Raw genomic sequence first — 72,089 nt, forward strand, 5'->3', positions numbered from 1 at the left:
AGAAAGAGACATTTTTTTTGGTGTTGTGCGTTCTTAAACCTTAAGAACTTCATGTGCTTGTAAACATTTCCACATGCACCAGTTCCTGGCTCGAGCAGTCAATGAGGACCTTTCTCGAACTTCTGTCTTGGTAAAGCTGTATACCATTTGTGGCAAAAAAATTTACAGTTCTTGTTACTCGATTGGGGTGATAGTAGACAGGACATATTTTTGATCCTCTCTCAGTGCTGCTTATCATCTTTGGAGAATAGTAACAAACCCGTAAACCTGGGGCACTGACAGGGTAATTATGAAAGTCAGAGGGGTCCAGCTAACTTATGATTGACTTCTTTGTTTTGTACTGCGTGCTCATCATGTGGCTCGCTATTACCATCAACAACCAGGGTGTGTACATAAACTGAATAATCAGAATTCAGCCGAGACCCTAGAGTTTTATGGAGAATGGGATACCTTGGACATCGCAATCCCCATGGGGTAAATATGTGCTGTAAGTACTCGGATGCACTGCATTTGTAGGATAACATCTGTCGCTAGTCAGAAGTGACGATGAGAAGCAACATCCACGCTTTTTTGGCAGCAGAATCTTTCAGAGGAGTGATACAACAGGATACCACATTACGTGGATCAAAAATATGTGAATATGTGTCAAGAGGGAGTGCTCGGCCGAGAACTTTATCTGATCTCTTTCCTGCTTGTTGGGAAAATGGCCGAGTGTCACACACTTAACGATAGTTTCGAATCACTCCGCAGCTAAATTACCCCACGATGTCACGCCAGATCTCCCTCAAATTTGGACAATGTTCTTTATCTCACCAGCGTCACTGCTATTTTTCTGGGGGTCTGTGTGTTGATGCAGGATCTCAGTAGCCCGCATTCAATTTGCCAATATGCCCCGAAAGTGCCAGCAAACACAAAGTAGTCAAATGCAATTGTAGTACATCCTTGGTGATCCGTAATACTAATGGCAAGCGTACTGCTGTTGCCAGGCCCAGAGTGACATCGAAACAACGTCCGGTGCTGTAAAGGTCCAAGACGATTGCCAGATGGTCCAGGCCGTGACTGTGTTGGCAAACGAGCTGGCGTCATCAGCCTGCACCACGTTGATTAAGACATATCTGACTGCAGTGTTGTATGCAGGGCTGGGCAGACGAACACATCATAGTTGTGTCAGTTGCTGGAATAGTTACAGGTGCAAACCCACGTCCATATACAGACTCATCTGCGAACAAAAATAAAACGGCCTAGCACCCTCTGTTGTTCCCGTAGGTGGGGTGAAGTCCCTATAAGATGCCAGCAACATAATGTCAACAACATCCACAGCAATCCATATAAGTGTGTGTGTTTTAACATTGGCTTTGGCACTTCGTTTTATGTGGGCTGACATTTGGAAGAAGTATCCGGACTGGGATGGGACTGCGTATCACTGTTGGGTGATAAGAAGTGGCAACCCATACCTGGTAATGTAAACAACAAGTGCATGTGTGCACCTGTAAACTGATGTACATAATGTGGAAAAGTATGGAAAATATCGAAAAATATCGATAAAATGAAAAAATGGAAAAAATGTAGAGAAACTCTAAAAAATGTCAAAAGTACGCTAAAATCTGGACGCAACGTGGTCATAAAGGGTACCTGTATTTTTACATTGGAAACAGTCAAACGTTTTGTGACATGGGCACTAGATAAAAGGGTCTGGAGATCTCTTGGATACCTTCCCAGAATGCTACAACTTTGACCAAGTAAGAGAACTATTAGAATCACAGCACACTCTCTTCCTAAAATAACAGAGATACATGCATTTAAGATTGAGAGATCTCGCAGACCCTTGAAAATAATATGGATTTTGTTATTTATACAGTGGTAGGGACAGGTATGACGACACACATACAATAAGAAAAAAAAGCGTTAAACAGATGGAGTAATCGGTAGAGAGGGGCTGTAGGTCCTGAATGTAATGAGTAGACATAAGAGAGAGAATGACACATGTGCTTTTATAGTGGAAAGAAGTTGCGTTGTAGAGTGACATGTCGACAAGACGAAATTGTTAAACTCCCACTAGTTCTCTGTTTGTGTAAAGAAACTGTATTGTTTCCCCTTTATTCTGAATGCGGTGATTGTGTCTTCCATGTATGTGCGTTTCAAGTCACACGCATTTGGAGTCATAAAAATATATATTCAGTTAACTGTTCTGGAAGAGAATTAACGCTTATTGGAGATAGAGAGACGGTCGAAGATGCAGTCGGTGCAAATACTGCCCGCATCTCATTGCTATGGCGTGATAGATTACGTCTCTCCCAGCTCGTTAGGTCCGTCTACCAGCTGGTGAACTCATGTCGCCATCCTACGGTTTTAATGTTTAACATTTCATCACATTACATTACTACCGCCTAAATTAGTAATTCTACTCGTGTTATAAAGTGGATCAAAGTAATTTTAAAGTGAATTTCCTCCATTAGTACACATTTTGACGAATACCATTCAGCCGGCCGCTGTGGTCGAGCGGTTCTAGGCCCTTCAGTCCAGGACCGCGCGCCTGCTACGGTCGCAGGTTCGAACCCTGCCTCGAACATGGATGTGTGTGATGTCCTTAGTTAGGTTTAGGTAATTTCTAAGTCTAGGGGACTGACGACCTCAGATGTTAAGTCCCATAGTGCTTAGAGCCATTTGAACCATTTTTAACACCATTCACACGGATAAAATATCACGTCCACCCTACAACTGGCCCTAGATTATCCAGTGACAGCAGACAAACACAAATGGTGTCCAATTACATCCATAGTTAAAGGATATGATCAAATGTGCTGCAATCTTGGGTCTTGAATCACATTCTTTTCTGCTCCCGATACGAATCACTGACTAAACTATGTTTGACCTGTTGGGAGCTAGCGCAAAATATTATCTACCTGACGATAATCTAATTTATGTAATGTAGAAACCGGTTATGTAAACTTACACTGTTGGTGTGCTCGCATAAAACGGCCCAGAACGATTTACAAACGTGACTCACAGAGTGCTACTGCTAAGAAACATTCGGTTTTTTATCATATTTTTGTACATACACGCACGGCTGTCTTTCCAGATACTGCCCACAGGGGCATGGGTGGCCTCTGCATGACAGCAGCTGTCTCTTGCCACTGCAGATTGTTCAAGGGTCCTGCGAGCTCTCGCTCTCGTGGCACAAATTATTCTCACTACCTGCAATTACTGTTAGTATTGTTATTGTAGAGGCAGTGAATAGCGTAACAGCTACCAAACTCTGACACTTGATGATTAAACCAATGGCTCCAGCACCAGGGAATGCCTGGAAAAGGTTTATTACTAGAATATGTTGGTATTCTTCAGAGCCGACAGTGGTGCCATGCAGATACTGCAAGTCTCAAGGTGCCAGTAAATTATTCGTCTCTTTCAGCTGAAGATGCTCAAACTATGCGATGGACGAGTGTCTCACCTGTACTGAAATATAATACTATATATAAGAAACCAGTGGGAGTGGTGTGGCCGGCCGGGGTGGCCGGGCGGTTCTAGGCGCTACAGCCTGGAACCGCGTGACCGCTATGGTCGCATGTTCGAATCCTGCCTCAGGCATTGATGTGTGTGATGTCCTTAGGTTGGTTAGGTTTAAGTAGTTCTAAGTTCAATGGGACTGATGACCTCAGAAGTAGAGTCCCATAGTGCTCAGAGCCATTTGAACCATTTGAGTGGTGTGTCACCTACCCATAGCCGTGAGTAGGTGCCATCCTGCCTAAAACCATGTAACCAGAGAGAAAAATAATCGTTTCCTATTGACTAAATGGTTTTAGGATATAAATACGAGTTGTTTCGATGCGAAGAGTCATTTCAATCTGAGACTCGCCAGCAGCAATATCAACTGCGCTCAGTGAATCAGCAGAGAGGAAACGCCATGATGGAAACAATGATTCATCATGAGCCAATAAGCGATTATAATTTGACTCCAGTGATCCTACAGATATATAATAAAGATGTTTTCATTTGCATGTTTGTGTGTGTAGGAAGTCCAGCAATCGCGACAAGTCACTCCGTAGTCGCTGGCGCTTTTGGAGGCAGATGTCACAAGTCAATATGGCGATTCGAATGTGGGCTACCGAGATCCTACAACGTTTCTCAATGCCTGTTGAGCTCATGTGGAATGTGTCTTTTTAGGAAGGACTTAGCATGCTCACTTCTGGCTATTGATGCGGTGCTTCCAACTATTTACAACACATCTAATGTCAGTGGACATTATGTTTTCCACGGACCTACCTATAGTTTCCAGGACCTACCAAAATTGTAGAGGCTGAACCCTGATCATTCAATTGACGTATACAGCCTGGCTGTTGATAGCGAGGCAGAAGATTATCATGAGCACGCTGTGCACAACAAAGAAGTCAAGTATGAGACAGTTGGACTCCTCCAATTTTCAAAACTACTCCGTTAATCCCTTAACCATATAAATTTTTTGTTACTCTGCAAAGGTGATAAGCAACATTACATGTGGGTTAAAAAAATGGCCCGTCTCATCCCAGTCGAGTAACAAGCAACTTACAAGAAATTTTTGCCATAAATATAGAAGAGTTACACCAAGAGACAAGTTCTAGAAAGGCACCTCATTGATTTCTGAAGCAAGGAACCGAGTATGAAAAGTCCTTAAAGTTTAAGAGCGCCCTCCACTAACAGCGATTTCCCTTCATCGTATATGCTGTCTCCTAGCTCCTGTGGCACTTTGTGAAGACGACCCCACTGTCTGCGACTCAACCTTCCAGTAAAGTATATACCGTGTGCTCTATGCTCGTTTGACTCGAGTCATAGCAAATTCGATTCGGAAGTTGGGAATAATCCTTGCGACATGGTTGCTTACTGAGCTCGCAGGACAGGCATGGTAAGTAGAGGGGACTTCCTTGCAACAGCGTTCGTACGACCGACTCACAGCAGAATGTTGTCTTATACTAGCAGGCAGTTGATTGTCGTATCTGCAGTATGCTGTTGGGTAGAGAAGCAGAAACTCCACGTAGAGAAGATTGTCATGTAATACCGAAGTTCCTAAGTACAGCTCAAACCGTGTGCAATGTGAAGCACAAACTGCCATGGCACATACCTGTCAACATTCACATTTTGGGCGGGTTCAGCACTTGGGTGACTTCAGCTACAAAGATAAAGTCAGTACAATTCCTGATACCCGTGAAATGCAGATTTCTTTTACCAAGAGAATCACGCTAAAATAACGCTACGCTTGCTGGATTCGTTTAATCTTCGTGCTCGTGTCTGTTGGAAGAATGTGCTACATCTTCATCTATATCGACTCCGCAATCCACCTTAACGGAGAGTGGTGGAGGGTACCCATATCTCTATTAGTCATTTCCTTTCCTGTTCCACACACAAACAGAACGAGGGAAAAACGACTGTCTATATGCAACCGTATGAGCCCTAATTTCTGGTATCTTATATTCAAGGCCCTTATGGGAAATGTACGTTGGAGGCAGTACAACGTTTTGTAGTCAGCTTCAGACGCCGGTTCTCTAAATTTTCTCAAAAGTGTTCTCGAAAAGAACGTCGGCTTCCCTCCAGGAAGTCCCATTTGAGTTCCCGAAGCATCTCCGTAACACTTGCGTGTTGTTCGAACCTACCAGTAACAAATTTAGCAGCCCGCCACTGAATTTCTTCAATGACTTCCTTTAATCTGACCTGGTACGGATCCCAAACACTCGAACAGTACTCAAGAATATGTCGTACCAGCGTCCTATAGGCCGTCTCCTTTACGGATAAACTACTCTTCCCTAGAATTCTCCCAATAAATCGAAATCGACCACCCACCTTTCTTATTACTATCTTGATATGCTCGTTCCATTTCATAACGCTTTGCAACGTTGGGTCCAGATATTTAAGGGACATGACTGTATCAAGCAGAACACTAGTAATACAGTATACAGACATTACAGGTTTGATATTCCTCCTCATCCGCATTAACTTACGTTTTTCAACATTTAGTGCTAGTTGCCATTCATCACACCAACTAGAAATTTCGTCTGAGACATCTTCTATCCTCCTACGGTCACACAACTTCGACACCTTACCGTAGACCGCAGCATTATCAGCAAACAACCCAAGAGTGCTCCTCGCCCTGTGCGCCAAATCATTTATCTATATAGAAAATAATAGCTGTCCTATTACACGGGGGCACTCCTCACAATACCCTTGTTTCTGAAGAATATTCGCAGTCGAGGACAACATACTGGGTTCTATAACTTAAGAAGCCTTCAAGCCACTCACGTATCTGAGGACATATTACATATGCTCGTACGTTCTTTACCAGCTTGCAATGGGGCACCGTGCCACGTCAAACGCCTTCTGGATATCAAGAAATATAGAATCTGCATGTTCTCCTTCATCCGTAGTTCGCAGCATATCACGTGAGAAAAGGGCAAGTTCAGTTTCGCACGACTCATACTTTCTAAAAACATACTGATTCGTGGATATAAGCTTCTCAGTCTCAAGAAAATTTTTGTGCTATCTGAGAATATGTTCCAGGATTCTGCAGAGTACGGATATTGGTCTGTAATTTAGCGAGTCCGTTCTCTTATACACAGAAGTCACCTGCGCTTTTTTCCAGTCGCTTGGCACTTCGCGCTGGGCGAGAGATACACGATAAATGCACGATAGGTAAGAGGCCAAAGCTTTAGTGTACTCTCTGTAAAATGGGGCTGGGATTCCATCCGGACCTGATGGCTTGTTTGTCTTCAACTCCTTCAGCTCTTTCTCTACGGCAGGGATCCTTATTACAGTATCATCTATATGGTAGTGTGTTCGATGGTCAAACGACGGTATGCTTGTATGATTCTCGTGCTTGAAGATTTCTTGAAAGTGAAATTTAAAGCTTCGGCTTTCGTTTTGGTACCTTCAACTGCCACACCGGACTGGTCAACAAGTGACTGCGTGAAAGCCTTAGACCCACTCAGTAGTTTTATAAAGCACCAGAATTTTCTCCCGTTCTCGCCAGAAATTTTGGTAAGGTGGTAGTAATTGTATGCTTCATACATAGATCTTTTCACAGACGCACAATTCTGTACTACTCATCGCTTGTCATCGTTTGTGCGTCCCCTTTTGAGCCGAGAGTGCAACAGACTCTGCTGCCTCACCAGTTCCCGAATAGCGTTATTAAACCATGGTTGGTCTTTTCCGTCCATGATCCACTTACTAGGCACATTATTCTCTAGACTACGTTTCAGAATCTGCTTGCCCATAACTGACAGATCAGCAAGATGGCGGCTGCAGTGTAACATGTTTTAAGTTCGGCTCGCGAAATTTAGTTGAATTCGAAGGTGCTCTCGCAGGTGTTCCTGTCTACTACCAGTGGAAATTGTGTAAACAACAGTGATCTATGTGGGGGTATTATGTTTTCTGTGCTGTACCAACATTTAAGCATAGTTAACAAGAAAGTCAACATCAGCGTGGAAGCAGTAGGCGCGGTGGGCCTGCCCCTGGAGTAAGCGATAAAGACAATATCGATCTGTTACCAGGCACTGTATCACATACAGTAACGGTAGCAATATTGGCCAAAATGCGTGAAACCGCTGAGGTTAATACCGCCGAAATTACAGAATTAAAAAAGTCTGTGTCTGAGTACAAGATAAAAGCACGAGCGTTGGCAGTAAAACCATCTGCCGCGTCAGACGAGCTAGAACAGTGCCAAAGGCGAGATAGGCTACGACTGTTTGGCGTAGCAGAAAATAAGGAAGAAGACACAGGCAACCTGCTTATACGGGTTGAACGTGAAAAATTAGGCGTTGAGGTGACTAAGGCAGACATTGACAGGAGCCATCGTGTGGGACGAAAACTAACAGGTGCTACTAAACATCGTCCAATAATAGTTAAATTCGTGTCATACCGAAAAAGGGCACAAATCTTTATCCAAAAGAAGAGGTCAGAAAAGACAGGGCTTACAACAGGGGAAGATCTGACAAGCGAACGGCTAAAGATTCTAGACAGTAACATATCCCATTTCGATCTTCAGAATGTGTAGACTCCGGATGGCAGAGTAATCATCAAGACAGCAGGTGGAAAGAAGACAGTCACAAACATGACAGAACTGAACAGTGTTTGGTGAAGCTACTCGAGCCAAAAGTGCAAACTTAACACCATTTGCGTACTAACAAAGTGTAACATCCCCTACACTCAGATATACTGTATTGTAAATGTATTAACTTTTTAATTATCCCAATATTTGTACCTCCTACTATTTGTTTTTGTAATTGTATTAAATTTGTATTATTTTTGTACCTGTAGCTGTAAAGTTTACGTAATTTTAGTTACTGTTAATACTGGTTTTATTTGCTCACTTTATTTTCTTCCATTCCGTAATAGTACCATTGCAATTATTAGCCTCTCCTTTAGTTCATTAGTCACCCATCTCTTCGGTTTAAATTGTTCATAAAAAAGTCACTATCAGTGTCACTTTAGTAAATTTAAATTTAATTGTAGCTTCCTACAATAATCTATTAGTTATTAAACTTACTTCTCTCTGCTGGCAGCATCGGCCTTTTAAATCACTCCCCCGCCCCCCTTTTTTTTCTTTCCACCCTAATCTGCTTCAAATACACTAACTACATTTCATATTTTACGACAGAGGATACACAGTCACACACAGCCGTCACTGTTTCGGTCATATTCCCCTCGCACCAAATACTGCTACTCCATTTTCTATAACCCCGGAACCTCAGGAAATCTCTTGCGATCACCTTTCTTTCTGCACTCGCCGAGTAGCAAACAGGGCGCGCAAAATCTCGGACATCCATGCGGAATGTCACTTGGCGGAAGCAGCGGCCAGTGCCCCTCGTGGCAGGTATGCCTAACAAAGGGACAAACCAATCTGTCACCCTACTCCAGGCTGCTCAGCGGAACGCGTCAGAGCTGTTAGTAGTGCACTGCAACATCCAGTCTTTACCTGTACATTACGAAGAACTTAGCCTCCTCTTCAACCAACTAAACTACCACGTAATCCTCTATACGAAACTTGGTTAAAACCACACATATCCTCTGCATCTACTCATCTCCCAGGGTACACATTGCTTAGCGCAGACAGATAAAAAAAGCGAGGTGCCGGTGTCGACGCATATATACGAACAGATCTAAAAGCGAAAGTCTTATGTACGTCAAACACTGCTGAAGAAGAAGAGGCTGAATTTATGTTGTTGTTGTTGTGGTCTTCAGTCCTGAGACTGGTTTGATGCAGCTCTCCATGCTACTCTATCCTGTGCAAGCTTCTTCATCTCCCAGTACCTACTGCAACCTACATCCTTCTGAATCTGCTTAGTGTATTCATCTCTTAGTCTCCCTCTACGATTTTTACCCTCCACGCTGCCCTCCAATACTAAATTGGTGATCCCTTGATGTCTCAGAACATGTCCTACCAACCGATCCCTTCTTCTGGTCAAGTTGTGCCACAAACATATCTTCTCCCCAATCCTATTCAATACTTCCTCATTAGTTATGTGATCTACCCATCTAATCTTCAGCATTCTTTTGTAGCACCACATTTCGAAAGCTTCTATTCTCTTCTTGTCCAAACTATTTACTGTCCATGTTTCACTTCCATACATGGCTACACTCCATACAAATACTTTCAGAAATGACTTGCTGACACTTAAATCTATACTCGATGTTAACAAATTTCTCTTCTTCAGAAACGCTTTCCTTGCCATTGCCAGTCTACATTTTATATCGTCTCTACTTCGACCATCATCAGTTATTTTGCTCCCCAAAGAGCAAAACTCCTTTACTACTTTAAGTGTCTCATTTCCTAATCTAATACCCTCAACATCACCCGACTTAATTCGACTACATTCCATTATCCTCGTTTTGCTTTTGTTGATGTTCATCTTATATCCTCCCTTCAAGACACCATCCATTCCGTTCAACTGCTCTTCCAAGTCCTTTGCTGTCTCTGACAGAATAACAATGTCATCGGCGAACCTCAAAGTTTTTATTTGTTCCCCATGGATTTTAATACCTACTCCGAATTTTGTTTTGTTTCCTTTACTGCTTGCTCAATATACAGATTGAATAACATCGGGAAGAGGCTACAACCCTGTCTTACTCCCTTCCCAACCACTGCTTCCCTCTCATGTCCCTCGACTCTTATAACTGCCATTTGGTTTCTGTACAAATTGTAAATAGCCTTTCGCTCCCTGTATTTTACCCCTGCCACCTTCAGAATTTGAAAGAGAGTATTCCAGTCAACATTGTCAAAAGCTTTCTCTAAGTCTACAAATGCTAGAAACGTAGGTTTGCCTTTCCTTAATCTTTCTTCTAAGATAAGTCGTAAGGTCAGTATTGCCTCACTTGTTCCAGTATTTCTACGGAATCCAAACTGATCTTCCCCGAGGTCGGCTTCTACTAGTTTTTCCATTCGTCTGTAAAGAACTCGTGTTAGTATTTTGCAGCTGTGGCTTATTAAACTGATTGCTCGGTAATTCTCACATCTGTCAACACCTGCTTTCTTTGGGATTGGAATTATTATATTCTTCTTGAAGTCTGAGGGTATTTCGCCTGTTTCATACATCTTGCTCACCAGATGGTAGAGTTTTGTCAGGACTGGCTCTCCCAAGGCCGTCAGTAGTTCCAATGGAATGTTGTCTACTCCGGGGGCCTTGTTTCGACTCAGGTCTTTCAGTGCTCTGTCAAACTCTTCACGCGGTATCGTATCTCCCATTTCATCTTCACCTACATGCTCTTCCATTTCCATAATATTGTCCTCAAGTACATCGCCCTTGTATAGACCCTCTATATGCTCCTTCCACCTTTCTGCTCTCCCTTCTTTGCTTAGAACTGGGTTTCCATCTGAGCTCTTGATATTCATGCAAGTGGTTCTCCTTTCTCCAAAGGTCTCTTTACTTTTCCTGTAGGCAGTATCTATCTCACCCCTAGTGAGATAAGCCTCTACATCCTTACATTTGTCCTCTAGCCATCCCTGCTTAGCCATTTTGCACTTCCTGTCGATCTCATTTTTGAGACGTTTGTATTCCTTTTTGCCTGCTTCATCTACTGCATTTTTATATATTCTTCTTTCATCAAATAAATTCAATATTTCTTCTGTTACCCAAGGATTTCTACTAGCCCTCGTCTTTTTACCTACTTGGTCCTCTGCTGCCTTCACTACTTCATCCCTCAAAGCTACCTATTCTTCTTCTACTGTATTTCTTTCCCCCATTTCTGTCAATTGTTCTATTATGCTCTCTCTGAAACTCTGTACAACCTCTGGTTCTTTCAATTTATCCAGGTCCCATCTCCTTAAATTCCCACCTTTTTGCAGTTTCTTCAGTTTTAATCTACAGTTCATAACCAATAGATTGTGGTCAGAGTCCACATCTTCCCCCTGGAAATGTCTTACAATTGAAAACCTGGTTCCTAAATCTCTGTCTTACTATTATATAATCTATCTGATACCTTTTAGTATCTCCAGGGTTCTTCCATGTATACAACCTTCTATCACGATTCTTAAACCACGTGTTAGCTATGATTATGTTATGCTCTGTGCAAAATTCTACCAGGCGGCTTCCTCTTTCATTTCTTATCCCCAATCCATATTCACCCACTACGTTTCCTTCTCTCCCTTTTCCTACTGACGAATTCCAGTCGCCCATGACTATTAAATTTTCGTCTCCCTTCACTATCTGAATAATTTCTTTTATTTCATCATAAATTTCTTCAATTTCTTCGTCATCTGCAGAGCTAGTTGGCATATAAACTTGTACTACTGTAGTAGGTGTGGGCTTCGTATCTATCTTGGCGACAATAATGCATTCACTATGCTGTTTGTAGTAGCTTACCCGCATTCCTATTTTCCTATTCATTATTAAACCTACTCCTGCATTACCCCTATTTGACTTTGTGTTTATAACCCTGTAGTCACCTGACCAGAAGTCTTGTTCTTACTGCCACCGAACTTCACTAATTCCCACTATATCTAACTTTAACCTATCCATTTCCCTTTTTAAATTTTCTAACCTACCTGCCCGATTAAGGGATCTGACATTCCACGCTCCGATCCGTAGAACGCCAGTTTTCTTTCTCCTGATAACAACGTCCTCTTGAGTAGTCCCCGCCCGGAGATCCGAATGGGGGATTATTTTACCTCCGGAATATTTTACCCAAGAGGATGCCATCATCATATAATCATACAGTAAAGCTGCATGTCCTCGGGAAAAATTACGGCCGTAGTTTCCCCTTGCTTTCAGCCGTTCGCAGTACCAGCACAGCGAGGCCGTTTTGGTTATTGTTACAAGGCCAGATCAGTCAATCATCCAGACTGTTGTCCTTGCAACTACTGAAAAGGTTGCTGCCCCTCTTCAGGAACCACACGTTTGTCTGGCCTCTCAACAGATACCCCTCCGTTGTGGTTGTACCTACGGTACGACTATCTGTATCGCTGAGGCACGCAAGCCTCCCCACCAACGGCAAAGTCCATGGTTCATGGGGGGGGGGGGGGGGGGGGAATTTATGTTCACTGAAATAAATATACAAAGTCGGAAGTGCTTGACTGGTGTCTTCTCTGCACATGATATAATATTCCTGGCCTACTCTGTGCAGCTCCCAAACATCAAATCGCGTTACATAACTTTTGGGAACATGAAACGTATTGATCTTGACGCTCCAACAGCCGATTGCTCAGAAATCTCATCGCATCAAATAATCAGAGATCCTAGAGTCGATGGCAAAATTAATGAACTTGGTGATAAACTCACTGCCCTGTATGACAAACATGCACCTGTACGCACAATCCGTGTAAGACAATCTCCTGCTCCATGGCTGATAACTGAACTACGTCAAATGATGAATAATAGGGATGGTGCCCACAGGCGCTTCGGGGCAGATCATAAGCCCGAGCGTTTCCAAGAATATAGAAAGCTGCGGAACAGAGTGGAACAATGTATTCGCAATGCTAAAATCAGGCACGCCCGCTCCCTTGTATGCAGCGATCTGACGCCCACGACTCTGTGGAAGAATCTCCGCAGCTTGGGGGTCGAAAAGGCATGTCTCAGTTAACGGATTTAATGAATTCTATGCACCTCTGAATACCCATACAGCTGATAATTACCGTCCACAAGAATCCCCTAACTGGATAACTAACCAAGATACCTTCCATCTAAAACAGATAACAATAAATACGGCAAGAAAAGCAATAATGAGAATCTCTTCTGATGCGAAAGGCAATGACAGTATCAGTATAACGATGATTTAGAATGTTGGCGATATCTTAGTACCTGTCTTAACTGATATATTTAATTTTTCCCCAGTGAACGGAATATACCCCACTGCATGCAAAAGAAGCATAATTCGATTCATCCTTAAGATCGTAAACCCGCAACTGCCTAGTGATTACCGACCAATTAGCAAACTGCCTACTGTTTCCAAAGCACTTGAATATATTGTTCATAATCAAATCACTGAAGACCTGCACGAATTCAACCTATATGACAAATTTCAATCCGGTTTCTGTAAATACCACAGCACAAACGCTGCTGTAATTAAAGTAACTGATGACCTGAAATATCCCATCGACAGCCGAAAGGCAACAATATTGACGCTACTAGACTTCATCAAAGCTTTTGACACTGTTAACTTTGGCATACTGCTTAGGAAAATGCGACAGCTTAATTTCTCAGATAGTGCTATGAGGTGGTTTTAAAGCTACTTAAAAGACAGACAGCAGTGTGTTGTCTGTGTAAACGAAAGATCTTCCTGGAAACATGTCTCCTTAGGAGTGCCACAAGGATCAGTCTTAAGGCCACTTATGTTTTCTTTATATGTCAATGATATTTCGTCGGTTCTGTCCTCCCGTAAATATCATTTCTATGCCGACGACCTCCAGCTGTATCTAAGCGTCAGACCTAAGATATAAACACTGCAATCGCTCAGATGAATGATGGTCCAATACCATATCAGAAAACAGTTAAGAACTTGGGTGTAACTTTGGATGAGCATCTCAACTGGGCAGAGAATACAGTCGCAGTGTGCCGAAAGACGTCCGCTTGTCTCATGCTCTCAAAAAGTTTCGGAACGTATTTCCACAGGACATGAAACGCCAGCTCGTGCAAGCACTCGTTCTACCGAACCTCCACTATTGTGATGTAATTCAACAAGGCACGAGTAGTGAAAACAAAAGACAGTTAGAACTGACCATGAATACCTGTGTGAGTTACACCTGCAACATTCGCCGCTATGATCAAGTTAGTGCTTCATACTCCCAGCTAGGGTGGCTGCGACCGGACAAATTGCGTGACTACCATGGTTTGTGTCTACTTCACCGGCTCCTCGTCACGCAAGCACCCCAGTACCTTGCTTCAGAGATTAAACACCTTTCATGCCATCATAATCGAAACACGAGGTCACTGTTATTGGGTATCCTAACCTCGCCCACTCACCAAACAAAAACATTTGCAAACTCCTTCTCTGTCGCCGCTGTCCGCCTCTGGAACAAACTGTCCCTTACCTTGCGCAAAATTCAATCTCCTGCTGCTTTTAAGAAGAAGTTGAAGCATTTCCTACTATCATCCTGATAACGTTTTCGACAAAATTAATGTACATGGCCAATCCTCCCCTCTGTCAAATAGCAACGCTAGTGTCTCCTATCTTGCTCCTTTCTCTTCTTCCTCTTCATCTATCTCCAATAGCCAAACAATCTTCTTTTCCTTTATATTTCCTTTGTAAGTAGGCTGTTTAGGTTTTTTATTGGTAACGGCACCTCTGTATGAAAATCACTGGCTGTGCTGTGTGCAGTCTGTGGCTGCTTTGCATTGTTGTAATACTCGCCATTGTAGTGTTAGGCAGCTGGCTGTGAACAGCGCGTAGCGTTGCGCAGTTGGAGGTGAGCCGCCAGCAGTGGTGGATGTGGGGAGAGAGATGGCGGAGTTTTGTAATTTGTCATGAACTGCTATATTTATATATGATGATATCAAGGTAAATACATTGTTTGTTCTCTATTAATATCTTTCATTTGCTAACTATCGCTATCAGTAGTTACTGCCTTCCATAGTTTGAATCTTTTATTTAGTTGGCAGTAGTGGCGCTCGCTGTATTGCAGTAGCTTGAGCAGCGAAGATTTTTGTGAGGTAAGTGATTTGTGAAAGGTATAGTTTAATGTTAGTCAGGGCCATTCTTTTGTAGGGAATTTTGAAAGTCAGACTGCGTTGCGCTAACAAAATATTGTGTGTCAGGTTAAGCACAGTCATGTATAATTGTTCAAAAGGGGACGTTTCACACCTTAACTGTGTTTCATCATATCCATATTCCTCTCCTCCCTCCGCCATCAGTCTCCCTCATACCCCCTGCTGCTAGCAATCCTATCTAAAATCTCTCTCTATCATAATGTCTAATTATAACAGTACTTATCGTCTACGAATATAAGCTGTATGTGTATGTATCTTCCCAAGCATACCTTGGTAATTGTTTATTTAACTTTTGTACTAGATGTAGTTCAACATGCCTACTAAAACACATGAAAGCAAAATAAGTAGAATGCCTGGCAAGATGTAAGAGAGGGCCCGGTGGCCCTAATCTCGCCAGGTTAAATAAATAAATAATTTCCTCTACGTCCATCCTACTGGAACTAAGTAAGATGCTAACAAGAGCTAACATGCTCTTTCTAGCAGAAGTACTCTCCTAGCCTTATTGACTGACTTTTTTACTTACGCAATCAAAGTTGCTATAGTGACGTCATGATCGCTAATCCCCGTTTCTGTACTGAAGTTGTCGGTAAGTTCTGGGCTATTTGTAGCTACAAGGTCTAAGATATTTCCAATGCGTGTGGGCTGCTGAACTATCTGCTCAAGACAGTTTTCTGAAAACGTGTTCAAAAGTACTTAGCATGACTGTGTGTCTGTAACCCAAGTAATGAATCCACAGACATCGCAGTCTATACTCGGCAGGTTGAAGTAGCCTCCAACGAGCAATGCGTGACCTAGCTATTTACGCGCTGCTGACCATAGACATTCTTTGAATGACTCTCGATCTATTACAGCAGAATCGCGTGACCGGTAAAAACCTTCAACAGTTAACTTGGTTTCATCTAGACCTGTTATACGCGATCAGATAATTTCACTGTCATACCCAACTTCGACCTCAATAGAGGCACTATTTTTGTCAACTGCAATGAGCACTCACCCTCCGATGGGCTCTAATCTGTCGTTTCGATATAAGCTCCATAAATCACTACATATCTCAGAACGCTCCACTTCAAGTTTCAGCCAGTCTCGGCACCGAGAATAATTTGAGCGCAATAACTTTGCTGGAAAGCAGTAAACTCGAAAACTTTGTTACAAATACTTCTACAATTTGCTGATAAAATTTTGACACGCGAATTGTCTTTACACTGAACGCGGTCTGACTTCCCTTGCTGCCTATCGAGTGGCGACTGTTCATCAGAGTACATCAAACTATCACCTAGCGCAGAAAACCCTCATGTGTGCCCTACAATAACTCTGCTACAAAAGTAGCTTCTTCCTTTGTGTAGTCCACGCTTGACCTTCCAAGGGGAAAGCTACAAGTCGCTAACTGATAACTCAGGTCTAGAGATCTGCAGCCAACATCGTCACAGAGACGACGAGTCCTTTTGTTGAGACTCTCCATTCGCCTCCAAACCAAAGGACCCCAGCCAACTCTGGTAATAATGCTGCAAGTTGCGAGCTCTGCTCGCACCCAACCCGTGAGGCCAGCTGTATTCACCACTTCCGCCAGCTGCGTGTGTGAGCTGAGAACAGTCTCAGAATCCATGCGGCAGTTATCGTTTGTGCCGATGTGAGCCCCAGCTTGCACACGACTGCCCCCTGCACGTTCGACAGCTGCAGGTAAGGCCATTTCCTCATCTCGGACGAGGTCCCCAAGCAGACGTACCAAGTACACATTAGCTTTCTTGTTATTAGATTGTACATGAACACCAATTTTAACCTGCTTGCTGTTCTCTTAGAGAAATTTTGTAGTGTATGCCTAGGCACATGTTCTCAGGATCCTGCCATCTATTACATCACCACAGGGCTTTCATGCGACACAGTGTTAAGAGGAACACGTTCAGCATCAAACTGTTGACTGATGTTGACAGGCTGCTCTTCTTCGAACACGAGATTCGTGGAGGACTTTGCTAGTGTGTGCACAAGTATACCAAGCTAAATAACCCAAAATGAGTGAGGAGAAGTGCAAGCCGTCTGATGATTTACGTTACAACCTTTACTGGGATGTAAACATCAGTGGACATGCAACAACGACTACCATGGATGTCAACTGGGGTAACTGTCAGACTGAAGATAAAGATGCATGATGTGCCTGTGGATGTTGGTGAAGGATATGTTCTGGAGGTCGAGTCAGCGTAACACACCCATCTGTATGACACACATAGCGACTTGCCAGTAAATTTAAATGCTGTACACAGAATGTTCAAAAAGAAAGAAAATGTAAATACTGAATAGAATCGTTACACAGAAAGTGGAAATACTGTAAATAGAGTCAAAATGGGGAACATAATACAAAATTGTATTTACAGTAATATATATATATATATATATATATATATATATACTGTATATATTATATATATATATTGTTGTCATCTTCACTCCAGGGACTGGTTTGATGCAACTCTCCATGCTACTCCATCCTGTGTACGCTTCTCCATGTCCCAGTACCTACTGCAACCTACATCCTTCTGAATCTGTTTAATGTATTCATCTCTTGGTCTCCCTCTCCAGTACTAAATTGGTGATCCCTTGATGCCTCAGAATATGTCCTACAAATCAATCCCTTCTTCTAGTCAAGTTGTGCCACAAATATCTCCTCTCCCCAATTCTATTCAGTACCTCCTCATTAGTTATGTGATCTACCCATCTAATCTTCAGCATCCCTCTGCAGCACCACATTTCGAAAGCTTCTATTCTCTTTTTGTCTAAACTGTTTATCGTCCATGTTTCACTTCCATACATAGCTACACTCCATACAAATACTTTCAGGAAAGACTTCCTGACACTTAAATCAATACTCGATGTTAAATTTCTCTTCTTCAGAAACGCTTTCCTAGCCATTGCCATTCTACATTTTATATCCTCTCTACTTCGACCATTATCAGTTATTTTGCTCCCCAAATAGCAAAACCCCTTTACTACTTTAAGCGTCTCATTACCTAATCTAATACCCTCAGCATCACCCGATTTAATCCGACTACATTCCATTATCCTCGTTTTGCTTTTGTTGATGTTCATCTTATATCCTCCTTTCAAGACACCGTCCATTCCGTTCAGCTGCTCTTCCAGGTCCTTTTCTTTCTCTGACAGAATTACAATGTCATCGGCGAACCTCAAAGTTTTAATTCCTTCTCCATGGATTTTAATTCCTACTCCAAATTTTTCTTTTGTTTCCTTTATTGCTTGCTCAATATACAGATTGAACAACATTGGTGGTAGGCTACAACCCTGTCTCACTCCCCTCCCAACCACTGCTTCTCTTTCACACACACACACACACACACACACACACACACACACAGAGAGAGAGAGAGAGAGAGAGAGAGAGAGAGAGAGAGAGAGAGAAAGTTTACTGTGTAAATACACTGTCACAAAATACTGTAAAAAATTAGTTTTACAAATTATTTTACATAAAAACATTGTGTGTACAACATCAGAAACAAATAAGTTTGTGAACTAAAGAAAAAATAGTTGTTAATAAAGAAGCAAAACGTTATTGTAAAGAAGTGTTGTAAAAGTAAAATTTTTTCATAATGACAAACAATTAGTTATCTTGTCATGCAATGTTATTATTTCCAACACCTGTCACTAAAATATTATAGTTTATAACTTACCTGAATCTCTCTCCATCATGTGAAGATCCCAAATGAAGTGGCGTACACAGCTGAACTGGTTTCAAAGGATGTGGAGGAGAGGAAGTGAATCTTAATGGTCCATGTGTAGGACGAGGTGTATCCCGCCATTGTGACAGGGGTTTCTCACCAATTTTACATTATGTGACTTCTATCGAGTAATGTAACGACCTAGACCACCTCCCTACGTGGCGCAGCTAATGCAGGGTTTCCCCTGGAAGACCTTGAGCAATTTTCGGTGGCTCCTTGGGGGGAGAGGATTACAAGTCGCCCAACTGTGTAACCTGACACCAGAAGTGGTAAGATCGTTAGTTTTGATTGAATTGACACCAAATAGCTGCAGTCCCTTTAAATCGCGTCCCTTTAAATCACTTTTCTTAAAATCTCGTGTTCTTGAATTATGAGTCCCTTTAAATCTAGAAAACTTCCGCTCTACTGCTAATGATCTGAAGATTACGTTTAAAGTTAATAGAGCAATACAGCAATCATATCTAGAAGCTCAGATTTGTAGGTTTCACAGTGATAGCATACAGCGTACACAACTATATACCAGGAACTCCAAATTCGAAAGTTTCACACACTTACAGCTAATGGTTACACATACTCAGCAAAAATCGTGGAGTTACACCAGATAGATTCTCACACACATTGTAAGATACATAACATACGAGTAGGAAAGACGCTGTACATATATTATTTTAGTAACTGCCAGTGCTGTTTCTTTTCCACATACTCTTTTCATAGCAATTTGCTCATTTGTGGAAACTTAGGATACAGGGTTGAAACCTAATTCTCGAAAAACGTGGACGGCAGAACATCAAGACAAGATGGTGATGTTGAACGCTAGGGTCCAGAGTGAATAGACGTTCTAAGTCATCCTACATCTGTGCCTTTCGGTTCTGGTTGGGACTCTGGGAAGGTCAGTCCATTTCCGGAATGTTACTGTCCACAAACCATTGTATCACAGGTGCTGCATTGTGACAGGGTGCATTATCATGCTGATAGAGCCATCAACTATTGTACCATATGCAGTCCTCAAGGCTGCAGAATGTGCGGCAACAGCCATCATTGGTGCTTTCGACCAATATGTGCCCTGAGTATAATACTGTCTTAAGCAGAGGTCAAACTTTGTGTTTGTATAATACTGTCTTAATCAGAGGTCAAACTTTGTGTTTGACCTCTGCTTAAGACAGTATTACTACTCAGGGCACATATTGGTTGAAAGCACCGATGATGGCTGTTAATCAGTTGAAATCGATTTGCAAAAGTGAATAAATAAAACATGATTTTGCGACTGGTTGCTGAATATTTGGTAATTTTATGGTTTACTGTCGCTGCACGACTTGGGATCACATGGAGCCCACCATTCAAATGTGTGCCTGTCCAACCACCTTCAGCATTCTCTTAAGAGCAATAAGCAGACTACTACCTAATAATGGATAATGCCCCAAAACAGTCACACCACTTCTTCGGTATTTCACTGCTGGTGCTGGACATGATTGCAGGTTAAGTTCCCCAGATATTTGCCAGACCCAAACACTTCCATGACATCGCCATACGGTACAGCCTGAGTCATTACTCCAAATCTCTCACTTCCAAGCCTTCACTCTCCACTGGCGTCGGTCTTCACCTCAAGGTTCGGTTATCAATGACTACAGTGATATAGATCTACGTGATTTCTCTGCTATTCACAATAAAGTGCCTGGCAGAGGGTTCAATGAACCACATTCAAGCTATCTCTCTACCGTTCCACTCTCGAACAGCACGCAGGAAAAACGAGCACTTAAATTTTTCTTTGCGAGCACTGATTTCTCTTATTTTATCGTGATGATCATTTCTCCCTATGTAGGTGGGTGCCAAGAGAATGTTTTCGCAATCGGAGGAGAAAACTGGTGATTGAAATTTCATGAGAAGATCCCGTCGCAACGAAAATTGCCTCTGTTTTAATGATTGCCACTCCAATTCACGTATCATGTCTGTGACACTATCTCCCCTATTTCGCGATAATACAAAACGAGCTGCCCTTCTTTGTACTTTTTCGATGTCATCCGTCAGTCCCACCTTATGCGGATCCCACACCGCACAGCAATACTCCAGAATAGGGTGGGCAAGCGAGGTGCAAGCAGTCTCTTTAGTAGACCTGTTGCACTTTCTAAGTGTTCTGCCAATAAATCGCAGTCTCTGGTTTTCTCTACCCACAATATTATCTATGTGATCGTTCCCATTTAGGGTATTTGTAATTGTAATCCCTAAGTATTTAATTGAATTTACAGCCTTCAGATTTGTGTGACTTATCGCGTAATCGAAATTTAACTGATTTCTTCCAGTACTCGTGTGAATAACTTCACACTTTTCTTTATTCATGGTCAATTGCCACTTTTCGCACCATACAGATATCTCATCTAAATCATTTTGCAAATCGTTTTGATCATCTGATGACTTTACAAGACGGTAAATGACAGCATCGTCTGCGAACAATCTAAGTTGGCTACTCAGATTGTCTCCTATGGAGTTAATATAGATCAGGAACAATAGATGGCCTATAACACTTCCTTGGGGAACGCCGGATATTACTTCTGTTTGTACTCGATGACTTGCCGTCTATTACTACTAAATGTGACCTTTCTGACGGGAAATCACGAATCCAGTCGCACAACTGAGGCGATACTCCGTAGGCACGCAGTTTGCTTAGAAGACGCTTGTGAGGAACGGTGTCGGAAGCCTTCTGGAAATCTACAAATATGGAATCAATTTGACATCCCCTGTCGATGGCACTTATTACTTCATGCGTATAAAGAGTTAGTTGTGTTTCACAAGAACGATGTTTTCTGAAACCGTGCTGACTATGTATCAATTAATCGTTTTCTTCGAAGTACTTCATAATGTTCGAATACGGTATATGTTCCAAAACCCTACTGCAAATCGACGTTAGTGATATAGGCCTGTAATTCAGCAGATTACTGCTACTTCTCTTTTTGGGTATTGGTGTGACTTGAGCAATTTTCCAGTCTTTAGGTACGGATCTTTCTGTGAGCGAGTGGTTGTATATAACTGTTAAATATGGAGCTATTTTATCAGCATACTCTGAGAGGAACCTGACTGCTATACAATCTGGACCGGAGGCCTTGCCTTTATTAAGTGATTTAAGCTGCTTCGTTACTCCGAGGATATCTACTTCCATGTTTCTCATCTTGGCAGTTGTTCTTAACTGAAATTCAGGAATATTTACTTCGTCTTCTTTGGTGGCTCGTGAGGAGCTGCTCGGGCATTGTACCCTTTTCCTGTTATTGCCCTACGCTCAGTCATTGTGCTAGCTGGACTCCTGGTAATGCTTGGAACTCACGAGTGATTCCGCCCTCTGGTGATCGTGTGATTTTTTATAAACAATCTCCGCAACGTTCGACGGACTTTGTCTGTCAGTAAATTACACTTCGCGTTTCCATTCCACAGACATACCACAGGAGCCGGTTTGGGTAGCCTTAGAATATTTGATATGTCTCTGATGGATCTGTTATTCAGGTAACATCCAGTGACTAGTCCATGTTCGAAGTCACTGATGTCTACTGACCCACTCATTCTGCTGCTGCTGCGTCTCTGCTGACAACACGATTATCCCCGCCAGAGGGTCCACCTGTCGTCACATCTTGTCGTCAGTTCTGCGTTACGTGGGGCTGCCCCTACACTTTTCATCAAATAGTGCATATGCAACAACACTTACTTCCTTGTAGTTTTTTGTTGTAAACCGAAAGCTCTCAGTGTTCGTAGAATTACAGCTTATTTCATATGGTGGTCTTAGTTTCTTTATTTGATAGTAAATCCGGTGAGATGACTAACGTGACCGAAACACAGTAACATCAGAGACTGAGCTCGTTACCTGCAATCTATTTATTGCGATATAAAAGATTGTAAATCGAAAGAAAATTTATTCGTTTTAATAAACTCTGAACAATATCTCAGAACTCCAGTTATAAGATGAGTCCTTACGACATGACAGGTGTTCAGACGACGTCACGCCTGTTTACACGTGTCAACCACTATTGTTACACATGAATAATGTAAATGCTCCTACCACTCTCGAAGAATACATTTGACAGTTCCCATTTCACCATTACCACATGCATCGGCGTTTACCCAAATCATCAAAAACTATTTCTTTGAAAGCGTAGGTGAAGGATATGTGGACGATGCCATACCCATTTTACAGGCTACTGGCATTTTCTGTGACCTGATAAAAGCATTTGTCTGTGTGAACCACAGCATTCTCCTAAGTAAATTACAGTATTATAGTGTCACTGGCAATGCTGCGAAATGGTTTGAGTCTTATCTAACAGGAAACAAAGGATGTCGTTGCGAAATACCTGTGCAGTAAGCAGTCAGTCTTCATCTGACTGGGAATTAATTACATATGGTGTTCCTCAAGGTTCCATTTTGGGTCCATTGCTTTTCATTGAGTATATTAATGACCTCTCATCTGTTACACTGCCAGATGCCAAGTTTGTTTTGTTTCCAGATGATATAAACATTGCAGTAAGTAGCAAGTCAAGTACAGATTTAGAAATAGCTGCTAATCAAATTTTCACTGACATTAGTAAGTGGTTTGAAGCTAATTCTTTGTCGTTAAACTTTGAAAAGACCCACTATATGCAGTTCAGAGCCTGTAAGAGATTTCCTTCCAGCATGAGTATAGCATATGAAGACATACAGACCAAAGAGGTTGACTGTGTTAAATTTCTGGGATTACAACTCGTTAATAAATTCAGTTGGGAAGAGCATACCACAGAATTGCTTAAGCACCAAAACAAGTCTGTATTTGCTGTGAGAGTGATGTCAGATGTAGTAGACACAAATATAAAAAAAAACTTGCATACTGTGCTTACTTTCATTCTATTATGTCGTATGGTATCATATTCTGGGGCAACTCAACAAACCAAGAAAAAGTTTGTAGGGTGCAAAAGCGTGTGACAAGAATCATTTGTGGTGTAAATTCAAGAAAGCCTTGTAGAAACCTGTTCAAGGAACTTTGTATTCTAACCACTGCTTCTCAGTATATTTATTCCTTAATGAAATTTGTTGCAAGTAACACATCTCTATTTCCAGCCAATAGCTCAGTACACAGTATCACTACTAGGAATAAAAACCATCTACATAAAGGCCTAAAATCACTTACCTTGGTCCAAAAAGGGGTCCAATATTCAGTAACACACATTTTTTATAAATTGCCAGCAACCATTAAAAACTTGGTTTCAGATGAAGCACGGTTTAAACAGAATTTGAAAGACTTTTTGATAGGCAACTCCTTCTACTCCATAGATGAATATATTAACAGAAACTGTTAAGTTAGTTTAAGTAAAAATATCTGTTAGATTTCAATTTTGACAACACTTCATCACACAACAGTCAAGATTAGGTACTTTGTGTATGATAAATTTATTAATAGTGGCTAACAGTGTTTCATTCTCACAGTGTGTTAATTCTATAAATATTAGTTGTCCCAGTTTACTGCATTGTATTAGCTTATTCTCGACTATCTCCTGACAAATGATCAGGGTAGTACGTATTATATTCAAATGTTTTATGTTTTTATGTCATACTTTCTGACATGTTCCACACCCACAAAAATTATCTCATTTTTTGGGTCTATGGAACAAAAACGGAATTAATCTAATCTAGTTTGCGACTAATAACACAAGAAGAATTTCAACATTTACCAGCTTTCCACAAATAAAATTGGAACAAATCTTACATTGAATTGTTAACTGCCTATTGAACATTAGAGACTGCTACAGATGCTGCAGTAGATGATGTAGTTAAAAAACATTCTTTCTGTTAACTCAGTTCATATGCTATATCTATGAAGTTTTTTCCGTGCATAACCTCAGCTATAACTCGGAATTGCACAAATATCCAAGTAACAGCTGTACTTTTCTGAAACTGCAAGTTTCGCATTATTGGACCTGTTGCGTAACTGATCGGCAGTATATGTCTTTCATTAAACACATATCCTGCGAAATGAGTTGTCACTGGTTCCTCCCAGGCATATTCTTTCAAGCTGACCGACTTCGTGTACATTTTACCAAAGGTAAATCGTATTTAATAGTTCGATTCCCTGACCTGTGAATCGTCCACAAAGGTCACTTCCACTGGTCATCAATACACTACCTCATTTGTCGGAAAAGTGAGATATTCGGGATTTTCCATTAACAAACTGTTTCAATTACGTATTTGTGTACTCCTGATCAAATTTCCTTCTTTTCGTTTCTAGTTATAGAAGCAAAGAATTAATTTTTTTCTGAGCAATGAAGAACGCGTAGGTGGTTGCCGCAATACTGTTTCTAAAAGGCAAAGAAAACGTATGTTTCCACTGTATTGTAGGAAATCTGATTTCTTTCAACTTCGAAGAACTACCTGGCCCTTCAAACAAGTCGATTCTCATAACAAAAAATTTATGCAATTCTTCTGTAAATATGTCTTCCATCATGAATGTTCCAGCTCATTTATCTTCGATCATATTTGGTAACGTGAACGCCGTACATATCAGTCCATAATTTTTCTACACGGGAACACACATTGCAAACTGAATATGAGCTTTATTTTTAAATATGGACATTTCACTACAAATTGTTGAGTTCAACGCCTCTTGACATATCTACTGTTCCTTCTGAAACATCGAATGTTATTAAGCGAAGGGACGTAATTCTCTAGCTGCTGCAGACGTAGTATAGAGCGGTGTAACTGTCAGCGCACAGCGCATAAAATTCTTTGTGGGATCCTTAACTGAATTTAAGAGTATGTTTACGAGACCCGGGGCCGTCAACTCTTTGATAGCTGGTGGAGTTTCCCTGTCGGGCCCAATAAAAAATGTTCCCCAGGCAACATGATGAACATTTCAGTATCCAGCCACCACACAGAACGTAAAGCAGACCGTCACTTTATTATCTGTCGTGAAACGCTTCTCTAACGGTGAAAGGTATGACAAAATGGGAATCAAATTGTCCACGGTAAGAAACCTGGTTGTATTCATCGTGGTATATTTTTTATACTTTTATCGCTTGTGTTACTATTGATATCAAAGAGTTTATAAATGTTGTGTCATGACTGTTTTAATCTCTGAATTTGGCTAACATACGCGACATACGCGTATTCTAGATGATATTTGTTAAAGCATGAATATCAAGAGCTGTAAAGGAAAAACAGTATTAAGCAAAGGAGGGGAATCTGAAAAGTAGAGGGAACATACAAGGACAAAGAGCTTTAAGGGAATGTTACAGAAACCGAAGAGGGAGTAGATGAAGATGAGATGGGTAATATGATACTGCGACAAGAATTCAGCAGAACACTGGAAGTCCTAAACCGTCACAAGGCTGGTGGAGTAAGATAAAATTTTTCTGTCTAGCGAGAAAGCTGTATGAGACAAAGGAAATACCCTTATATTTCAAAATCAATGTAATAATTCCAGTTCCAAAGTAGATGTCGACATGTGCGAATATTACTGAACTATCAGTTTAATAGGCCATGGTTGTAAAATATTGGAACGACTAATTTACAGAAGAGTTGAAAAACTGGTGTAAGCCTATCTCAGGGAAGATCTGTTTGGGTTCCGCAGAAATGTTGGGACATGCAGACAATACAGACCCTACAGCTTATCTTAGAAGGTAGGTTAAAGATAGGCAGACCTATGTCTACAGCATTTGTAGAGTTAGAGAACGCTTTTGACAATGTTAGGGGAATTCATTCTTTCGAATTCTGAAGGTAGCTGGGGTAAAATATAGGGAGTGAAAGGTTATACACAACATGTACAGAAACCAGACGACAGTTGTAGGAGTCGAAGGGCATGATATGGGAGCTGTGGTTGAGAAGAGTGTGATCTAGGCCTGCAGCCCCCCCATGTTATTCAATATGCACCTATAAGAGCAAGTTCAGGGACAAGAAATAAAAACATTGAGATTTGCAAACTAAGTTGTCATTCACTGAGAGACATCAAAGGTATATACATGACGGTAGTGTCTGTTCCCGATAGAACAGTTACCGTGGATGACCATGCAGCTTTGCTAGAAATGAAATGATATTTAAATGGACACCCTAGCTGCAAGCAGGCGTTGATGAAATTGATTGGGGACATGTTGAAAATGTGTGCCCCGACTGGGACTCGAACCCAGGATCTCCTGCTTACATGGCAGACGCTCTATCCATCTGAGCCATCGCTGGCACCAAGTTCCGTACGAGTTCGGGCATAGCGTGTGCGTTCGCACAAGAAGGTCAATAGCCGGGAAGCCATATTTTAACTATATATATGACAGTAGTGTCTGTTCCCGATAGAACAGTTATCGTGGATGTAGTGGTGTGGACATGTTGGGAATGTGGATCTCACGGGGAGCGTGCAAGGGATAAGTCCCTGCAGACGCACTATCCTCTGTGCCCGTTATGGCTCAGATGGATAGAGCGTCTGCCATGTAAGCAGGAGATCCCGGGTTCGAGTCCCGGTCAGGGCACACATTTTCAACATGTCCCCAATGAAGTGCATCAACGTCTGCTTGCCGCCAGGGTGTCCATTTAATTATCATTTCAAGACAGCAAAGGACTTGGAAGAGAACTTGAATGGAATGGACAATATCCTGTAAGGAGGGTGTAAGTTCAACATCAACAAAAGTAATGCAAGGGTAATGAAATGTATCAGAATTAAAGCAGACAATATTGAGATAATTAGATCAGGAAACGAGATACCAAAGTTACTATATGAGAGTTGTTATTTGGGCAGCAAAGTAACTGACGAAGGCCGAAGTAGAGAGGAAACAAAATGTAGACTGTTAATGGCGTGAAAAACGTTTCTGAAGAACAGAAGTTTGTTAATATAGAATACGAATTTAAGTTTAGGAAGTTTTTTTCTGAAGGCATTTGTCTGGAGCGTGCACAAAGGTGAAATGTGAACGACAAGGAATTCAGACAGGAAGAGAACAGATGCTTTCGAAAGATGCTGTTACAGAAGAATGTTGAAGATTAACTATGTAGATCGTGTAACTAATGACAAAGTACCCAGCAGAATTAGCGATAAAAGTAATTTATGACATAATTTGACGAAAAGATGGTATCTGTTAATAAGACACTTTTGAGGCATGAAGGAATCATGAATTTAGTATTGGACGAAAGTGCGGAAATTAAAAATTGTAGAGGGAGGCCAAGAGACGAATACAGCAATCAGATTGAAACGGATGTAGTTTTCATTAGTTAGTAGGAGATGAAGACGCATCGACAGTTGAAGAAATAAAACTTCAGTCTGAAGACCACAACAAGAAAAAGAACATTTGCTCGTAAACGCAGCAAGACCGGAAGTGACATTTCTTCCGTTACCCACACTAAGCATCTCAGGTAATACGCACTAAAAGGGAAATTTTGTACAAGCACTGTGCGGCTTTGATTATAACGGGTGCTAAATTAACGCTGTGTACAGCACTCCCTCCTCCGGTGCCGTTATAGTTAATGAAGTTGATGGACCTTTTACAATGTTCTCATTCCACGAAAGACTGCAGAGATATATGAATTTCATACAGTATAATGTGATTCATTTGGTTTCACAAGATTATATCTTTTACGTGTATGAAGATATGACTTAAGGACAGATATTTACTTACGTATCGACAGTGGAAGATTACACTGATGCCAGTTGTAAGTTGCTGCTTCGCTTGATCTTCGGTGGACGTCTCCATGGTGCAGCTCGTTCGTCCCTCATCGTGAAGGCATCGAGGAGAAATGGCGATAACGAAATAATAAAAATCTTTTTCCCTTCTACACTGGAACAGCTGCAGTTCTGTTACAGCTGTACGGCGTGAGTTTTGTCGGCACTGCGCCTCTCGTTGTGTCAACTAAGAGTTGGCGATTCCTCCTGAATCTGTGACGAGTTTCGCAACGTCAGTTGCATTTCAAACCACACTGAATTAAACTGATTCACACCCCTCATGATCGATATAGACACCAATGTATAGTGTCTGTACGTCCACATATTCAGAGATGGTTGTGGGACTCGGGTGTTCATTACAGAATGTCAAATCAAACACCTTTCAGCCGACAGTCGGCAAATGATGGTTGAAGTGATCGCTGTATCTATCAGAAATCTACAGTCTGACCCATATTTTGATCGGAACCGAAGTTGGAATCTTCTTACACGTTGGTCAGGGGCCTCAAGATGACGTAGTGAATCGCCTAAACTGGTAGCAAAGTAAAAAACAGTTAGGAAATTAGACGACTCAAAGATGTTTGATTTGACATTCTCTACAACTCATAGAGTTTTGTGGATGCTTTTTGGTTGTGGAGGTGGTTGATAACTATTTCCTATCGTATTTAGTGTTCAGTGATAAGATTACGTTCTATTTAAATGGCAAAGTTGAAATGTCACAACGCTACAATATTTACAATACAGTAGAGAGAGGGACTCTTCAAAGGATTATGTGTTTCTTCAGAGAGAAGACGTACGGTCTGATCTTTTTTTCTCAAAGCATAGTAACATAAATCACTTATGTTCCTATGTCGGAGATTTGGATTTCTTCACAACTGCGAGGACATGACGCAAATTTCGTTTTCCGTCAGGACGTAGCACCACCGCAGGGCACCTCCACATCCGACCATTTCTTAAGAGAGCCGACATACAGATGGATCGGTCGTAAGGAGAGTACTGTTGGTCTCCAGGGTCGCCTGATATCACGGGATGAGATTTTGTTGTGGGTGTCTGAAATAAACTCCATCTGCCCTTCCAACAATTTTGGCTGAACTGTGACGACCCATACCAGCAGCAGTGAGTGCAGGAACTGCAAAAATACTCGCAAAAGTGTGCGGTGTGTTTGACTGTCGTCTGGACCTTGGTCTTGTGTTCGGTGGAGGGCTCACTAGTGTTTCTAAAAGAGAAACGGAAATGTTTTCATTTTTGTAACTGTAAACTGAGTCCGGTGAAGCACGTGCACGCTTCTAAAACGTTTATCGTTGTAAAATTGGACTGCTATTGTTAAAATAAAAACTTTGCAATCGTAATTTCATTCACTTAGGAGAGAGATGCATTTGGAATCGGATGATTCATTTCAAAACTGGCATGTACTTTGTTGCACAGCTCCTGTGACTTGCTTTATCTTATCGTTCAATGTTACGCTGCGATGAGAACTTCTTACAACATTCTAACATTCTGCGTGGTGTCTGTTTGTTCTATATCGTGTCTCCCTACCACTTTCGCGCAACGACGCTCTGAGCGTGTTTTTTAGGGAATTGACTAGTTTTAACCTGGGACCTGTTGCTGGTAAGGAGACGCCAGACCACACATGACACGTAGAGTTCAGAAGAGTTCAGTGAGACTAGCGATGATATAACCAAATACCTAATGATTTCAGCGTCAGCTACACTGCACTCCCTGTAAAAGAATCTTAATACTAACTAAATTTAGTGGAAGGGGTTCAAGGCTTTCCTATTTTTAGTTAGCTGGTAAAATAACGTCGAAAAAGCAGTTAAGTTTACCATTGGAAATTTTATTCTACTCACAAAACATTGTTTATAAATTGCACTATTGATAAAAGGAAATGTTTTAATACAGGATGATAAAAACCAACTGCATTCAACAAAAATGTGAACGAATATTCCCTGAGTGGGTTTCCAAGTTCTACAATGGATCGAAGGATGACCTATGCCATTTCACATCTATAATCTAGGTTTAAATTAAGTTTCACAAGAGAGAAAACTTCCCCCCATGAACCATGGACCTTGCCGTTGGTGGGGAGGCTTGCGTGCCTCAGCGATACAGATGGCCGTACCGTAGGTGCAACCACAACGGAGGGGTATCTGTTCAGAGGCCAGAGAAACATGTGGTTCCTGAAGAGGGGCAACAGTCTGGATGATTGACTGATCTGGCCTTGTAACATTAACCAAAACGGCCTTGCTGTACTGGTACTGCGAACGGCTGAAAGCAAGGGGAAACTAAAGCCGTAATTTTTCCCGAGGACATGCAGCTTTACTGTATGATTAAATGATCATGGCGTCCTCTTGGGTAAAATATTCCGGAGGTAAAATAGTCCCCCATTCGGATCTCCAGGCGGGGACTACTCAAGAGGACGTGGTTATCAGGAGAAATAAAACTGGCGTTCTACGGATCGGAGCGTGGAATGTCAGATCACTTAATCGGGCAGGTAGGTTAGAAAATTTAAAAAGGGAAATGGATAGGTTAAAGTTAGATATAGTGGGAATTAGTGAAGTTCGGTGGCAGGAGGAACAAGACTTTTGGTCAGGTGATTACAGGGTTATAAATACAAAACCAAATCGGGGTAATGCAGGAGTAGGTTTAATAATGAATAAAAAAATAGGAGTGTGGGTTAGCTACTACAAACAGTATAGTGAACGCATTATTGTGGCCGAGATAGACACAAAGCCCATGCCTACTACAGTAGTACAAGTTTATATGCCAACTAGCTCTGCAGTTGATGAAGAAATAGATGAAATGTATGACGAGATAAAAGAAATTATTCAGGTAGTGAAGGGAGACGAAAATTTAATAGTCATGGGTGACTGGAATTCGTCAGTAGGAAAAGGGAGAGAAGGAAACATAGTAGGTGAATATGGACTGGGGGGAAGAAATGAAAGAGGAAGCCGTCTGGTAGAATTTTGCACAGAGCATAACTTAATCATAGCTAACACTTGGTTCAAGAATCATAAAAGAAGGTTGTATACCTGGAAGAATCCTGGAGATACTAAAATGGATCAGATAGATTATATTACGATAAGACAGAGGTTTAGGAACCAGGTTTTAAATTGTAAGACATTTCCAGGGGCAGATGTGGATTCTGACCACAATCTATTGGTTATGAACTGCAAATTGAAACTGAAGAAACTGCAAAAAGGTGGAAATTTAAGGAGATGGGACCTGGATAAATTGAAAGAACCAGAGGTTCTAGAGAGTTTCAGGGAGAGCATAAGGGAACAATTGATAGGAATGGGGGAAAGAAATACAGTAGAAGAAGAATGTGAAGCTCTGAGGGATGAAGTAGTAAAGGCAGCAGACGATCAAGTAGGTAAAAAGACGAGGGCTAGTAGAAATCCTTTGGTAACAGAAGAAATATTGAATTTAATTGATGAAAGGAGAAAATATAAAAATGCAGTAAATGAAGCAGGCAAAAAGGAATACAAACGTCTCAAAAATGAGATCGACAGGAAGTGCAAAATGGCTGAGCAGGGATGGCTAGAGGACAAATGTAAGGATGTAGAGGCTTGTCTCACTAGGGGTAAGATAGATACTGCCTACAGGAAAATTAAAGAGTCCTTTGGAGAGAAGAGAACCACTTGTATGAATATCAAGAGCTCAGATGGCAACCCAGTTCTAAGCAAAGAAGGGAAGGCAGAAAGGTGGAAGGAGTATATAGAGGGTTTATACAAGGGCGATGTACTTGAGGACAATATTATGGAAATGGAAGAGGATGAAGATGGAGACGAAATGGGAGATAAGATACTGAGTGAAGAGTTTGACAGAGCACTGAAAGACCTGAGTCGAAACAAGGCCCCGGGAGTAGACAACATTCCATTAGAACAACTGATGGCCTTGGGAGAGCCAGTCATGACAAAACCCTACCATCTGGTGAGCAAGATGTATGAGACAGGCGAAATACCCTCAGACTTCAAGAAGAATATAATAATTCCAATTCCAAAGAAAGCAGGTGTTGACAGATGTGAAAATTACCGAACTATCAGTTTAAAAGTCACAGCTGCAAAATACTAACGCGAACTCTTAACCGACGAATGGAAAAACTGGCAGAAGCGGACCTCGGGGATGATCAGTTTGGATTCCGTAGAAATGTTGGAACACGTGAGGCAATACTAACCTTACGACTTATCTTAGAAGAAAGATTAAGAAAAGGCAAACCTACGTTTCTAGCATTTGTAGACTTAGAGAAAGCTTCTGACAATGTCAACTGGAATCCTCTCATTCAAATTCGGAAGGTGGTAGGGGTAAAATACAGGGAGCGATGGCAGTTATAAGAGTCGAGGGGCATGAAAGGGAAGCAGTGGTTGGGAATGGAGTGAGACAGGGTTGTAGCCTCTCCCCGATGTTGTTCAATCTGTATATTGAGCAAGTAGTAAAGGAAACAAAAGAAAAATTCGGAGGAGGTATTAAAATTCATGGAGAAGAAGTAAAAACTTTGAGGTTTGCCGATGACATTGTAATTCTGTCAGAGACAGCAAAGGACTTGGAAGAGCAGTTGAACCGAATGGACAGTGTCTTGAAAGGAGGGCATAAGATGAACATCAACAAAAGCAAAACGAAGATAATGGAATGTAGTCAAATTAAATCGGGTGATGCTGAGGGAATTAGATTAGGAAATGAGACACCTAAAGTAGTAAAGGAGTTTCGCTATTTAGGGAGTAAAATAACTGATGATGGTCGAAGTAGAGAGGATATAAAATGTAGACTGGCAATGGCAAGGAAATCGTTTCTGAAGAAGAGAAATTTGTTAACATCGAGTATAGATTTAAGTGTCAGGAAGTCGTTTCTGAAAGTATTTGTATGGAGTGTAGCCATGTATGGAAGTGAAACATGGACGATAACAAGTTTGGACAAGAAGAGAATAGAAGCTTTCGAAATGTGGTGCTACAGAAGAATGTTGAAGATAAGGTGGGTAGATCACGTAACTAATGAGGAGGTATTGAATAGGATTGCGGAGAAGAGAAGTTTGTGGCACAACCTGACTAGAAGAAGGAATCGTTTGCTAGGACACGTTTTGAGGCATCAAGGGATCACAAATTTAGCATTGGAGGGCAGCGTGGAGGGTAAAAATCGTAGAGGGAGACCAAGAGATGAATACACTAAGCAGATTCAGAAGGATGTAGGTTGCAGTAGGTACTGGGAGATGAAGAAGCTTGCACAGGATAGAGTAGCATGGAAAGCTGCATCAAACCAGTCTCAGGACTGAAGACCACAACAATAACAACAAGAGAGAAAACTATCAAAAACTACAGTGACCCTCAATTATCTTTAATTACTTATCTCACTTGTTGTAAATTACAGTGGCTGATGTGGCTTCTCAATAACTATATAACAGAAAAATCATCGCGTTTCAGATTTTTACTTCAAGTTGCAAATGTGAACACCATGAGCTTTAATTGACGATCGACACTAGTATTACACAAAAAGGGGGTGTAACAGATGAGACTTCTGCATTGCTGAGTGTAACTTTACGCGCTGTTATGTGGCATCGTGTGCGTTCATTACCTTGTCGGTGTTCGTCAGGGAGCGGCGGACAGCACAGCTCCGCTCACCTCGCCGTCTCCTTACTACAATTTACCGAAGTTGGTTTAAAAAAACTATCTGGCTGTGTTTTCATCTGACCAATCATGGTCTCAATGTTAACCTTAAGCTCCGCCTACAAAAATTCTGTCTATCCAATGAGAAATGTTATACTTTTCGTGGTGGGGCAATGTTTTTAAAGTTTGCAACGTAACAGAGACGCGAAAAAGTCTCACGCCAATTCTTGCAGCTGGTGTGGTCCTTTTAGTGTTATCGTAAGATCTATACTGTTCTTCTGGAGGGCTCTATCTTTTAACATGGGCTGGGGGGTGGCCCTGACGTAACAAAGACGCAAAAAAGTCTCACACTAAAACTTGCGGTTGGAGTAGCCCTATTTGTGTTATCGTAAGATCTATACTGTTCTTCTGGAGGGCTCTAGCTTTTAACATGGGCTGGGGGGGGTGGTCCTGACGTAACAGAGACGCGAAAAAGTCTCACGCTAAAACTTGCAGCTGGGGTGGTCCTTTTAGTGTTATTGTAAGATCTATACTGTTCTTCTGGAGGGCTCTAGCTTTTAACATGGGCTGAGGGGTGGTCCTAGCGGTTAGCTGGCGACGTGGGTGTTCGTCCCTTATCGTAGGGCTTTCAGCTTAACACGGTTCTGCTCTCGGCTTCTGTTCTTGTTTCTCCCCTCGGAACTGCGTCTGTCTCACGGTGGGAAGGTATGACATGCATTTAGGCATTCTTGTGTTAGTCTGTGGTATTCCATTTGCTCACTCGTTACTCGTATTACTTTGGTTAATTTAATGTCACGATTTATTCGGAGCTATGTGACATACTACTGGATTTGCTTATCATGTCAGGGTTTTCATGGAAGGTGTTGGATTTGCCTGACACCTTACAACATGACTTTATTGCGATTGTACAGCATTGGTTGCCAATTATTACATCTTACAAATCTGATCTCTTCACAGAAGGAAAGATAACAAGTATGATTTTATCCTCGAAATATCGACATGACAAGCGCCTTCCCTTAATCATGGAGGAGTATGCAGCGACAATCCTTATATAGTACAAGCAGATCCGCCCTGACCCCGCACTGCTTTGATGGTAGCTACCAGTGCACTTTTTTCAGCCTGGTGTCTCGTAAAGACCCATTTTTACATAGTAAGATACTCTCAGAATGCTAGCATATAATCTCTCAGGGAATTGTGGATCAATACTTACCGAAGTTTCGCAAAATGTACAATGACGTGGAGACGCTTACTTCAATTTTGTTGCTAAATCCAAAGGACAATTCATGCATCCATAATTTCATGCATCACTGTTCTCACAGAAAAGTTGTCAGTTACAGTTACCTTACATGGTTGCCAATAATCTCAACAACAAGTGAAAATACTGACCATCTAACTACCAGATTCTAATCACCGTTTACTCTATTGACGTAATGACAAAGCAAAAGAAGTAATCATCCTGTTGCTTACGACACATTGCTCCTAACATTATAGTGGAACCATCGAAAGGCACAGACCCTCGACAGGGAAAGGAAACATTAGGACGTTGGGGAATCTATGTGTTATATATTTTGCCCATACCCGACAGAGAATTTAATCAGTGTGGTATTCAAGATAACGACTTTCTGTAAAAATTCAGTACTTCAGTCAAGGACGCGTAAACTAAAAAATGGTAGTAGTCCTTCAGAAGTAGAGGACCACCTCACATGCGAAAGTATCCTTAGCTAATGGTGCGTAACTGGCACGATAACTTACGACGATAAGGAGTTTCACGCCTGTGCTTCAATCACAGTGGGTTCAAGAAATCTGAGTTCCACATTGGCATCACACGATTTCCACTTATGCAAGTGGACGACACCAGTAGAATCTATTCTATTGCATTGACCATCGCGATACCGCAGATGCGGCACGGTAGCTCAGCGTGTTCGGTCACAAGGTTGCTTCACCTCTGTAATAAAAAAAAACTAAGGAAACAACAATCAACTTGACCGGATGTATTGTGGCGTCCGCCCAGATCAAATGCAACGAATTATATAGAAAAAAGAGAGAGAAAAAAAGGAGGCTAGCGTCTTTCATTCATAATCAAAACGTCTTCAGTCCCGGGTTCGAATCCCGCCGCTGCTTAAATTTGGATTAATAATCAGCATTGGAGGCCGAAGATTTCCGGCACAAGAAGTCACCCTCATTCACCAACGGCCGTGTCAAAGAAAGCGGAGGAAAAGGCAGAGGTTCAGGGTACTCCCTTGTCCTAAGGGTGGGAAAATGCCCCTCAAGCGGGAGAATCAGCAATAATCAACGACATGAGGAGGCAGAAGGCAATGGAAACCACTGCATTAAACACGCATAACATGTATCCACAGGACATGTGGCTTGTAATTGAAGAAGTACCATAATGGTCTCTCGATTGGCAAAAGATTCCGGAATAGTCCCAATTTGGATCTCCAGGAGGCGACTGCCAAAGTGGAGGTTACCATGAGAAAAAGACTGAATAATCAAAGAAAGGATAACGTTCTACGAGTCGAGGCGTGGAATTCCAGAAGCTTGAACGTGGTAGGGAAACTAGAAAATCTGGAAAGGGAAAAGCAAAGGCTCAATCTAGATGTAGTAGGGGCCAGTGAAGTGAACTGAAAAGAAGACAAGGATTTCTAGTCAGTAGGGTAATATCAAAAGCAGCCGAAAATGGTACAACTGGAGTAGGATTCGTTATGAATTGGAAGGTAGGGCAAGAGCTTATTACTGTGAGCAGTTCAGTGACAGGGTTGTTCTTGTCAGAATCGATAGCAAACCAACACCGACAACGATAGTTCAGGCATACATGCCAACTTCGCAAGTTGAAGAGATAGAGAAAGCGTATGAGGACATTGAAAGAGCAATACAGCATATAAAGGGGGACGAAAATCTAATAGTCATGGGGGACTGGAATGCAGTTGTAGGGGAAGGAGAATATGGGCTTGGTACAAGGAATGAGACAGGAGAAAGGCTAATTGAGTTCTGTAACAAGTTTCACCTACAACAGCGAATACTCTCTGCAAGAGTCACAAGACGAGGAAGGTGTACTTGGAAAAGACCAGGAGATACGAGAAGATTTCAGTTAGATTACATCATGGTCAAACAGAGATTCCGAAATCATATACTGGATTGTAGGTTGTACCCAGGAGAAGATATAGACTCATATCACAATATAGGAGTGATGAAGACATTAGTCAGGAAGAATCAATACGAAAATAATTCGGGTACTGAAGTACTAAGGACTGATGAGATACGCATGAAGTTCTCTAAGGCTATAGATACTGCAGTAAGGAATAAGGAATAGCTCAGTAGGCAGTACAGTTGAAGAGGAATGGACATCACTAAAAAGGGCCACCTCAGAAGTTGGGAAGGAAAACATAGGTACAAAGAAGGTAACTGCGAAGAAACAATGGATCACAGAAGAAGTACTTCAATTGATCAATTAAAGGAGGATGTACAAAAATGTTCCGGGAAACTAAGGAATACAGAAATACAAGCCGCTGAGAAGTGAAATAAATAGCAAGTGCAAAGAAGCTAAGACGAAATGGCTGCAAGAAAAATGAGAAGACATCGAAAAAAAATGACTGTCGGAAGGACGGGCTCACCATACAGGAAAGTCAAAACAACCTTCGGTGGCATTAAAAGCAAGGATGATAACATTAAGAGCGCAATGTGAATTCCACTGTTAAATGCACAGGAGAAAGCGGATGGGTGGAAAGAATACATTGAAATCGTGTATGAAGGGGAAGATTTTTCTGATGTGATAGAAGAAGAAACAGGAGTCGATTTAGAAGAGACAGGGGGTCCAGTACTAGAATCAGAATTTAAGAGAGCTTTGGAGGACTCAAGATCAAATAAGGCAGAAGAAATAGATAACATTCCATCATAATTTCTAAAATCATGGGGGGATGTGGCAACAAAACGACTATTCACGTTGGTGTGCAGAATGTATGAGTCTGGCGACATACCATCTGACTTTCGTAAAAGCATCATCCATACAATTCAGAAGACGGCTGAAGCTGACAAGTGAAAGAATTATCGCACAATCAGCTTAACAGCTCATGCATCCAAGTTGGTTACAGGAATAATATACAGAAGAACGGAAAAGAGAACTGAGGACGTGCTAGCTGACTATCAGTTTGGCTTTAGGAAAGGTAAAGGCACGAGAGAGGCAATTCTGGCGTTGAGGTTAATAATGGAAGCAAGACTAATGAAAAATCAGTAAACGTTCATAGGATCTGTCGACCTGGAAAGGAGGATATAAGATGAACATCGACAAAAGCAAAACGAGGATAATGGAATGTAGTCGAATTAAGTCAGGTGATGCTGAGGTAATTAGATTAGGAAATGAGACACTTAAAGTAGTAAAGGAGTTTTGCTATTTGGGGAGCAAAATAACTAGTGATGGTCGAAGTAGAGAGGATATAAAATGTAGACTGGCAATGGCAAGGAAAGCGTTTCTGAAGAAGAGAAATTTTTTAACATCGAGTATAGATTTAAGTGTCAGGAAGTCGTTTCTGAAAGTATTTGTATGGAGTGTAGCCATGTATGGAAGTGAAACATGGACGATAAATAGTTTGGACACGAAGAGAATAGAAGCTTTCGGAATGTGGTGCTACAGAAGAATGCTGAAGATTAGCTGGGTAGATCACATAACTAATGAGGAAGTATTGAATAGGATTGGGGAGAAGAGAAGTTTGTGGCACAACTTGACGAGAAGAAGGGATCGGTTGGTAGGACATGTTCTGAGGCATCAAGGGATCACCGGTTTAGTATTGGAGGGCAGCGTAGAGGGTAAAAATCGTAGAGGGAGACCAAGAGATGAATACACCAAGCAGATTCAGAAGGATGTAGGTTGCAGTAGGTACTGGGAGATGAAGTAGCTTGCACAGGATAGAGTAGCATGGAGAGCTGCATCAAACCAGTCTCAGGACTGAAGACCACAACAACATACATTTTGACTATTTCCTTGGAGAGTTCCTTTTAAAAACCTCCGCCATTTCGAATCGTTGCACCTCAGATAGTTCAGTAAGCGTTTCCATCTTTTTCTCAATTACAGCGAATGTATTAACTTCCATAGGGGCGTTATGCTCGTTGCGATTACCTTCATTCCTTCCTGTATTGTCTGTATCATCTCTCTCCCTGCACACAGAGACCTGAACTCTGTACCTGCAGAAACCTCTTGATCCTTTTTTTACATAATCCTTAAAACTTTAATTCCGTTCTTCTGTTTGTTCGTAACTGAGAGTTTCTCTTTACAGAAATACAGCGTTACTCATTCCCCCGTGGAAAAGTGCAGCCCAATCATTGAACTGATGTATAAACCTTGGACAATTAATATATTCTTAAAGAACCCATTCACTCCAATTTTAAACCTTATTAAGGCTGCCCTTTCATTGCTTTACTCCTGTTCCCTATTGCACTAAATTCGAATTCTATTACTGATAAGTCTGGTATTTTTTAACCTGATCATATAATGTAGCTGAGACAACACTCACCTCGCTGTCTGAGAATGCTAAAACACTTTAGCTTATTCCGTATATCTAAGTCTCAAATTAACTCGTAGGTATTAACGCTTCAGTATGTATGACTTGGTTTTCGTGTAATAGATCTTGCGTACACCTCTCTGGTCTTCAAATTCTATGGTCATAATCAGTGCTGACCCGTATCCAATGTCAGTTTCCAACCGGGTCCTATCAGAATCTTGTTTCAGTTCTCTCATTCCAGATGTGTTAGCGCACATGCTCCAGGATTATTGTTTTCTGGTGATTGGTTCAGTGACTACCTCCTATCATTCACAAATTTGTGACGGTCATTTCGCCAGTACCCTCCCTGTGTGAACTGATCTGAATACCTTGGTTCTTTACTTTTCCTTTAATTAACATGGTTGGGCGGTCATCGAATTTGTCACACTTATTCTCTCCCTGATAACTATGGTTTCAGGGTGCCTCGTGGTTAGAGTTACGCTCTCTGTTCTCTCTTCTGTCCCCTTCGTCCCTGCCGGCCGGAGTGGCCAAGCAGTTCTAGGCGCTTCAGTCTGGAACCGCGAGACCGCTGCGGTCGTAGGTTCGAATCCTGCCTCGGGCATGGATGTGTGTAATGTCCTTAGGTTAGTTAGATTTAAGTAGTTCTAAGTTCTAGTTGACGGATGACCTCCGATGTTAAGTCCCATAGTGCTCAGAGCCATTTGAACCATTTTGAACCTTCGTACCTCGTGGTCCCCTCTTCCCATATCGCTTCTGCCTTATCCAGAACTGAACATAATTGCAGTGGGGCAACAGATAAACTTCCGCACGCATGGACAATAGTAATTATTGAATCACAGTCCCCATTATTTCTTCTTTACGTATTGGATAAAATAGTGAGAACTGTTTTCCCACATTTTTTTGATATATTCTTTCATGATTCCATCAAAACCTCAGTGATTAGTAGGTGTCAATGGTGATAACTTTAGCGACCAGTGTTTATCTTGCGGGCAGTACTTCTTCAGAAAAGTGTATTCCAATAATTGTGCGTAGCTTCCGTATTCGTCGATTGCTCTGCTTCCTCAAGCATACGTTTCTCCTTGCATAAAGCCAAAGCAAAAACTCATTTTCTTCTGTCAGTCCGGATTTACAGGAGATGCATATTTAAACCGTCTTACCATTCGCGATACTTGATGTGGAAACGATAACTTTTTCTGTTAAACTTCAAACATGATGGCAATTTCTTCACGCTCTTTCTTCTTGTACATTTCAAAATCGGAAGTTACACATTTCCGGATTTGGCCAGTTTGTTGCTGTAACTCACCCAACGACTTTGCACTCTGCTGACGATTTCAGTTCATGATTCTTTCATCACCTGACAGACCCCATTTGTTTCTGTGATTTCACTACCTTGTTTCGTATTCTGCTTGAACAAAGTTGTTATTTCTGTGCCCCTGATTCTGCGTTCTACAAATTCCCTTTCCAGCCCTTGAACGTCGCCCGCCGTTGTTTTTCTGCTTTCCTCTAAATACTTGTCGACGTTCTGTCATTATTCTGAAGATTTTCCATGAGTAATCAATCACTGAAATTCTCTCACTTGTCACAAGTAAATCTGTTAATTTTCAATCTCTGTGTTTAATAGTCTGCAGAATTTGCATTACTAGTTAGTTACCGGCATTATATAATTACACTGTCATTTCTGATTCCAGAGCCACTTTCCTATCCAGAAAATTGAGAATTTACTGAGATCCTTTCTGTTACTTGCGCTCCCGGATTGTTTTCCATCACGCTAACCAGTACGTGATCGCTGGCTGTTGACAATGCAAAAATAACTTCGCCTATCACTGTTATTCACATTAACTGAAAGGAATCACTGTCCTAACCATTATTCCTAGATCATGTCTATTCAGCATCGTCCTACATCCTACACAAGGAGAAGCTATGCGAATGCTGACAGGCTTTATCATTCGTTGATTCTGCAGGCCGTCCTCGAAGGTTGCGTGATGTCAGGGTACTATACTCCGCATGGCGTGAGAAGCGCTGTGACAGCTGGCAGCGCAGTTACCAGTATTCAAAACGGAAGTGCAGTGGGCCAGCGAATGGCTTGGCATGGAGAGGGAGGAGTGACGCACCTTCCCCTCCCATCCTTCGGCCGCACGGCGGAAAGGGCTACAGAGCCAAACAATGCCGTACCATGCATTGCAGCATTCTTGTTGGTAGAGATGTTCAATACTTCGGCCATACTATCAATCATTTTACTCACTGGTATCGCAGACGGACCATTGTCGCTTTCCCTCTCAAAGTAAACACATAATCTGTACGTAATTCGCTTGCTTGAGATTTCAGCGTGGCTCTTTTCCCGAAAGCGCTCCTCTCTGAACTGCAGGAAGACATTTTCCACACACATAGCAGGAAGCTCACAGGACCAGTGTAATGCACACTTAGTACACACACACACAAAATCCCCAAGATTGGCGAACTTTTACAGAAGTTCGAAATTTAGCGCGGACTTCAATGAGAGATCCTTATAACAGTTTGCACAACGAAACTTTGTCTGGAAACCTGGCAGAAAATCCAAAGCGATTCTGGTCGTATGTGAAGTATGGGCGATAGCAGTGGAGATACCATCGAAGACAGTGCTGCCGAAGCAGTGTTACTAAACATAGCCTTCCTAAATGCCTTCACAAAAGAAGAAGAAGTAAAATTCCAGAATTCGAATCGAGAACAGCTGTCAACATGAGTAACGTAGAAGTACATATCCTCGGAGTAGCGAAGCAACTTAAATCACTTAATAAAAGCAAGTCTTCTGGTCCAGACTGTATGCCAATTACGTACCTTTCGGAGTATGCTGATGCATTAGCTCCGTACTTAACAATCATATACAACCGTTCGCTCGACGAAAGATCCGTACCCAAAGACTGGAAAGCTGCACAGTTCACACCAATAATCAAGAAAGGTAGTAGGAGCAATCCACTAAATTACAGGCCCATATCGTTAACGTCGATATGCAGCAGGATTTTAGAACATATATTGTGTTCGAGCATTATGAATTACCTCGAAGAAAACGGTCTATTGACACACAGTCAACATGGGTTGAGAAAACATCGTTCTTGTGAAGCACAACTAGCTCTTTATTCACGTGAAGGGTTGAGTGCTATTGACAAGGGATTTCAGATCGATTCCGTATTTCTGGATTTCCGGAAGGCTTTTGACAGTGTACCACACAAGCGGCTCGTAGTGAAATTGCGTGCTTATGGAATATCGTCTCAGTTATGTGACTGGATCTGTGATTTCCTCTCAGAGAGGTCACAGTTCGTAGTAATTGACGGAAAGTCATCGAGTAAAACAGAAGTTATTTAAGGCGTTCCCCAATGTAGTGTTATAGGCCCTCTGCTGTTCCTTATCTATATAAACGATTTGGGAGACAATCTGAGCAGACGTCTTCGCTTGTTTGCACATGACGCTGTCGTTTATCGACTAATTAAGTCACCAGAAGATCAAAACTAACTGCAAAACGATTTAGAAGAAATATCGAAATGGTGCGTCAACTGGCAGTTGACATTAAATAATGAAAAGTGTGAGGTCATCCACATGAGTGCTAAAAAGAACGCGTTAAACTTCGGTTACACGATAAATCAGTCTAATCTAAAAGCCGTAAATTCAACTAAATACCTAGGAATTACAGTTACAAACCATTTAAATTGGAAGGAAGACACAAAAAATGTAACAGACCTACTAAGGAGACTGCTTGTCCGTCCTCTTTTAGAATACTGCTACGCGGTGTGGGATCCTTACCAGATAGGACTGACTGAGTACATCGAAAAAGTTCAAAGAAAGGCAGCACGTTTTGTATTATCGCGAAATATGAGAGAGAGTGTCACAGAAATGACACAGGGTTTGGAATGGACATCATTGAAAGAAAGGCGTTTTTCGTTGCGACGGAATCTTCTCACGAAATTACAATCACCAACTTTCTCCTCCGAATGCGAAAATATTTTGTTGATTCCGACTTACATAGGGGGGAACAACTACCGCGATAAAATAATGGATATCAGAGCTCGTACGGAAAGATATAGGTGTTCATTCTTCCCGAGCGCTATACGAGATTGGAATAATAGAGAATTGTTAAAGTCGTTCGATGAACCCTCTGCCAGGCACATATATGTGATTTGCAGAGTATCCATGTAGATGTAGATACTGATGAACCATTTGGAACCGCTTACTGAAATGAGGGGTCGCGTCCCACTTCGGCAACACTATATCGTTACCACCGTAACATAAACAAAATCTCACGATCTGACTGGCCGTCGTGGACGTGCAAAGCACGTGCGACAATGCCACGTTATCTGTCAGAGCTCTTCTCTCACTGTAAGGAGCACAGCACTTATCGCCATATTGTAGCAAACGGTTGTCGTGTGGAATACGTAGACCATTTTGTTAGCGCACCATACCAAGATGATGTTCCGTATTTAGCAGTTGGATGATTTGAGGGCTGATCGGTTAATTAAAAGCAGAAGGACTGAGATATAATTAGACTTGCGATTTTACCAACACTTTTCCCCACGCAATTCGATATCATTCGCCATTAAAGAAGTGTTTAACAACAAAGCCACATTTTTACGAATATTTTATAAGATACGCTACAGAGAGCGCATGTCAGGCTAAGACAATGGTCGACGAGCGAATCGAAATAGCGGACGGAACAGAAGTTGAAAAACAACATTTGCTGGAGCATAAGAATAGTCGCATCGCGCATATAGAGAGTCCGAGTAGGAATGATCAACATTCAGGAATATGACCGGAACGATCAAAAAAATGGTTCAAATGGCTCTGAGCACTATGGGACTTAACATCTGTTGTCATTAGTCCCCTAGAACTTAGAACTACTTATACCTAACTAACCTAAGGACGTGACACACATCCATGCCCGAGGCAGGATTCGAACCTGCGACCGTAGCAGTCCCGCAGTTCCGGACTGAGTGCCTAGAACCGCTAACGATCATCTGAAGTAAATAAAACTGTGTGGGTGAACATGGGCTCTAAAATGCGCGCCTAGAGAGCTATTCATCTTCGCTACTGTGGAACACATATCTTCTACTGACCGCGTGCTCATACCTCTTTAGAGCCGGCGGCTGTGGCCGAGCGGTTCTAGGCGCTTCAGTCTGGATCCGCGCCACCACTCGGTCGCAGGTTCGAATCCTGCCTGGGGCATGGATGTGTGTGATGTCCTTAGGTTAGTTATTTTTAAGTAGTTCTAAGTTCTAGGGGACTGATGACCTCAGATATTAAGTCCCATAGTGCTCAGAGCCATTTGAACCATATCTCTTTAGAGTCAGTGTCTATAAGAGTTCTTTGCTTCGACTGATCGTTGCTGTCATATCCCTGAATATTGGGTATTTTTCCTGAGACAACTTGTATATCCGCATTGTCGACACAACCAGTTACTTGCTACTTTGTTGCTACGAATAAACATGCTGTCGTGTGCTATCTTGTGAATACGGAGCTTACGCAACGTATCTTACAAGTCGCTGACGATTCTCCAATCCTTTTCCCGTTTCGCCACGTTCGGGAAGAGCCAAGGCTACGCCACAAGCATACCTACTCCTCAGTTGGTGGCAACACTGCCCATGGCTGTTCTCATCTCGAGTTGTTAGTCCGCAGCTCGTAGTCTCACGGCCGCGTTCGCGCTTCTTGAGCACGGGGTCCCGGGTTCGATTCCCGGCGGGGTCAGGGATTTTCACATGCCTCAAGATGACTGGGTGTTTGTGTTGTCCTCATCATTTCATCATCATTCATGCAAGTGGCAAGATTGGACTGAGAAAACGTTGGGAATTTGTACGGGCGCAGTTGAGCGCCCCACAATCCAAACATCATCATCATCATCATTATCTCGTGTTTGCAAAACACTCTTTCTGACAGTCCGGCAGTGGGTGGTATCTTACACCTCGCACCCTGCCAACAGGTATCAGAGTAGCCCCTTCCTCATCCCTCGGAAACGACGCCCGTTCTGACCACCAACTACATTCTGAACAGTTACCAGAGACCAACATTCCACACATTTAGCTAAGACAAGGGTTAGAGGCTGTGGTGTCACAATGATCCTCTAACCTCCCCCAGCCTCATATCGAGGGCAGTCTGTTTGTAACAGTGCTGTCTGTATCGCACTCAGACCAGACGCGGACTGACGGCAACCAAGCGTTAGCGTTTCAGGTCTGCCATTGCAGCCGCCCAGCCACAACCACAGGGACTGGAGAGGCGCTCCCGCACAGCTGTCGGCCGCCGCAGGGTCCGCAGTTCTGCACGTCAAAGGCGCGCTCTGCGCCCTGCTTTCTGGACAGCTCCCTTGACTGGCCACGACAACCTCCTGTTAGTTTGTGTTGCCTGCTGCGGGCAAAACATTAGCACCCTACAACAGCTCTTAGAAGGCAACGATGGAGCATGCAGTCGCGGCAGCTGCGTGGCTACAATATGGACGTTTGTCCGTCTTACTCTAGTAATATCTGGGCTGCTGCTCCTGCGTATTGCTTACCACGACATATGGAGTATGTATTGTTTCAAAGCAAACTGACACCACAATGCCGGCCGCTGTGACCGAGCGGTTCTAGGAGCTTCAGTCCGGAACCGCGCTGCTGCTACGGTCGCAGGTTCGAATCCTGCCTCGGGCATGGATGTGTATGATGTCCATAGCTTAGTTAGGTTTAAGTAGTTCTAAGTCTAGGGGACTGATGACTTCAGATATTAAGTCCCATAGTGCTTAGAGCCATTTAAACCTTTTTTTTTTTTTAATTCCACAGTAATGTGCAAGATTCATTTCTGAATACTTCGGGACTTCTTCTGGCAACTTCCACTAACTGATCAAACGTATCCGGACACTTGTTAGTTGAAGTTAATACAGACTGTGTCCATCCTTCGCCATTGTGAGGGCTCGAATTATGCTGGGGACACTTTCAATGAGATTTCTGAATGTCTGTGGAGGTATAACAGCCCGTTCTTCATCAGCAGCCAAAACCAGAAAGCAAACAGTACTGAAAAAATGATGAATAGGTCACTTAATGAACCATCCCAATAGGTGAACAAATGGCTGCAATATTTCGGGTTTCGGCATAAGACATCATCGGTAATCTGAAAACAGAGGATAGGCCCATCGTATTCATGAAATAAAAATTAACAGCAGTGACATGTCGCGTGATGATAAAGAACCATGGGTTATAACAAAAGGAACACGTACCAAATACATCAACCTGTTCAGATGAGCGTAACTATAAGAGGCAGACCGGTTGTACAATTATGGTGACACCACCACGAAATAAATTCTACTCATAGGGGGCAAGATTATGCCCAAAGTGGCGCTGCCTAGCATCGAATAGAAAAACAATATGCGATAATACGTCAATTAGAATGAAGATTTAATAATAATTTAAAAGATATACGCCGAGCGGGATTAGCCGAGCGGTGTCAGGCACTGCAGTCATGGACTGTGAGGCTGGTCCCGGCGGAGATTCGAGTCCTCCCTCGGGCATGGGTGTGTGTGTTTGTCCTTAGGATAATTTAAGTTAAGTAGTGTGTAAGTTTAGGGACTGATGACCGTAGCAGTTAAGTCCCATAAGATTTCACACACATTTGAACATTTTTTTAAAGATATACATTGCAACTGTTTCATGTATATATTTTAATTATTATATACACATTAAAAAAAAGTTTTGCATCAATCCGGTTCCCAGAACTCCTGAAGATAGACGTTGACTGTGGCTATTGTATCACAGTTGACTGTGGATGTTGTATGACAGGCACAGTCCCTTTGACTGTTCAGAGATGTCATAAAAGAGCAGCGCCTATTAGACGGAGGGGGTCCGACAGCCGATCAGTTCCAGTAATTCCACTAGGAAGGAGGTACACAGCTCGTGTTATATGTAGTTCAAACTTGCCTAGACGGCCAATATCGAGTTCGATCGTGTCCGCATTGTTACTTTGCGCCAGGAAGGGCTCTCAACAAGGGAAGTGTCCAGGCATCTCGGAGTGAACCAAAGGGATGTTGTTCAGACATGGAGGAGATACAGAGAGACAGGAACTGTCGATGAAATGCCTCGCTCAGGCCGGCAAAGGTTTACTACTGCAGTGGATGATCGCTACCTACGGATTATGGCTCGGAGGAACCCCGACAGCAACGCCACCATGTTGAATAATGCTTTTCGTGGAGCCACAGGACGTCGTGTTACGACTCAAACTGTGTGCAATAGGCTGCATGATGCGCAAATTCACTCCCAACGTCCATGGCGAGGTCCATCTTTCCAACCACGACACAGTGCAGCGCGGTACAGATGGACCCAACATGCCGAATGGACCGCTCTGGATTGGCATCACGTTCTCTTGACCGATGAGTGTCGTATATGCGTTCAACCAGACAATTGTCAGAGACGTGTTTGGAGGCAACCCGGTCAGGCTGAACGCCTTAGACACACTGTCCAGTGAGTGCAGCAAGGTGGAGGTTCCCTGCTGTCTAGGGGTGACTATGTGGGGTCGACGTACACCGCTGGTGGTCATGGAAGGCGCTGTAACGGCTGTACGATACGTGAATGCCATCCTGCGACCGATAGTACGACCACATCGGCAGTATAATTGCAAGCCATTCGTCTTCATGGACGACAATTCGCGCCCCCCATCGTGCACATCGTGTGAATAACTTCCTTCAGGACACGACATCGCTCGACTAGAGTGTCCAGCATGTACTCCAGACATGAACCCTATCGAATATGCCTCGGATAGACTGAAAAGGTCTGTTTATGGACGACGTGACCCACCAACCACTCTGAGGGATCTACGTCGAATTGGCGCTGAGGAGTGGGACAATCTGGACCAACAGTGCCTTGATGAACTTGTGGATAGTATGCTACGACGAATACAGGCATGCATCAATGCAAGAGGACGTGCTACTGGGTATTAGAGGTACCGGTGTGTACAGCAATCTGGACCACCATCTCTGAAGGTCTCACTGTGTGGTGGTACAACATGCAATGTGTGGTTTTCATGAACGGATGTTGCATATCTGACAGTAATAGTCTACTGATTGAGAACAAAAGAAAAAAAATTCAGTACCCTTCCTAAGTTTTAAAATTTTCGCCAACAACTAACATTTATTCTGCAATGCACCTGTATGCAACGGACAACTTATCTCGTCTTGCCGCTCCAACAGCGTCATCAGCAATGTGCTAAAAATATTTCAGAAGCAGAGTAAGATGTGGTGGAGAACACTACAACAAACTCTATGGAGCAGCGTAAGAAAATAATACGGTGAAATTTTACGTATGTCACACTAGACGTCATCATGTGGAGGTGAACAGCCTCTCTTTTTTGAGTCATCAGTCTTGTGATTGGTTCTATGCGGACCGTCACGAACTCCTCTCCTGTTCCAACCTCTTCATCTCAGAGTAGCACTTGCAACCTATGTCCTCAATTATTTTCTGGATGTATTCTAAGCTCTGTCTTCCTCTACAGTATTTGATCTCTACAGGTAGCACTAATACCATGGAAGTTATTCCCTGATGTCTTAACAGATGCCCTACCATTCTGTCCTTTCTTCCTGTCAGTGTTATCCACACGTTCCTTTCCTCGCTGATTCTGCTGGGAACTTACTCATTCCTTACCTTAACAGTCCATCTAGTTTCCAACATTCTTCTGTAGCATCACGTCACAAATGATTCGATTCTCTTCTGTTCCGGTTGTACTACGCCGGCCGTTGTAGCCGAGCGGTTCTAGGCGCTTCAGTCTGGAACCGCGTGACTGCTACGGCCGCAGGTTCGAATCCTGCCTCGGGCATGGATGTGTGTGACGTCCTTAGGTTAGTTAGGTTTGAGTAGTTCTAAGTTCTAGGGGACTGATGACCTCAGATGCTAAGTCCCATAGTGCTCAGAGCCATTTGAACCATTTTTTTGGTTGTACTACAGTCCACGTTTCACTACCACATAATGCAGTGCTCAAAGCGTACATTCTCAAAAGTACGAGTATTCTCCTCAAATTAAAGTCTATGATTGGTTCTAGTAGACTTCCTTTGGCCAGGAATGCCCTTTTTGCCAATGCTAGTCTGCTTTTGATGTGCTCCCTGCTCCGTCCTTCATTGGTTAGTTTGCTGCCAAGGTAGCAGAATTCCTTAACTTCATATACCTCGTGACCATCAATCCTAATGTTAAGTTTATCGCTGTCCTCATTTCTGCTGCTTCATCTTCCTTCGATTTATTTTCAGTCCATATTCTGCACTCGTTAGACTGCTCATCCCATTCAGCAAATCACATAATTCTTCTTTAATTTCACTGAGTATAGCAACTTCATCAGCGAATCTTATTATCGATATCCTTTCACCTAAAATTTTAACTCCATTCCTGAACCTTTCTCTTATTTCTATTACTGCTTCTTCGATGTAAAGATTGAACATTGGGGGCGAAAGACTACATCTCCGTCATAAACCCTTTTTAATACGAGGACTTCATTCTTGTTCTTCCCCTCTTATTATTTCTTCTTTGCCTTTGTACATGTTGTATATTACTCGTGTCTCCCTAAAGCTTGTAACGCCGGAAATGCATATCCTCCTATTTCCATCTATTGTACTATTATTTTTTTCCTTGTTTTGTTACCTCAAGATATGACATTTCTGTCTCTTTATATATTGTAATTGTTTTACTGTTTGTATATATATATTTATGCACTTATGTCGATGTATAATTGGTTTGTTGTGTAAAGATTATTTGTATTTTTACGCTGGGTCTTGCCTAGGGAAAACTGCTATCGAACGATTACATCGATAGGTCGTGTGAAGAATCAAAGTGTGTAGGATCTTTGGTAGTGTTAACTCTGCCGCGTGGAGCGCGGGCGGAGCAGAAGGAGTCTGGCGGGAGTAGCGAGTGGAGCAGGTGTGTTGTGTGACGCTCCCGCGAGTTGCCGCGCTTTCGGGGTTTGGCAGCATGTAATTGCTCAAATACCTAATTACCGCTAGTTAATTGTTAATGTAACGGCTGCACATTTACTTTCTTTATTAACTTTACCCCTTTACAAAATTAATTTCCACCAGTTTCATTAGCACATTTCCTTTCATTTAGATGTAACCCTTTCCTCCCTCTTTACCGACAGGTTAACTTCGGTGACGATTGCTTTTCCAAAACTCCCATTAGGTACACGCGGTTTCATTTTTCACTGTCATTAAGGTCGAAAAGTGACGGGGGAGGTTACACGTGGCGACCGTGACAGGACAATCTTCAAATTTGAGGTTGTTCTGGACACGAATTTTGCATTGTGCAAACCTCGTAACAAAGTACTGGTTACGTACAGGCCGTTACGTCAGCGAGAATAAGTAGTGGGAGTAATCCTAATTACATTTGAGATTTGTCATTTATATTGAAAATTATTAAAATGAGTGAAGGCAACAATTACCAAAATTTGGTAGACTTGGATACGGAACAATCGGTCGAACAGTGGGAAACGCGCACCGCGGTACCCATTGTTCAGGGTCAGGCGGCTAGCATGAAAGACGCGACCGCCGAAACGCAACAAAGGGCAGAAATGGAATTCCAAACTTTAGAAAATGTTTCGGAATCGGAAGTGAAAATCAAATCTGAATCCCTTGATGACGAATACGGGGGGACAATGAAAGAGGAAGCCGCTACGGAAGTAAAACCGGTGGTTTCCGGGAATTTAACTGATTTATTGAATGTTTTGATTAATGAAATCAAGAGTCAATCGGCAGAAATTATAGCTCTGTCTGCCAAGCAAGTAGCTCAGTCTGAAAAAATTGAACGAAAGCTAGACAATCAGAACAAAGCTATTAATGTTGTTAACAACAATGTTGGAGTTGTTAATACAAAAGTTGATAAAATCAAAGAAGATATTGTTGTAATTAATACCGAAATCGGTAATCTTAAACAGGAAATGATAGGCGTTCAGGCGGAAATTGCGAGCATAAATACTCGTTTTGATTCCGAAATTAGCAGAATCGAGAAAAGTGTAGGAGAAGCAGTTGCTCCGATCATCGAGAATAAGGTGACGGAACAAATTCAATTAGTGAAAAAAGAGGATCAAGAGAAGGTGGAAACTTTAAAGGCTTTAGTGTCCGAAGTAGACACTAAAGTGAGGGAGCAGGCTAATACCTGCGAAGAGAAAAAGAGGGAAGTGGAAACGCTTGCGACAACCACTTGCCAAGTAATTACGAGAGTGTCGGAATTAGAAAAGAAACTTGACGAAAAACAGAGCTATGTGCCAATCTGTGCACATAGTTCGGAATTGTTGACGAAAGAGGAGCGGTTCGACCCCTTGAAAAAAGGCGGTATACACGCGACGGATTTCATTAAAAATTGTGAAAGAGTTTTACCCAGATCATGGACTAATGAGAGAAAAATTAATGCGGTTATTGATGTGCTGGCTGGTGATGCCAAGCGTTGGGGCTTAAACCTCGACATTACGAACCTGACTTTTGACGAGTTTAAAAATTTGTTTCTGGCTGAATACTGGTCAGAGCAAAAACAGCAAAGTGTCTGGCGCGAATTTGTCGTATCGAGGCCTTTCGATGCGTATTCGCGCGGCTCGATGAAGGAGTTTTGTGAGGGCTGGATCCGCAAGTTGGAATATTTGCGTGATCGCCGCACGGAATCCGAAATAGTCTGGGAACTCTACAAGAAGCTTCCAGATGATACAAAACGCTACGTAGGAAGCAATTACAGGACAATCAATGATTTCCTGGAAAGAGTTGAGGACGAGGACAATTGGCGCAATAATCGCGACAGTGGTAGAGGCCGTGGTAACAACAACGGGTACCACAGCAACCACAACAACGATAACCATGGGAATAATGCATACCGCAACCACGGCAGCAATAACAATAATGGTTCGGACTGTAATAACAATCGGTACAATGCAAATAATAACAGGAATAACGGAAACCAGTATCATACTAGCGTGATACGGGCTTCGCGCAATAGTAATAACGTCAGAGGGTGTGATAAGCCGCCTCAGCAGCATCCGGAGAGCGTATCTGCTGGGACGAGACAGGGAAACCATTAGCCGCGCCGGCGAGGGGCCGACCGGGCGTGGAGAAATTTTGGCGGCCCAATAACAGGAGAAAACCCAGGTGTCGTCGTTATGAAAATTCCGTGTGGAATAATCAACGGCGGGAGAGTGTGCCAGTGTTAGGAGAAAGGTGTGCGCCCACAAGTAGTAGATCAGCAGTATACACGGCAGTAGGTAGTACATTCACTGTCAGTGAGAACAGTTTAAGTAGTGTTCCGGAAATCGATTATAAAGTGGCAGCTGTAATACCCACAGCGGAACTGGAGATTGAGTTTAAGAATGATTCGCAAGTGTTGAAAGAAGATCAGATGTCGGATAAAACGTCCGTCATCGAGCGAGGAGATGCAGAGAGGGATGAGGTCTGGTTAAGGCAGTTCGGTCGCTTATACGACGAACTAAGAGATTATAGGGGCCTGTACGGGAGAAGTGTTTATGGGGAGCGCGGGCAGGATTTGCCGCGTCTCGTCCCGCAGGAAGATAGTGATTGTGAAGTGATAGAAAGTTCTGGCCCTAACCGGCAGACTTTACTAGAAATAGTTGATGTTAATGGGGAGAACGAGCAACATGCGTCGTGTTTCGTCCCGCAGGAGTTGAATGTTGAAGTAGTAACGGAAAGTTCTGGCCCTAACCGGCAGACTTTACCGAAAGTTGTAATGGTAGAAGTAGCCGACCCATCCGACGCGAACATCCAGTTTAAACATTGCGAGAGTATTAAGGAGAAAGATTACGAAAATTTTAGTGATAGCCGAACACGATTGGTAGAAAAGCACATAGATTACAGCGTGTATGAGGTTAGAGCTGACATTATACAGTCAGACGATAGCAGTGTGGGTTGCGCAGATCCAGAGGAAGTAATTTCAGATGCTACTGGGCACATTCCTCCAGGTAGATTGGCAGATGAGATCAATCTGGCTAAAGAGGAATCAACGAAGGTGACAACTAGTGAATTGATAGCAAAGCAACACTCACTAGTTGACGAGTTACAGGAAAAGGTTTCGGTATTGGAGGCGAAGCTACAGACTAAGCCTCAGGACAAACGTGTTGAAATTAAAACTGTATGTGAACAGAGGCTGAAAAAGCCGCCAGATAAGCCGAATTTAGGATCAAAGCCGGATGGTTTTTTCTGGAATGACCTGGATATAGACGAGGATTTACTGTGGGAAAATAAAGAAACAGTCGAGGACAAGTGTAGACGGGTAGTAGTGTCTGTTAATACGCACGACCTACAACTAAACGTGTTGATTGACACCGGTGCAGAATTGAGTGCTGTATCTGGAAAAATATTTGAGTTACTGAAAGACAGACCTGGCATCGTAGTTATGCCAGTAACAGGAGTGAAAATTATCGGTGCTACTGGGAAGGCCAGTAAACCGGTCACAAAACAGATTTTTGTCAACTTCGAGATATGTGGGGCACGATTTGAACAAGAGTTTGTCGTCGTGCCAGACTTAACTACGGAAGTAATTATCGGGTTAGATTGGCTGTTAAAGTACCGTGCAGTGATTAACTGCGAAAGCAAAACGTTGACATGTACGTCCCAAGATAAAACAATAGTAGTTAGTTTTGACGAGGCAGGAGACGGTGTGCATAGGCAGTACCAGCCTATACACATTGTTAAGTGGCCGGATGACATTGACGTAGGAATGAGTTTGAACTGCCGTAACATGAGGAATCTCGGCATTGACAATAACGTAGAAAGTGAATTGGAAAGTATTGTAGACGGTGTGTCAAACGTAACACACGAACAAAGACGAGGCCGACTTTCCCGTACCTATTGTCATCACAACCATAGGGCATGGGGCTAATATGAAGCGGAATTTAAGAGAATTATGAACACCTTGAGACATGAATCTACGGGATTTTCTCCAGAGGAAATCCTGTTGGGTGACAGAAGTACAAGTTTAGTGGAAGAGATAATCAAATTCCCTCCACGGATTGACATTAGTATTGGTGTGAAAAAGGATCGTTTGCGAGAAGTAATGAAGCTAAAAGCCGATGCTCGCATACGTCGTCATGACACTAAAGCGCGTTTTGATTAATCAATTTAATTTTAATCAATTTAATCATGATCTAATCAACTGAAAAATCCAAGCTGCTAATTTAAGTTTTCAGCTGAGTCACAGTAGATTAAGCAACGTAAATATGATTTTGTAACTAGCTGTAAGATTTCATGAATATGTGTTTTACTAGTCATTGCCGATGTACTTAGATGCTGTTTTAAGTTTCAGGCTAGTACATGCGTGTGATGATGGACAGTGTTGAGTTATCCACTGTGATAGTATTAAGGGACTCCTTGAGATTACTCGGGAGTGAGTTTTTCCTAAAGAATTCAGTGAAACGGACGTTCTGGAAACGCCGTCACAAGGGCGAGTGAGATCAAGCGTGCCGCACACGCGGGCGCAACAATACTGGCGAGGCGAGCCGCTGTCGGCTCTTGTGCCGCTGTTGGCTCTTGTGCCGCTGTCGGCATTCTTTGTACTTGCGAGTACGAAAGGCGGAATAGTTTTTCTTCCCGGACAGCTGATGTGAAAGAATTCTGCTGTCAATACTTACGTTTTTTTCGATCTACTGAATATTATTTTCTTGTTTAGCGTTAAGTGGACTCCCATGACGAGAATATTAATTATGAAAGGGTTATGTAAAAATGTGTATTCTATGTAATTAATTATTAATTTGCGTATTTTGATCTACCTGTTTTTATGACCATGTACTCTGATTAATTTTGTAAATAGTATTCCATTTCATGATAGTGTTACGGATTTTGACGATTTTGGAATAGCTAAACCATTTTCTATATCTTCTATGAATTTTAATATGTTGTCAACTTGTTTTATTTCGTGTAAGATGACAGAGTGGAATAAGATTAGGAGTGTCTCCACTCAATTATTATTGTCTACAAATTGGTTTATGGTTAATTAGACGAATGCTAAATTTTTTTGATGTTTTGAGCATATGCATTTCCGCTGTTTCTTTTTTGGGACATTTTCTGAGTCTGTTTACGTTACACGAACATCCTCAGACAATGTGGGGCACGTGTAACGCCGGAAATGCATATCCTCCTATTTCCATCTATTGTACTATTATTTTTTCCTTGTTTTGTTACCTCAAGATATGACATTTCTGTCTCTTTATATATTGTAATTGTTTTACTGTTTGTATATATATATTTATGCACTTATTTCGATGTATAATTGGTTTGTTGTGTAAAGATTATTTGTATTTTTACGCTGGGTCTTGCCTAGGGAAAACTGCTATCGAACGATTACATCGATAGGTCGTGTGAAGAATCAAAGTGTGTAGGATCTTTGGTAGTGTTAACTCTGCCGCGTGGAGCGCGGGCAGAACAGTCAGAGTCTGGCGGGAGTAGCGAGTGGAGCAGGTGTTGTGTGACGCTCCCGCGAGTTGCCGCGCTTTCGGGGTTTGGCAGCATGTAATTGCGCTCGACTCGCGATGATAGTTTCTGACATGGTGTCGCGGACGGGAAGCATTAGCTGGCGCACATCAAGAGCCCGTTTCGCCTGGTGACCGTGTCGAGAAGAAGGCGCGCCAACATCCAGCTTCTGCAACAGCGACGGCCGACAATGAGTGACTGTCGCCACCTCCTCGATCGACGGCTTCAAACCTTCAATCAACCGACAAGGAAGACTGGACGCACGTAAAGTTTTAGAACTGTATGGCAGACCTCAGCTTCTCAAATTGTTCCATTTGCCTCGCAAAATTACAGCAACTTAGCATGAACCTTTGTTGCTCATTGTCCCAATTGCATCGCCAAGCAGGGTCCCTTCCTTTTCCGAAATGAACCCGAGTGTCGTTGAAATTCGAACGCCAGCATTAAAATAATATAATTAGATTTCACTGCTTTAATTCCAAAGTTCAGTAGCTGGCTACAATATTTAGGTTACACGAGCACAAATTTAGAGTGCGAGTTTTGTTAGCATATTTTAGCTTACCTGTGACTGCAGCTCAGCTTGGTACGTACTAAATTTTACTATTGTTAATAGTTCAGAATCATTTAATTCAAGTTCAAAGTAAAATCTCTTGTTTCTAAATTGCGTAGATTCAAGTAGTTTTAGAAATGATTGTTGAGATAGTCCAAGACTAACTGTATTTCGATGTGCTTCAGAAAGAAAGCTCACTATTAACTTCAATCACTAAATTAACTTTCGATTTTCCAGTTTTAGTAATTCTTTTGCTAAATTAAGTCAGAGTGTAGCGAAATTTATTACTTCTGACAAACTTTCAGTTTTCACACTACACGTGTCAACCTTCAGTTGCCACGCTTCTAGTGCTAATTATATGTGTAATAACCTTTCTTTTTCAGTTACTATAGTAATTGTCCTTAGGACTGGCGACCGTGATTTCCCCAAATCTCAAATACCTAATTACCGCTAGTTAATTGTTAATGTAACGGCTTCACATTTACTTTCTTTATTAACTTTACCCCTTTACAAAATTAATTTCCACCAGTTTCATTAGCACATTTCCTTTCATTTAGATGTAACCCTTTCCTCCCTCTTTACCGACAGGTTAACTTCGGTGACGATTGCTTTTCCAAAACTCCCATTAGGTACACGCGGTTTCATTTTTCACTGTCATTAAGGTCGAAAAGTGAGGGGGGAGGTTACAAGCTTGCCCCTATTTTTCTCGGAATTTCGAACTTCTTGCATCGTTTCACGTTGTAGAATGATTTTTCTAGCTCGATAAATCCTTTGCTGTTCCTTATCTATATAAACGATTTTGGAGACAATCTGAGCAGTCGTCTTCGGTTGTTTGCAGATGACGCTGTCGTTTATAGACTAATAAAGTCATCAGAAGGCCAAAACAAACTGCAAAACGATTTAGAAAAGATATCTGAATGGTGCGAAAAGTGGCAGTTGACCCTAAATAACGAAAAGTGTGAGGTCATCCACATGAGTGCTAAAAGGAACTCGTTAAACCTCGGTTACACGATAAATCAGTCTAATCTAAAAGCCGTAAATTCAACTAAATACCTAGGTATTACAGTAACGAACAACCTAAAGTGGAAGGAACACATAGAAAATGTTGTGGGGAAGGTCAACCAAAGACTGTGTTTTATTGGCAGGACACTTACAAAATGGAACAGACCTACTAAGGAGACTGTCTACACTACTACGCTTGTCCGTCCTCTTTCAGAATACTGCTGCGCGTTGTGGGATCCTTACCAGATAGGACTGACGGAGTACATCGAGAAAGTTCAAAGAAAGGCAGCACGTATGTATTATCGCGAAATGTGGGAGAGAGTGTCACAGAAATGATACAAGATTTGGGCTGTACATCATTAAAAGAAAGGCGTTTTTCGTTGAGGCGGAATCTTCTCACGAAATTCCAATCAACAACTTTCTCCATCGAATGCCAAAATATTTTGTTGACGCCGACCTACATAGGGAGGAACGATCACCAAGGTAAATAAAGGAAAATCAGAGCTCGTACGGAAAGATGCAGATGTTCATTCTTTCCGCGTGCTATACGAGTTTGGAAAAATAGCGAATTGTGAAGGTGATTCGATGAACGCTCTGCCAGGCACTTAAATGTGATTTGCAGAGTATCCATGTAGATGTAGATGAACATGTCTTCATTTTTGTTTAGTCTTCCTTCCACATCAAGCGCAACGTCAGAATTGCCTCTCTGGTGCCTTTACCTTTCCTAAACCCAAACTGGTAGTCATGTAACACATCTTCAATTTTCTTTTCCATTGTTCTGTATATTATTCTTGTCATCAGCTTGAATACATGAGTTGTTAAACTGACTGTGCGATAATTCTCGCACTTATCAGTTCCTGCAGTCTTCGGAATGGTGTGGATGATATTTTTCCGAAAGTAAGATGGTATATTCCCAGACTCGTACATTCTACATACCAACATCAATAGTCATTTTGTTGCCACTTCTCCGGTTATTTTAGAAATTTTGATGGAATGTTATCCATCTATTCCTTCTGTTTTGTTCGATCTTGAGTCTTCCCAAGCTCCTTTAAATTCCGATTCTAATACTGGATCCTCTGTCGCTTCTAAATCTACTCCTGTTTCTTCTTCTACACATCAGACAAACTTTCCTTCTCATGGAGGTCTTCAATGTGCTCTTTCCACCCATCCGCTTTATTCTCTGCGTTCAACAGTGAAATTCCCGTTGCACTCTCAATGTCACGAACCTCGCTTTTAATTTCATCGATCAGCTGAAGTATTTCTTCTGTTACCCATGGTTTCTTGGCAGTTACCTACTTTGTACCTACGTTTTTCTTTCCAACGTCTGTGATGGCCTTTTTTCGAGATGTCCATTCCTCTTCAATTGTAGCCTTAGAGAACTTCAAACGTATCTCTTCATTCCTTAGTACTTCCGTATCCTACTTCTGTGCGTATTGATCCTTCCTGACAAATCTCTTAAACTTCAGCCTACTCTTCATCACTGTTATATTGTGACCTGAATCTGTACCCGCTCCTGGGTACGCCTTACAATCCAGTATTTGATTTTAGAATATCTGTCTGATCATGACGTAATCTTCTCGTATTTCCCTGTCTTTTCCAAGTACACCTTCCTCGTCTTGTGTTTCTTCATTAGAGTATTTGCTATTATTAGCCGACATTTACTACAGAGCTCAACTGGGCTTTCTCCTCTCTCATCCCTGATGCCAATCCAGTATTCTCCAGTAATCCTTTCTTCTACTCTGTCCCATACAACCGCATTCCTGTCCTCCATCAGTATTAGATTTTCATCTCCCTTCACCTACTGAATTACACGTTCATTATTCTCATATACTTCTTCCAATACATCTGTGGCATGAGTCAGCAAACGAGTGTTTAATAGTATTGGTTGAAAACAGTCTTGATTGCAATTTTAGTTTTTTATCAACTACGCGTTTCGCCTTATTTAGGTATCTTCAGGCTGATCTTAATTTGGTATTTCTTAGAATGATCTTTTAGACAGTGTAGCTAAAGGGCATCGTCAAGTACATCAGGCCAACATCGCTTTCGTTAACCACAGTAAATACTTTCTAGATGGACGTGAAGTACTAGAACACGCCGCTGTGGTGCATTTTGCTAACTACTTAAGCCCCATCTTATTCTATTATTTGGTCCTGTGAACGTGTACGCGTTGTGCAGGTCTTGGAGTCACTCAGATCAGCCCGAAGATGCCTAAATAAGACGAAACGCGTAGTCGATACATAAAAAACTAAAATTGCAACCAAGACTGTTTTCAACTAATATTCTCAAATACTTTCTCTATCTTTTCATCTTCAGCTTGCGACGTTAGCGCGTGTACCTCAACTATCGTTGTCGGTGTTGGTTTACTGTCGATTCTGATGAGAAGAACCTATCACTGAACTGTTCGCAGTAACACACTCTCTGCCCTACCTTCCTGTTCACAACTAATCCTACTCCCTTTGTACCACTTTCTGCTGCTGTTGATATTACCCTTAACTCATCTGCCCAGAATTTGTGTTCTATCCACCATATCTAGACTCAGCCTTTGCATTTCCCTTTTCAGTTTTTCTAGATTCCCTACCACTTTGAAGCTTGTGACCCTCCACGCCCCGACTCGTAAAACGTTATCCTTTCGTTTGTCATACAATCTTTTACTCATGGTCACGTCCCACTTGTCAGTCCCTTCCCGGAGATCCGAATGGGGGACTATTGCGGAAACTTTTGCCAATGGAAAGATCATTATGACACTTTTTCAATTACAGGCCACATGGCCTGCGAATTTTTAATGCAGCAGTTTCCATTGTCCTCAGCACCCTCACGCCGTTGGTCATTGCCGATTCTTCCGCCTTTAGGGCCAGTTCCCCAACACAAGGACAAGACAGGGTCCCCGATCTCTGCCGATTCCTCCACCATTTTAGACAAGGCCGTCGATAGAATGAGGGTGGCTTCTTACCGCTGGAAGTCTTCGGTCACCAAGTCAGTTTTTTACCCAAAATTTAAGTGGTGGCAGGATTCTAACCCAGGACACAGAGCGTTTTGATTACTAACCAAAGTCGCTATCCCTTTTTTTTTTAGTTGATTCATTTTGTTCTATATTGTTCGTTGAATTTGTTCGGGGCGGACGTCCGATGACACTCGTTCAGGTTCTTCGTTGATCGGTTCAATCAGTTTTTTTATTACAGAGAGTAGCTAAACACTCTGACCGAACACGCTGAGCTACCGTGCCGGCATCCCTAGACCACGGTTGCTATGTCACCCTCTATGAGATGGTATCTACGAGGTGTGGCTAGAAAAAAACCGGACTAGTACTGGTGAAACAATAAAACGAATGCAATAAGGCTGAAAGTCGCGTGGCCTGTCACGTGACTCTCGCTCCGCCTACTGCTCGAGTTTCATCTGCCTCCTGCACTCAGTCTGCCCGTGGCGTCTGTCTTAAGTAGTTGACGTTTTGTCTGTGCGGCGGAAAATGTTGAGTGTACAGAAAGAACAGCGTGTTAACATCAAATTTGATTCAAACTAGGAAAATCTGCAAGTGAAACGTTTGTAATGTTACAACAAGTGTACGGCGATGATTGTTTATCGCGAACACAAGTGTTTGAGTGGTTTAAACGATTAAAGATGGCCGCGAAGACACCAGTGATGACACTCGCACTGGCAGACCATTGTCAGCAAAAACTGATGCAAACATTGAAAAAATCGGTAAACTTGTTCGACAAGATCGCCGTTTAACAATCAGAGCAGTGTCTGAGTTAACAGGAGTTGACAAGGAAAGTGTTAGGCAGATTCTTCATGAAAGTTTCAACATGAACAAAGTGTGTTCAAAAATGGTTCCAAAGTGTCTCACAATTGAACAGAAGGAACGCCGAAGAATGATTTGTTCTGACATCCTGGAAAACATTGAAAGTGATCCCACCTTCTTACAAAATGTTATTACTTGCGATGAATCGTGGTTTTTTACTTACGACCCCGAAACTAAACGCCAATCGATGCAATGGTTCTCCACGACAAAAAAAAGCGCGAATGTCAAAATCGAAATTCAAGGCAATGATGATTTTTTTTTTTTTTTTTTTTTTTTACATCAAAGGGATTGTGCACATTGACTGGGTACCAGAGGGACAAACAGTGAATCAGCATTACTACATTAGCGTCCTGGCTACCCTACGTGAGCGAGTACGGAGAAAACGGAACGATTTGTGGAGAAAAAAAGTCATGGATCCTTCACCAAGACAATGCCCCAGCTCACAGTGCGTTGTCAGTGAAGACGTTTTTGGCAAAACACAACATTCCCATCTTAGATCATCCACCCTACCCACCTGATTTGGCCCCCTGTGACTTTTTTCTTTTCCCTAAAGTCAAGTCAGCTTTGAAAGGAACTAGATTTGAGACTGTTGAAGCAGTAAAAGAAAAAGCGACGGAAGTAATGTATGGACTTACCGAAAATGATCTGCAGGATTGCTATGAACAGTGGAAGATTCGTATGGAGCGGTGTAGAGACCGAGGAGGAGAGTACATTGAAGGAGATAACATGAAATTGTAAATAATTGTAAATAAATGTTTTTTCCAGCATAAGTCCGGTTTTTTTTCTAGCCGCACCTCGTAGGTGACAGGCCACTGGCTGAAAACTTTGGCAGCCATAATAGCAGTCTGTCAACTAAAATGGACTGCAGGGTAAACGATCCCATTAAAGCCTAAAATAATCTTGTGCATGGGACTGTCTACGAACACTGGATTTTACGTAAACCATGACTTGATTCCAGTGAGTGCGTGTTTCATTACATTTTCTTCTTAGGTCTGGTATTGCTTATTCTTCTACACGATTGTTTTTCTACTTTTATACAGATGTGCAGATGAAGACGTAGCTGTAAGTGCTGTGAAACCGGTAGTGCCTAAGAGTAAATGTATTTTACAGCTGAAGAGGTTTTATTGTTCAATATGATTTATCATGTCTGTGAGTGCCCAGACCATAGAATTTTTGCATTTATAATGACACATGAAAAACCATCTACATCTACATAAATACCGCAAAAGCCACCGTACGGTGCGTGGCAGAGAGTACCTTGTACCAACAGCAGTGAATTCCTTTCCTGTCCTCGCAATAAACACCTACGACAGGTGATGTGCCAACAAGTTATGGCAATAAAATTCCCGCGACGCCAAATACCGTAAAATCTTTTGACCCATGACAGTTTCTACACAGTAGTCATGTCAAGTGTATAGTAGGTTTGAAAACGTCAGTAGTGCACAATTCCGTCTTAATCTTATTTCTACACAGTGGTCATGTCAAGTGTATAGTAGCTCTCAAAACGTCAGTAATGCACAGTTCCGTCTCAATCCTGTTCATGTCGATTACACCCTCAGCTTCACCTGGTGAAATTGAATCTGGCGAGTCTTTATCCCTGTCAACCATTCTGTTCCGAAGTGTTATGACGTTCTCACAGGTTTTTTGCTACTGTAAATAATTCACGTGTACTAAACTGGGTCAAAGATGAATGAGTGCACTGTATGATTAGTAAATAAGACCACTGACTCTGTTTAGTTTTATCTGTGGTTGACTTGGTAGTCAGCCAGTCGTGTAGAGCTGAGCATCCTTATCTGAGCGATAGTAGCGAGAAGTTGAGTTTCTTCGGAGAAAGAGCTTGTTTTTTGTGAATCTGGGAGAAATTATCTGGAATACTTTATTATGGAGACAAAAATTCATTTATAACACTTTATATTGATGGAGAAGATTATGGAGAAATTTTAAAAGTATATCTGTAGTTTCTTTGTAATGAGAGGATTTTCTTTTTTTTAGAGTCGTATTATGCTGCGAAGACTTTTTGTCAATAATCAGAGTTTGATTTCTCAAAAACGATTTTCTTTAAAGTGAAACCCACATTCATGAGTCACAGCAAAGTTTTAAATAGTCGGTCGTTGGGCACTGCAGCTTATGTCACACGCAGCAACAGATTGTTTCTGACAAGCAAACATTTTGAGTACATTATTCGTCTTCAGCTGCTGCATCTGCTTGTTACAAAAAGGTACGGCCAAACTTTCAGGAAACATTCCTCACACACAAAGAAAGCAAATATGTTATGTGGACATGCGTCCGGAAACGCTTACTTTCCATGTTAGAGCTCATTTTATTACTTCTCTTCAAATCACATTAATCATGGAATGGAAACACACAGCAAAAGAACGTACCAGCGTGACTTCAAACACTTTGTTACAGGAAATGTTCAAAATGTCCTCCGATAGCGAGGATACAGGCATCCACCCTCCGTCGCATGGAATCCCTGATGCGCTGACGCAGCCCTGGAGAATGGCGTACTGTATCACAGCCGTCCACAATACGAGCACGAAGAGTCTCTACATTTGGTACCGGGGTTGCGTAGACAAGAGCTTTCAAATGCCCCCATAAATGAGAGTCAAGAGGGTTGCTGTCAGGAGAGCGTGGAGGCCATGGAATTGGTCCGTCTCTACCAGTCCATCGGTCACCGAATCTGTTGTTCAGAAGCGTACGAACACTTCGACTGAAATGTGCAGGAGCTCTATCGTGCATGAACCACGTGTTGTGCCGTGCTTGTGAAGGCACATGTTCTAGCAGCACAGGTAGAGTATCCTGCATGAAATCATGATAACGTACTTTTGTAGGTGGAAGAACATGGGGCCCAATCAAGACATCACCAACAATGCCTGCTCAAACGTTCACAGAAAATCTGTGTTGATGACGTGATTGCACAATTGCGTGCGGATTCTCGTCAGCCCACACATGCTGATTGTGAAAATTTACAATTTGATCACGTTGGAATGAAGCCTCATCCGTAAAGAGAACATTTGCACTTAAATGAGGATTGCCACATTGTTGGATGAACCATTCGCAGAAGTGTACCTGCGGAGGCCAATCAGCTGCTGATAGTGCCTGCACACGATGTACATGGTACGGAAACAACTGGTTCTCCCGTAGCACTCTCCATACAGTGACGTGGCCAACGTTACCTAGTACAGCAGCAACTTCTCTGACGCTGCGATTAGGGTTATCGTCAACTGCACGAAGAATTGCCTCGTCCATTGCAGGTGTCGTCGTCGTTCTAGGTCTTCCCCAGTCGCGAGTCATAGGCTGGAATGTTCCGTGCTCCCTAAGACGCCGATCAATTGCTTCGAACGTCTTGCTGTCGGGACGCCTCCGTTCTGGAAATCTGTCTCGATACAAACGTACCGCGCCACGACTATTGCCCCGTGCTAATCCATACATCAGATGGGCATCTGCGAACTCCGCATTTGTAAATATTGCACTGACTGCAAAACCACGTTCGTGATGAACACTAACCTGTTGATGCTACGTACTGATGTGCTTGATGCTAGTACTGTAGAGCAACGAGTCGTATGTCAACACAAGTACCGAAGTCAGCATTACCTTCCTTCAATTGGGCCAACTGGCGGTGAATCGAGAAAGTACAGTACATACTGACGAAACTAAAATGAGCTCTAACATGGAAATTAAGCGTTTCTGGACATGTCCACATAACATGTTTTCTTTATTTGCGTGTGAGGAATGTTTCCTGAAAGTTTGGCCGTACCTTTTTGTAACACCCTGTATTTGTCTTCGAGAACGTCAATACTCCCGACACAAAAACAGTATGTTGAGCAAGCGGTAAGTCATTTTTACTTCAAGACGGACCTTACCTTGCATTCCTGAGCAAACAGTGTGTAGTCAGAATTGTCACCTGTCGTGCTAGCAAGAAAATGAATTTTCAGTGAACAGAATAGGTTACCTGAAACATTCTCTTCTGAGTACAGTGGATATTCCAACTCAAACACTGTACTTTATATCACGAAACATTCATAATGTACGTCAGTACCGAGTTTAAATTATATAGTTTTCACTGAGCACACAATTAGTTTCTTTTGGCATTTAATTAGATTCATTTTGTTAACTTCAGATTTTGTATTTCATGAAGGTTAAAGTTTTATTTCACGACACTGTTCACATGCGGCACACAGCGGCAACTAACTATCAGTTTTGCTCAGCAATTGAACACGGCGTACAACGAACACGTTACATGAGGAGAAAGTTTTTGAAAGCAGTACATTCATTTTCCTCACATAAGTCAATTTTTATAGAAAGTGTACTATGTTAGAAGCGTGTCCACCATTTGCTAAATGATCTGAGAGCTTAGCTTTCGCAGAATTCAGCGTCGCGCCGTCCGCCGCTGCTGCAGCTGTCGCCACTGCTGACGTACCGCCACCCCACTGCCTCGCACCCCCTCGCCCGTCTTCTCTTCTGGCTGCCAGCCATCTTCTCCACTTACGACCGACCCGGCGATGTTATCTGGTCCGTGAAACTGCTCGGGCCACATTCTCTATGTTTCTGCTGTAAAGTCATATGAGTCTCAAACTCCTGCTGCTACTTCACAGGATTCGTTTAAAAATCCAACTCACTCCTGCAGAATATCTGACAAATCTATTACATCCCAGTATTCCATGCCATTCTCTGGCACCGTGATGCCCAATTTTCAAAACTGTCAAATCATCTCTATCAGAAATTAACTATATTTAGCCCCTTTTGGTGCTATCAGAACGGTACATATCAGTTAACTTCGAGATGAAATAAATACAACACCTTAACCAATAACGCACCATGGAACCAACTCCTATTACCAGGAAGTGGAGGCCTAACAGGAATGCTCGACTGAGTCGCAGCGCAGACCTACCTGTCGGTACAGCATCGTCGAAGTCCATCTGCACATACTCGACCTGTCAACATCATCTGGCCTTAGCTGTAGTGCCGTTGCTCGCATGTTGTGCTTCACATATGGACTCCAGTAACTAATTATTCCAATACAGCACCAGTCTAGCTAAGGTTGGTACATCAACAAATGAAGAGCAAACAAATCTGGTCAAGTATTATAACACTGTTGAGACCCAGTTGTAACACCATAGCTTAGACACTACATACCTTTGTTGATTCATTTAGCTTTCTATTTTGTTCAACATCCCATCGTTGAACTTCTGTAATTAGTGTACGATTAATTCGATACTGTAATGAAGCGTAATCTCTGTAATATTCACAATATGAGCAATTGATCTTTTGTCTTTCTCACATAATCTCTTAGGTTATCCTCAAAATTAAATAATTTTATTTAAATAATTTTGTTTAGAACTACCTATATGTGCAAATGATATGTTTTGTTTAAAATGATTGTTTGCTGTTATGTAAATTGCTGACCTTCACTTAGGATTCTTAGTTATTTTGTGTGTAAGAGGTAGTGTGATTCCCCTCGGAAAAGAACTTAGTAGCCCGCGCAAGTCGTGGTTGGCCTAGGTAGAAAAAGTGGAACAAGAGTCAGTCGGCGACGAGATACCAAACTGTGCACTGCCCATGTATAAGTTGTATACTGTGCTGGTTCTGAGAGAGGCTTTTCCTGCCGCTTTCCAATACCGCGGATGGATGGATAAAGAGCTGGAACTATTCTGGAATTGATGTCGATCATCGCCACCAAGAAGGGACAAAGTTCAGCAATTCTGCCTGCAAATCCACCTACCAATATGCAGCTGCCACCACATAGCGCAATCATTATAATGGAGCACTATTGTAATGTACAGTGAAGGATCAGCTCATTGGATGTTTTAGTGTGCACAAATATAAGGTAACTTATAACTGAATTCATGTACCTACCTTGATTTTTTCCTTATCACAACACATCTCAGGTTCCTCTCCATTTGAACTATGATTACCGAGTGTCCTAGTTTGTGGAAAAAATGAAAGCTTCAAAGCCAAATATTTAATCAAATAATGTTGTTTGATCTTTGGTAAGAAGAGAGTACTCAGATTTACTGTGGATTTAGTGAAATTGTGGGAGGTAGTAAATGTAGTCTTGTGAAAGCCTCCCAGTGATGGAAACAGTCCAATTTAAAGTTTTTTTGGAGTTTCAAAGTCACCTATTTAATCATTTACTTGAAAGTAGAAGATTGTGGTAATAAAGACAATTTGCTGGTTCTTTTAAAAATTAAAATTCTTAGAAACTGTGGCTTATAAAGTTTTGCTTAGTTAATGATCATAGTGCTGCCTGTAGTAAATTTTAAAAGGTGAGTCAGTTTCTTGTAAATCTGTCAACAGTGGGTCCTACTGCAGTAAAAGTCTTGAACTGCAGTTGTGGAAAGTTGGATACTTGCTAAACACTTGTTTCTTTTGGGTATTGAAAGTGCATATTAATAGTGTAATAAGATCCACAGGTTGTCCTTTACCACTGTTTGTGAAAACAATAATTTCTTTATTCAAAAGACAGTGAGAAGTAACCTGTTAGTGAATTCCATTTAACTTTCATTCTAAATAGAACAGTATTTAGTTAAGAGATATTTAACCTGTGACCAGTTCATAATTTTGCAGTGAACTACATTTATAATTTTATGTCAGCTAGGAAAATGTTCGAACAATAGTACTGAACCTATGTCCAATTAATGATTCTGCAGTGAATATTAATAGTAATGTTATAAAGACCATTCAGTTTGAATAAGCCCTGAAAGTAATAGTGTGTTTCGTTATCTGTTATAATTTTGCGAATAGTTTGTGCTGTTCCAGCTGTTAGTTCCAACCTTAACGTTAACATATGCAGGGGTCAGAGTTCATTGCACTCGCATGTTGTAAAGTATAGGTTGTGCTTATCCGTTAAAGTTACTAATAACTATTTTCTTGAACAAGAATGGTATCATTCTCTTGCCTAATTAGGCTGGCGACCATTTTCTTTATCCGTTAAACAGTGTAGATAGGCAAAATTATTGTTTGTTACTGTTCGAATATTTACGTAATTCTGACTTATTTCCGATAAGCCACCTCCGTTATGTACAACACGGTCAACATAACAAAATTCCTCTCAGAGGGTAACACTGCTCTGTTGCTTTATCACATAACTGCTTTAACTAGGTAGTTTTATTTCACGACCTGCCTCCTACTTTAAGGTTATGGTATAGCAGTAGCATAAAGTAGTGTTATACAGTGTCCTCCAGTTTGGTAGGTGTACATTCCTTATAGCAATAAATTGTTATGCAAGGGTGAGTTTATCAGAATTCATGGTGTTCACATGACCACGACCACTGCTGACAGACACAGCATTAGTCCACAAACTAAAAAGCTACTTTCAAATGAATTTACAGTTGCATTTCTGCCACAACATTCCTGTACTGAGCGGCATATGATTTAAGCTCTGAGCCACGTGGGTCTTGAGACCACAACGCCAGGATAGGCTCAAATGGTTCAAATGGCTCTGAGCACTACGGGACTTAATATCTGAGGTCATTAGTCCCCTAGAACTTAGAACTACTTAAACCTAACTAACCTAAGGACATCACACACCTCCATGCCCGAGGCAGGATTCGAACCTGCGACCGTAGCAGTCGCGCAGTTCCAGACTGAAGCGCCTAGAACCGCTCGGCCACACCGGCCGGCGCCAGGATAGGTTTGGAAATGCTGGGAATAAGTAAAACGATTTTCTACAAGACTGAAACAAATGTGAACCCAACGCCATGACCAAGAGGTCATCGCGGGGATATAGTCACAAACTCCGGCAGTAAATAAGTAGACAGTTCACGTCGTACACTTCCCGACATGCGTTGGGGTGATGGCGTCTTGCATGGCAAATGCTTTGCTCCTTATGTATCATCGTCAAAGGATGTGTAGCTTCCTACTATCAAAACGTGCTTTACCACCAGCAATCAAAATCACTGTGCAACTGCACTTCATTAGACGTTAACTCGACATGAGAAAAAAAGTTTATCACGCCAATCTGACGGAAGTCGAACTTCTTCCAGTACCTCACGTTTTCCTTCTGAACAGTGGCTCATCATCCCCTGCCCTTCTGCTAATTATTCTGGGCTACAGTGATGTCAGACAATCTACTTTAGGAATAGTAATCCTTGTCACAATATAACATAGCTCAACTGCTCCCGTAGACACACTCTCAGAGTGCTACCTGGAATTACTGCTCCTACCTCCTAAATTTGACAATACATAATTTTATGATGGACTATTTTTCCTTTCTGCGCTGCAATCCCTTGGACTGCGCCACCTGGTCGTTGCTGAGAGGATGTCCGCCCCTGCAGACCACGCTGCTTTTTTCTTTTTCCCCCGCTTTTTAGGGCAGTCCTCCAAACTTCCTGATACCAACCACACTCTGAAGTCCCGTCGTGACAGCTTAGATTTTGTGCACGCCTTCACCCTACTGCATAAGAATGGCCTCTCGTGGGCGCTCCCAGCTATTGTACATTTCTTATTAATCATCTCGATCGGAATTCAGATATCTCGTGATCCCAAGTTCGAATCAGGATGCGGTTTTCGATAACCTAACTTTTAAAACATTTACATCCATCATAGTAGGTTTCCACCTGTTCCTTATTTTCATCGTAATTGTAGTCTGCAAATTTAATAACTGTGAAATGAGCATGCGCAGTAAGCTGGCGTTCAACTACCCCTAATCAATTTCAGACTAAAGGTTCCCATTTATCACACGCAAACATGGTTGCCGAAAATCGTCGTATTCATCTCCAGAACACATAATTCGTAATTATTTTCGCCCTGGAGGATTATTAATAACATACATATACTGTATTATAAAATGGGAATCGTTAGACGTTACTTATTACAACAAGCTGAAATTTCATGCTCTTCACTGGTTATTACATAATCCCACTACCTCCTCAGGTACAACACCTGAAATGATCTATCCCTAGTTACTGCGACTGACATCCTCCAGTCACACACTTATGAGAAGACGTTGTTGCTTCGTACTATTATCTTGTCCTGATGTGTACTGTACCGACTAACTACTAGCAGTACTTTTTTTTGTCGTCTCGTTGTCACTGTAGAGCTGTACCACGAGTAGCAAGGAGAGGATGCTGTTTGGTGGCGAACATCGTATTCTATAACATAAACCGCACGCAAGTATTAGCAGGGCTCTTTATTCATAAGAATGTGTAAACTACTTAATTTAAGCTAGTTGTTGAGCTACAAGTTCTCCCGTAATGGTCCACACTAGCCTCACTGCTGGTGAAGTACGAGTCCTAGGCCACAAAAGTAAAAACGGCCGTTGGAACTCTAACCGAGAGAACAGTGAAAAGTCAGAACTGGAAGGCCAATAGAAAAACGCTATGTTTCACCCGCGTGCAGGTTTATATTTTGAAATAACTACACGAGCTTTGTATTCTTGTTTTGTTTTTTTTTTTTTCTGTTTGAAGCTAGCCGCAAATTCTGCATGACTAGTTTCAGTAAAATCACTGTTGACGACCAAAACAGTGAAATAGCTTGAGTGAGTGAACATCGGAAATCGAAATGTATTCGCAGAAAGTACAGCTAAATATTTGTGACAACAAAGAATATAAATAAATGTTATTTAAGCTGTACTTACAGTTTCCTGCCTAACCACGCCCTCGGGAATCGCAACATATTCTAAAATAAACAGCAAATGTTAGTGATAAGAGGGGAATAAAGGAATGTGTCCTAAACTGGACTCCCCTCACCCCCCCCCCCCCCCACGCCCACAAAAACAGGCCCCTGGTCTCTTAGTTCGGCACTCCCCTGAACCTTAGTGGGATGAAGAGTAAACAGTAGCTTTGACGTGGGACACACGCTCAAGGATACTTCAACTCAATAAAGACAAGGCAATAATTACCAATCAAACAAACTCTGGCTAGTAATTTCCTATAGATTTGATTAAACAACTGAATGACAACAGCAAACTGTAGTTACCCCAGAATAATATACATAATTTCCCTATAATTTCAAACATTACTAAAGAGCCAAAATTTCTACGGGTGTCAAACCCCACCTCAAACAATAAATAATTTTAAAACCGTCTTTACATAATCCGTAAGAACCATACAAATACTAAATAGTTTACTGAGAAAACTTCCACAGAAGCAGAACATCTTTTAAGATGTAACAGCAGAAACTACTCACAGTTTCTCTTTCTGAATAAGATATTAAAAACCCAGTACAATGAAAGGCATCTTTCAGGTATTACAAAATTCCAGTGACAAGTAATAGAACATCAGGGGTGCGCGGAAACTACTACTCAGATTGAACCTGAATGAAATCTGAAAGGAACGGTGAAGAAGGAAAGACAGACGTCATCGAGGAACAAATAATAAAATACTCAACAAATTCGCCGAAGAACTGGAGTCTACTGACAAACAAAGCGACCGCGCTATCGGTTACAATTCAAACTGGCCGCCGGCAAGGCGTAGTCCCCCAGTTAAACGACCAGCTACAACGGACGACGCGCACCGCTGGTTATACCACTGAGACAACAAAAATGGGCAGTGTCCAGAGTAACGCAAACCTTGAAAAAATTAGAAAAATTTCAAAGCAGGAATACGGCACAAGGGACCCCACAAGCCATTCACGTTCAGAATTAACCACTTTAAATATTTGCACTACTTTGTTATTAACAATATGTGCAGACAGGCTTAGTACTGCCAGAGCAGGAAGTGATAATATACTCCAATATATAAGAAGCTGGTCATAGTGTTAAATCACGCACTCTTAACTCATAACAT

General features: G+C 42.0%; 2 non-coding genes across 2 annotated transcripts; one reads left to right on the plus strand and one right to left on the minus strand.

Annotated features, from left to right (window-relative positions):
- Positions 1-26,981: 26,981 nt before the first annotated feature.
- Trnat-ugu lies at positions 26,982-27,056 on the minus strand. Its single transcript has one exon. It is a non-coding gene; the product is annotated as a tRNA-Thr (tRNA).
- A 208-nt stretch (positions 27,057-27,264) lies between these two features.
- Positions 27,265-27,339, plus strand: Trnat-ugu. The gene has a single exon. It is a non-coding gene; the product is annotated as a tRNA-Thr (tRNA).
- The last annotated feature ends 44,750 nt before the right edge of the window (positions 27,340-72,089 follow it).

This window comes from Schistocerca piceifrons, chromosome 5, assembly GCF_021461385.2.
Source record: "Schistocerca piceifrons isolate TAMUIC-IGC-003096 chromosome 5, iqSchPice1.1, whole genome shotgun sequence".
Lineage (NCBI taxonomy): Eukaryota > Metazoa > Arthropoda > Insecta > Orthoptera > Acrididae > Schistocerca > Schistocerca piceifrons.